The 59,977-nt window shown below is 52.1% G+C and overlaps 3 protein-coding genes across 13 annotated transcripts; 1 reads left to right on the forward strand and 2 right to left on the reverse strand.

The window, feature by feature from the left end:
* Positions 1 to 10,590: 10,590 nt before the first annotated feature.
* On the reverse strand, positions 10,591 to 16,906 carry C22H9orf50 (chromosome 22 C9orf50 homolog). Of its 2 annotated transcripts, XM_057754890.1 has the most exons (7): positions 16,329 to 16,906; positions 16,100 to 16,196; positions 15,913 to 16,002; positions 12,924 to 13,036; positions 11,342 to 11,507; positions 11,093 to 11,231; positions 10,591 to 10,715 (listed from the first exon to the last, which is right to left on the reverse strand). In XM_057754890.1, exons 1-7 carry the CDS (start codon positions 16,735 to 16,737, stop codon positions 10,608 to 10,610), a joined length of 1,122 nt encoding a protein of 373 aa, XP_057610873.1. In that variant the 5' UTR covers positions 16,738 to 16,906; the 3' UTR covers positions 10,591 to 10,607. The 2 variants fall into 2 exon arrangements, with proteins under 2 accessions (XP_057610873.1, XP_057610874.1); XM_057754891.1 differs by lacking the exon at positions 15,913 to 16,002.
* Positions 16,242 to 34,511, forward strand: Ntmt1 (N-terminal Xaa-Pro-Lys N-methyltransferase 1). Of its 10 annotated transcripts, none has more exons than XM_057754897.1 (4): positions 16,242 to 16,261; positions 31,280 to 31,483; positions 32,085 to 32,337; positions 33,835 to 34,510. In XM_057754897.1, the coding sequence occupies exons 2-4, from the start codon at positions 31,322 to 31,324 to the stop codon at positions 34,089 to 34,091; spliced, it is 672 nt and encodes a 223-aa protein (XP_057610880.1). In that variant the 5' UTR covers positions 16,242 to 16,261; positions 31,280 to 31,321; the 3' UTR covers positions 34,092 to 34,510. The 10 variants fall into 10 exon arrangements, with proteins under 10 accessions (XP_057610880.1, XP_057610883.1, XP_057610879.1 ...); XM_057754900.1 differs by lacking the exon at positions 16,242 to 16,261 and adding an exon at positions 16,545 to 16,563; XM_057754896.1 differs by lacking the exon at positions 16,242 to 16,261 and adding an exon at positions 23,433 to 23,582.
* Positions 34,512 to 34,575: 64 nt separating this feature from the next.
* On the reverse strand, positions 34,576 to 41,907 carry Asb6 (ankyrin repeat and SOCS box containing 6). The gene is made up of 6 exons (XM_057754889.1): positions 41,701 to 41,907; positions 40,555 to 40,730; positions 36,603 to 36,709; positions 36,395 to 36,503; positions 36,023 to 36,109; positions 34,576 to 35,899 (listed from the first exon to the last, which is right to left on the reverse strand). The coding sequence occupies exons 1-6, from the start codon at positions 41,811 to 41,813 to the stop codon at positions 35,235 to 35,237; spliced, it is 1,257 nt and encodes a 418-aa protein (XP_057610872.1). The 5' UTR covers positions 41,814 to 41,907; the 3' UTR covers positions 34,576 to 35,234.
* Between the last annotated feature and the right edge of the window lie 18,070 nt (positions 41,908 to 59,977).

A 59,977-nucleotide genomic window follows, 5' to 3' on the forward strand; every position in this document is an offset into this window, starting at 1 on the left:
CAGCATGTGCAGGTCTGCTGCAGCAATGCAGGCTCTGCAGGGGTGGGGGTGTCCATCGAGAGCTGTCCCTTGAAGCTCCGTTCTGAGTGTGGGAAAGCTCCCCTCAAATAGGCATCTTAGATCCTGTGCTCAGTCAATGGGGCTGTCATGTACAGGTTAGAGGGGGCCACATGTGCAAAGGCCCTGGGGCACAGTTGAATTGGGTTCAAGAGCGCAGCATAAAGAAACCAGAGACCTGCAACAGGGAAGCTGGAGAACAGGCGTATGAGTGGAGGGGCAGAAGCTGAGGAGACTGGGAGGGCAGAGGACCCACCATGGGGCTTGGAGGCGTGCCCAGTGGATGCCGCTGGCAGGTAGGCTGGTGGCAAGCAAGCAGGGATGTCTGTCCTGAAGAGGCAGGACTTCACCACACTGAAGAAGCAGACTGGCTGGGAGCAACTGCAGAGGGCTGGCCTGTGTCCAGGCCCTTCCCTGCCATGCGCCACCCAGCACCTAACCGGAGAAAGGAGATCAAAGAGGGCATTTGTGAGTTAGATTCAAACCTCAAGAGGCACTGAAAATGTTATTGGGGTCTCAACTCCACGACCTCTGTAGATCCCTGCATGAAGGAGGCGTCTTCCCCTCAGCATGGACGGCTGCCTGGGTCCTGCTAGGGTTGCAGGTTCAGCCTGGGGCTGCGAGGGATAGACAGCCCCCCTCCTCGGTTCTGGGGACGGGGTTGTGCCGCTTCTCCAGAGCGTGGACAGCTGGTGGTGGGGTAGACAAAACACCCTGTCTGTGGTGGGGGAGGGGCGGGAGAGAGAACTAGGGAAAGGAAGACAGGAGGCAGAAATGCTGGAGAGAAGGGTGAGAGAGCAGGGGAGGGGAGAGAAGAGGCTGGAGAGAGGACAGAGGCAGGAGTGGGGTGTGGGGGTGCTGTGGGTAGATCCAGCATTGGGCTGGGAGGTTAGCAGAGGGGAGGGGAGGCCCCCACGGTCTGTCACCTCCCTCATTGTGGTCTCAGCACTACCTCTGGTCCTTCCCAGGCATCTGCAGCTCGACCTCACAATGGACTGGAGTCTCCAGCCCACACCTGCCTCGGTGCTTAGCTAGGTTTCCCACCCAGGCCCCAGCCTGACAGAGGAGGGTGTGGAGGGGCTGTGTGCACACGTGTGTTGGTGCATGCACACTTGTGTGATTTGTTAGGGATGTCGTGGTCTGGGCCAGACTGCCTGCTGGATCCTCCAGCCCTCAGTGACTTCCTAGTCATGTGACCTTGAGCGAGTGACCCAACCTCTCTGTACCACTAGTGTGAGCATGGTACAGTAGCTGCCAAAGTTTTAGCTGCCCAACTCTTACTCCAACGGGTAGCTTCAAGAACCCACACTCCCAGGGCTGGAGAGATGGCTCAGTGGTTAAGAGCTCTGACTGTTCTTCCAGAGATCCTGAGTTCAAGTCCCAGCAACCACATGGTGGCTCACAACCATCTGTAATGAGATCTGGCACCCTCTTCTGGCCTGCAGGCATTCATGGAGACAGAATGTTGTATACATAATAAATAAATAAATAAATAAATAAATAAATAAGGCCCTAAGCAGGTGTGTGTGTGTGTGTGCGTGCATTTGCATGTGCATGTGTGTCTTGGGATTTGTTGTACTGGACACAGAAGGTCTTTGGTCCCTTGCACTTGGAGGCTGGCGTCCCAGGGCTCTGGAGAGCTGCCTACCACTTGCTCCAGATTAACTGGTGGTGACAGGCTACTTCACAGACCCACGGGGACCACGTACGTGCTCAGGGAAAATCAACCTCTGAGTGACCCCCAGCAGGTGGCTCACAATCCCCTGTGACTCCAGCTCCCGGGACCTGCTGCCCCCTCCTGACCTCTGTGGCACCTGTTCATACATGATGCATACACACACAGGCAGGTACACACACAAAAGTAAAAGTTAAAAAACACACCCGTGAGGGCTGGGGTGGTGATGTACACCTGAAACCCCAGCGCTCAGGAGGTAGTGGTAGTAGGATCTCTGAGCATTTGAGGTCAGCAGGACAGACAAGATTACAAAGGAAGATTCTGTCTCAAAAAGGCAAAGCAAAAACGATAACAAAACCAAACAATACACACACACACAAATATCAACCAATGCTTTAAGCCAAAGGCTAAAACCAGGTAACCCTAGGCTCCTCAGCATAGATCTCAGCCCTCCCTGGAGCCCAGGCAGGCTCAGGGAGTTCATGGTGCTTATTGCTGGGACCCACGGAACCAGGCACCTCTCCTGCCTGGGGTCTCTTTCCAGGTCCATCAGCTTGGGAGGACCTGTAACCAAATCTCACCTTCTAAGATGGAGCTCCCTTGCCTGGCATTGGGGAGAAGAAAGAGACCCAGAGAGGCATTTGTGTCCAGTTTCCCAGTGGACAGGGCCTGCTCCTAAAACAGCTCCTCTGCATGAGCCCCTTGGCTAAGCTGTGTGATGCCCTCCCAGTGGTTGCGCCTCTCTGAGTTTCTTGTGACATCACCCAGTTCTTTGGCTTCCTCTGTGGCAGGCCTTGCATTCAGAGCAGGAGAGAGGCTGTGTGGAGGCCTGGAAACATGGCACAGAGGGCCCATGGTTCCTCACAGGGCGATGAGAACACCCACACTTGCCAGGAGATACTCCAAGGCCCATTGTCCCCCTCTGTATAGTTCAGCAGTCTTTAAAGCCTTTCCCCCCAGGTGGGCTGTCGAAGCCTGCCGTGAGGGTGTGTGTGTGTGTGGGGGGGGAATCGAGGCCTGCTATGAGACTGAGCTAAGCTGGCTTCCTCGGGCATTTTGCATTTGCTTGTTTGTTCGAAGATTTGCTTTGGGACTGGAGAGATGGCTCAGTGGTTAAGAACATTGGGTGCTCTTCCAGAGGACCAAGGTTCAAGTCCCAGCATCCACACGGCAGCTCACAACTGTCTGTGACTCCAGTTCTGGGAAATCTCATGGCCTCTTCTCACCTCCAGCACCAGACATGTGTGTGGTACACAGACATGCACGCTGTCAAACACCCATACACACTAAATAAAAATATTTTTTAAAAATTTAAACTATTATAACTATTTTTTTCCTGCATATTTATCTGTATACCACATTGATTTCCGGTGCCTGAGGAGGCCGTAAGAGGGCACATGTCCCCAGAACTAGAGTTCCAGATGGCTGTGAGCGGCCATGTGTGTGCTGGGGACAGTACAAGGGTTTCTGCAAGGGCAGCTGATAGCCCTACTTGCTGAGCCAGCTACAGTCCCAGGTTCTGTTGTCAGAGCCACTTTCACATGCTCAGTCTAGCCTTGCACTATGTAGCCAAGGCTAGCACCAAACTTCTGATTGTCTTACCTCTACCACTTGAGGACTGGGTACCTCCAAAACCAATTTATGAGGTGTTGGGGACTGTACTCAGGGCTTTCTGCCTAATAGGCAACCGAGCCAATCCTCCAGCCCCGGGAAACACCTTTGTTTGTTAGAGCCTTATTTCAATGGTTTTGAGACAAGGTCTCCTGTAGCCCAGGCTGGCCTCTAACTCCTGATCCTATCCTGCGTGCTGGCATCACAGGCCTGTACCACTGTATCCAGTTACAAAGCAGGTTTATGTGAAATCAGTCTGCAAATGCTATAAAGAAATGCTCGAGCCAGGCGGTGGTGGCGCACACATTTAATCCCAGCACTCAGGAGGCAGAGGCAGGCGGATCTCTGTGAGTTCGAGACCAGCCTGGTCTACAGAGCTAGTTCCAGGACAGGCTCCAAAGCCACAGAGAAACCCTGTCTTGAAAAAAAAAAAAAGAAATGCTCGGGGCTGGAGAGATGGCTCAGTGGTTAAGAGCATTGCCTGCTCTTCCAAAGGTCCTGAGTTCAATTCCCGACAACTATATGGTGGCTCACAACCATCTGTAATGAGGTCTGGTGCCCTCTTCTGGCCTGCAGACATACACACAGACAGAATATTGTATGCATAATAAATAAATATTTAAAAAAAGAAAAAGAAAAAAAGAGATGCTGCTCCACCCCAGGACTGTGGAGCTGGTTACCGCCGTCAGTGGCTGGGTCGGGCATCTCCTCCCTGCTTCCTGGGCCTTCAAGTCTTCATACACTCTGTCCTAGATGGCATATGTGTGCCTTGCCCAGGGAATAGTAGACGGGGGTTGACGTTCTCTCCCTGACCTACCGATGTGCGCGAATATCCAGACAGTCTTATGACGAGCTTTGGGGATCATCAGAAAAATTCACACCTTTCCAGGGTCCCCAAGGACCTGCTCAACTAATCAACATGCCAGTCCCTCCTGCCAGAGGTACAGTCTCTGCTTCTCCCAGTATGGAGGACAGGACAGGTGGAGGAAGCAGAAATGGAGGAATGGCCCAGCAGTAGGCAGGGCTGGCCAGAAGGGCCAGCAGGGTCACTAGCAGAAACCTTGCCCCCCCCCCCTTTTGGCTGGAGGAACTCTGGGCAGTTCTGGAAGGGAGGAAGCCAGAGAGGGAGCTTCTCTCCTTATCCCAGCCCTGCTTTTTTTCTCATTTAGTTTTTCTTCATAATCATATACTTAATTTTCCAACTAGCTAGACTTGTGGGGCAGTGAGGGAAATGTGAAACCTAAGGAATTTCAATGAGAACAGAGATGACAGGGTACCGTGAGCGGATGGGATGGGGCGCTCTCCTGAGCCATGGATAAGTCTCCTGAGTCTGGTGGATAAGATGTCAGCGAATCAAAAGAATTAGAGCTGTCCGCAGTCGGCGATGGTGATCCTGCTGGCCTTGCCGTTCCTGGTCCCAAAACACTCCATGGCGTCCACGATGCTCGCGCCTCCGCCTGCCTTCCCAAGAGACACGTTCGCCAGCCTGCCACTCATGGCGTGTGACGTCACCACCCCGGCACACGAGTCCTGGAATGGTTCTGTGAACGGAGGAAATTTATCCAGATCCTTCCTCTCCGGTGCTCAGAGTGCGAAAGTTTCCTGCTGTTTTCAGAACGTTGAGGCCCAAGGGCTTGATGTCTGTCTAGATGTTGAACACCGTGGGATTGACGGGGACAGCTCTCACTGAAGCCTCTTCTCTGATGCTTAGCTCTGGGAGCCTCCTCCAGTTACCTAACCTCTCTGGTTTCCTTACAGACGAGAGTGGTGCCTACTTAGCCAAGTCTCACTCCTTCGAGCAGAGGTCAGTTGCTTGCCTCTGGTGTGGAAGACGACAGTCTTTGATCTGTACACACAGGTGCTCCTCTGGTTCCTGGGGCTCCTTGCTGCTATTGCTTCAGAAGCAGGCCCCAGATTCTTTTAGCGCTGAGTCCCCATTGCTCTGGTGCTATGGAAACAGATGCTAGGCTGTTCCAGAAATGACTTAGAAAGGCCAGGCAGTGGTGGCGCATGCCTTTAATTCCAGCACTCAGGAGGCAGAGGCAGGTGGATCTCTGTGAGTTCGAGACCAGCCTGGTCTACAAGAGCTAGTTCCAGGACAGGAACCAAAAAGCTACGGAGAAACCCTGTCTCGAAAATAAAAAAAAAAAAAGACTTAGGAAAACAAGTTCCGTGTGTCTCATGTCTGTAATCCTAGTGTAAGGGTTGCTGAGGCAGGAAGATTTTCATGAGTTCTGGGCTAGCCTGGGTTATGTAGTGAGTCTCTCCCCTCCGTCAGTCCTTTGTTCTCATGCCAGCTTGTCAAGCCTCCATCCCTACAGGGTGCCCAGAGCCTCCACACTGGACCACAGGTTCCTGAAGGTGGTGTTGGCCAACACAATGCCCACCATGAGCTTGGGGTGGGGCAGCAACTGTGTGACCTATGCTGGGTGCTTAGTCAGTCCTTCCAGAGACAAACTGCTGCCAGGCAGTGGTGGCCACACCTTTAATCTGCACTCGGGAAGCAGAGGCAGGCAGAGTTCTGAGTTTGAGGTCAGCCTGGTCTACGGATAGAGTTCCAGGTCAGGCTCCAAAGCTACTGGGAAACCCCATCTCGAAAGAAACAAAAACAAAAACAAGAAGGAGAGTGTGTGTGTGTGTGTGTGTGTGTGAGAGAGAGAGAGAGAGAGAGAGAGAGAGAGAGAGAGAGAGAGAGAGAGAGAGAGCTGTAACAGAGTTCCACAGACTTGAGAAGGCAACACAGAGCAGAAATTCAGTGGTGTCTGGAGGTCAAAGTTCACGGTCATAAGCCATTATGCCTAACCAGGCTCTGTGGCAGCCCCTGCTGGCTTGTAGACAGCCCCTCCCCCTGCTCATCTGTAAGTGTACAGATGTTTGCCTGCACGTGTACACCATGTGCAAGGCTGATGCCCATGAAGGCCATAGAAGGGCAACTGGAGTCACAGACAGTTGTGAGCAGCCACGTGGGTGCTGGGAACCTAACACGCCGGTCCTCTGCAAGAACAGCTGGTGTTTTTTAACTGCTGAGCCATCTCTCTGGCCCAGGATTGCTTAGCTTCCACTGCCAACAGGGCCCAGTGACCTCCCCCAAGGGACACTCAGTCTGGGGGACTGGCTTATAACCTCGCCAGCTCTCAGCCCGCTCACCGTGCCAGCATAGCCAGTCGAGGTCTCCATGAGAGCTTGGGGGACCCAAGATCTTAGTCCTCTTGGAACTATGACAGAAGGGCAGCTGGTATCCCTGGAGCACCAGCAGGCCTGGCTTCACTGGGGAACCCTCTCCCCTGCGCCCCTCTGGACTCGCCATGAGGGTCCTGACTGACCTCCAGGGAACTTTCCAGCTCCGGAGACCTGCGGTTCAGCTTATCAGGGGTTCCACAGCCACGCCTTCTTGAAGTCAGCCCTTTCTCAGGCCAATCTGCCAAGTCCCCTCCTACTGGGTCTTTGGGGCCTCCGTCCTCATGGCGGGAGTGGGCAGGGGAGACATACAGGGGGCTACCCCACCCCATCGTGCAGTCGGGCCTCCAGTGAGAGCAACACTGCATGACTGTGACCCCGAGAGTGAGCTGACTTCTCTGGGCCTCAGTTTCCCAGGGAAGAGCTCTCCTGAGCATGCCTTCTGGAGAAAGCATGTACAGCTGAGGCCTGGCCAGCTTCGGGAAACTCTGAGTCAGTCTCTGTCTTTATCTCTGGTCTTGGGGTGCTCAGGGTTACCTGGAACTATGTAGACCACCAGGCTGGCCTTGAACTCAGAGATTCGCCTGCCTCCACCTCCCAAATGCTGGGATTAAGGCCATATGCCACAATACCCAGTTCTCTCCCGCTCCCATTCTTTTTTTTAAAAAAATAACTTATTTGGGGGGCTGGAGAGATGGCTCAGCGGTTAAGAGTATTGCCTGCTCTGCCAAAGGTCCTGAGTTCAATTCCCAGCAACCACATGGTGGCTCACAACCATCTGTAATGAGGTCTGGTGCCCTCTTCTGGCCTTCAGGCATACACACAGACAGAATATTGTATACATAATAAATAAATATTTTAAAAAATAATAACTTATTTGTACTTTATGTGTGTTGGTATTTTGCCTGCACGTATGTCTGCGTGAGGATGTTGGATACCCCTGGAACAGGAGTTGCAGACAGTGTGAGCTGCCATGTGGATGCTGAGAATTGAACCCGGGTCCTCTGGAAGAACAGCTGGTGCTCTTAACTGCTGAGCCATCTCTGCAGCCACATAGAGGAAGTTTTTCTCTTTTGAAGGTACAGATTTTGGGGGGGGCGGGGGAGAAGGTTCAAGACAGGGTTTCTCTGTGTAACATCTCTGGCTGTCCTGAAACTTAAGAGATCCACCTGCCTCTGCCTCCTGAGTGCTGAGATTGAAGGTGTGCACCACCACTGCCCGGTTTCATTCCCTCTCAAGATTTTACTTTTAAAGCCGCGCATAGTGGGACATACTTTTAATCCCAGCACTTGGGAGGGAGAGGCAGGTGGGTTTCTGTGAGTTCAAGACCAGCCTGGTCTACAGAGGTAACAGCTCAGCCAGAGCTGTATAGTGAGACTCTGTCTTTGAAAAAAAAATTATGTGTGTGTGCATATGAGTATATTTGTGTGTTCATGAGTGTGTGCGTGCGTGTGTGCATGAGTGTGTATGTGCACGTGTGCATGTGTGCACGCACATGTGCGCATGTGCGCATGTGTGAACGTGAGTGAAGTGACTGCTGAGTCAAGAACAGGCAGTTGTGAACAGCCAGATGTGGGTGCTGTGAACCCTGGTCCTCTGTAAGAGCAGCAAACACTCTTAACCACCGAGTCATCTCTGCAGCTCCCCGCACCATAAGCAACACCCCTCACTTCTAGGCCTAAGGAGCCACCTTCTGAGGGTGCAGAGGTTCACAGGGCAGGGGACATTCTAGAGAAAGGAGCAGAGCTTCCTGTCCCACAGCTTCCTGTCCCACCCTGATTAGGGGACACCATCTGCCACCCCAACAGGCCTAGCTCCCGTCTTGCTTGTCTTGGAAGACATGGCCTGTGGAGGTCAGGAGCGGGATGGAGAGCTGGGGAGGTTTCTCAGGGCCAGGAAGTGGGCAAACAGGCCACCGAGCACACAGCACAGAGACACCAAACAAAACAGACAAAGCCCCAGGAGGAACCTGGGAAGGAGAAAGGAATCACTCCCAGGAGGGAAGAAAGACCTAGGACCTAGTCATGTGAAAAGTCTTTCCCCTGCCACAGCACTCCCAGGCTCCTCTTGGTCACCTGGGTTCAGGCTCCACATGAACTGTCATGCAGACACCTACAGAGGCCTGCAAGACCCAGGGACTGCAGAGGCCCACGGTGCATGCTTCAGTGTGCAACACACGCTCTTAAGTGCACTATCTCTGTGATTCTGTGGCATATGCTCTGCGTGTGCTATCTCTGATGTATGCGTGCCTATCTTCTCCATGTGGGTGGGTGTGGTGTCTGTGTGCCATGTGTATGGTCATGTGTGTCAGTGTGCTCTCTATGTGTGTGGTGTGCCTCTCAGGGCTGTCCGTGTGAGGGGGTAACTTTCTGTGGTATGTGTGGGGAAATGCCTTTGTATCTGTTTCTCCATGTGTATGACGTGTTACATGTGTGCCTTTCCATGACCATGTGTATCGGTGGCGTGTCTCCATCTATGTGGAGTAGCTATGTGGTATGTGTAGTCGTGTGTGGTATGCTTCTCCATGTATGGGGTCTGTATGTGGTGCGTGTATAGTGTTTGCTGTGTGTTGTTTACCTTGTCTGCATCTATGGTGAATATTTGTGGTATGGTTCTCTGTGTGTGGGGAGTCTCTATTGCTGTGGTATTGTGTGTCTGTGGTGCTCTTCCTGTGTTTGGGGTCTCCAGGTGGTGTATGTGCTTTTCTCTGTGTGTGGGGTCTCTGGTATGTGTGCCTCCCCGTGTACTGTTTCTGTGCCCAAGGCATCCTCCCTGTGTGTGGGGTCTCTGTACCGTATGTTTTGTGTGTGTACGTGTGTACACATGCGCGCGCCTGTGCTGTGTGTTTCTCTGTGTTATGTCCTGCTTCAGCGTTTAAGTCCCTTTCCCTGCGTGGGTCTGTTCCTTGAGTTCCCAGATTCTCCAAGGTGGCCACGTCCTGGGTCGCAGGTTGGAAGCCAGATTCCCCAGGGTCGGGCACGAGGAACCCTGGATTCAGGGTTCCACAGTGAACGCCGCTTAAGGGAAAGTTTCCGATCCCGGGCGAGAGCTGGAAGTTTCACGGCGCAAAGCCAGGCCAACACTGCCCCCGCGCGGCGCAGTGAGGCACTGCAGGTAGCCGGGGAAACAGAGGCAGAGAGGGCACTCGCGGCGCGCAGCGCTTCGGGGAAACCGGGAGCCCTAGTCCTGGATCGCAGCCCGAAAGCCCAGAAAAAGAACCAAGCCAAGCTCCAGCCCAGCGCTGGGGACGCTGCCGCATCGCATCGCAAGCCAGGTCCAGATCTCCCTTTCTTCATCCCTTCACCGTCCCCAGCCCACCTGATCCCCAAGATGACCAGCCCAGTCCAGCACAAACGCCGCTTTAGCATCCTGTTTCAGGGTTAGATCACGCTCCGCGGGATGTCCGAGCTGTTTCTTCACCGGCCAGCAGGTGGCGATAAAGACCTGGCTAGAGCTCAAGGTGGAAACTCCAAAGGGAGGGAGGCTCCCAAATTTCCTCCAGGAAATTGGGAACATGATGTAGTAGGGTGCCCACGTGTATGGAGGTGGCTAGGTTCGTACAGCAGATAAACTCTAGAAGGTTCCTGCCATCTTGCCTCGGGCCACTTCCCCATGTGGATTTGAACACTGCAGCAGGCTGAGAGGGCTAAGGTTTACCCACACGCAGGGCTCTTTTTCCTGGGCTGGGGTCTGGATACCCTCACTCTCTACAAGACGGTGGGCAGAGAAGCCTCTGGCACTGAAGGAGTTAAGATAACGGCTGGGGGTCTGCTTCAGACGTGGACTGACCTAGGTTTGAGGTTGTGTAGAGAGTTAATCCCACCCAGGAAAACAAGACCCTGGGATGCCCCGTCTCTCCACCTCCAATCCCCTGCCCACACCAGTTTCATCCCAGCTGTGACTCCACCCTAATCTCCCCCACCCAGGAGCCCCAAGTGGTCCCAAATCAAGCACCCAGAGTGGCTTGTTTTGGGAGACCTAGTGATCCATCTCAGCCACCTGGGAAGTGTGTTTATTTGTGGGCGAGGGAGCGCTCTTCTCATTGCCTGGCCTGGGAACACCCCTGGGTTGGGGCTCCAGCAGGCGGTCACCTCTGAGCCTGCTGCCGGTTTGTGGATGGCAGGAGGAGCCGGTAGCCCTTAGGGCGGCCTCGCTTCAGGATGGATTGCAGCACCAAACTGGGCAGAAAGGACTCCTAGAGTGAGAAGGAGGCCCAGCTGGGCACTGCCAAGGGGACCTCAGGGAGGAGACACATCCCCCCAAGGCCCAGGTGGAAGGAGACAGGTCCGTGCCCCCCCCCCCCCCCCGGGCCCAGGTGGTTCCGCAGCTGGCCTAGGCCGCCCACCCACTCACTAGCAGCAAGGCAGCTGACAGCCTGGCTCAGGTACCTCCTCACCCTTGCCTTCAGGGCTCCACACTGAGGGAGGCTGAACCACAGACCAAGCAGTAAGCCCCACCGTGACTCAACAGAGAGGGTCCCCTACAGAGTGATCGGGACTGCTGCTTCTAGTGGCCAGCTTCCCCGGGCTGCCCACCAGCTACTGACTCCAGGGACGGAGCAATTTGCCCCACCTGCTCCACAGTGTTAGGGGTGTCCAGGAAGGTCCTGAGGCCTCCCCTTGGCCTTGGGGTGGTGGCCCTGGAGATGAAGGGTAGCCGGCTGCTCATGGTGGCATCTTCAGAAAGGTAGAGCTGTGGTTCCTGAGCTGACCTGGTGGGGAGACAGGAGCCTATGGTTTTGTGACCTCAGGTGCCAGACCCATTTACAGCTTGTACCTGGAGGGACCACAACCCTCGTGCTTCCTCCACCCAGAGCCTCACACTCGGGGGCAGTTCCAGTATGTAGAGCCGGCCATACTGTCTTGGACCCTGGGACGCAGGGCTCTGGGCAGACTGTCCAGCCATCTCCCAACACTCCCAAGCACCCGCTCTGACACAGACACAGCAGGCAAAGTCGTCTGCTCACATGGAAAGATGTTCTGCCGGACTAGAAGAGAGAGAGGAGCAGAGTGAGTTCCCTGACCCCTCCCTGGGGGAGGGGCACACTGACGCCCCCACCCTCTCTCCTCCCTCTGGTTGGCAAGGCTAGACGGAACCCCGTCTCCATGGCAACTACAGGCTCCCCAGTGCCTTCTGGCTGCCTCCAGAGAAGTTCTGGGTTTAAAAACTACCTCCCGTGACTGTGGCTGTCGTTTGCCACCAAGCTGTGCCCTGCCCTGCCCTGCCCTGCCCCTACTCCTGCTCCAACCTCCAATCGCCCCTTTTTTCTCAAGGTGGAGGAGGGTCAGGCACCCCACCACAGAAGTTCCAGAGACAATGCCAAGATTCTGCAAGAGATGGAGGGAGGGGTTTCTCTTCCTAGAACCCGCCATTCCCAGGGGCTGTCTCAGACAGGAAGGTCTCAGAAAACAGGGGCTAGTCCTGGTGCCATGGGATAAGGCCACAGTGCTTAGCCTGTCCTTGGATTTCTGGAACATCCTGACCTCTATTCTAGGCTTACATGGTTCTTACACAAACACCTCTCGCCTCAATTTTCTCATCAATCAAATAACCAGAAAGCTGGGGGTGAGGCATAGTGACACACACCTGTAATCCTAGCAGCTGGGAGGTGGAGGCAGGAGGATCAGAAGTTCAAGGTCGTCCATGACTGCATAGTGGGACAGCCTAGGCTACGTGAGACTCTGTAAATCAATACTGTTAGTCTTGGGCACAGGAGCTCTTAAATCTATTAGCTGAAATTCTATTTTTCTCATACACACATATGCACAAAATAGAAATAGCCAGAAGTTGGGCTTCTCTGATTCTTGTGTTAAGGGGAGGGTCCTGGGGGCCACCAAGTCCCAAGTACCAAGAAAGGGGGGTGGGTGGCGACGGTTTCCTCCTGTCTTCCTCGTTATCCTGCCTGCCTCCCCACGCCCAGTCAGAAATGTCAGGGAAATCACGAGTGTCCACTATGTCCGTTCCGGGAGCCGAGATCCCCTTCTGCAGGGTGCTGAGTTTCTCTGGTGGACCCTGCAGCAGTTCTCAAGGGAACAGACTCCCTCTGCTCGGACTTTCTGGACGTCTGGGCAGCCTGACCCTGGGGGTCTACTTTCAAGAATCTGTGAGGAAGACGCTTCCGGAAACTGCTGAGGGGGTGGGAACCTGAGCAAGCGGGGGCGGCAGCATGGACGGGCTCTCTAACGACAGCCAGGCCGGGGCTGCCATTATTTCCAGAAGCTACTCCTGGACACCACCTGTCTGAACACTCCTTGGCGTCTTCTGAAAAGGCCCGTATAGATATTTCCTCTCTGGAGTCAACGGCCTACCAGGCTCTTTGAGGATCCAGAGCCACACCTTTGACCCCTGCACTCCTGGCAGGAGTGTTCTGGAATCTCGGCTCTAGAAGCAGCTCTCTGCTCACCTGCACGGTTGCGTTCCCAGTAGCGGAGTGCTGTATCCTGCAGGGTCTCGTCGGCAAATCTCACCCGGAAAGGACAATAACGCCGGCGAGGCCTCGAGCCTTCTCCAGAGGGGCTGTGAATGAGTAGACTCTTCACTTTGGGGACCTGTGTGCTGTGGAGTCTGTTGAGGGAGGTGGGGGCAGGGGAACCAGGGCTCCCAGGAAGATCTTGGACAGGGCTGGAGAGATGGCCCAGTGGTTAAGAGTGGTTAAGAGGACCTTAATTTGGTTCTAGCACCCACATTGTTGGCTCAAAACTGCCAGTGACTTCAACTCTAGGCGTACCTGAGGCCCTCTTCTGGACTCTGCAGGCAACCACGGCTCATGGGCACACCACATCCCCCATAAATAAAATAGAAATCTTTGAAAGATCTGCTCTTGCTTGGTGGCTGGGTCACGCTAATCACGTCAGCAGGCCTTTTCCAAGGCTTGTTCTGGTCATCGTGTGACATGCTCTATCCGATCAAACCTGCACAGTGTCCAGGAAGCCCTGTCACTACTCCCAATTATAGGCGAGGAAACTGAAGCACAGAGATGTCTAGCCCATAGCTGTCACTCAAATGTCACGCCAGAGGGCAGGACTGTGCACTCAGGAGCCAAGAGGTCCTGACGGCACTGCAACCCGTCTCCTCATTCGTGAAATGGAGGCCATCAAGTCAGGCACAGTGGCCTGTGGGACACTTGGGGGGGGGGGTAGAGGCAGGAGGATCAGGTGTTCAAGGTCATCCTCAACTACACAGTGCGAGGCCCCCCATGTAAGACCATGTGTCAACAAATAAGATACAAATAAGGAAATCATGGTGCCCCACCCCTTCCTCGGGACTGGCGTGGAGGTGGGGTGGGCTGCAAGAACCTCCTGCTGAGGGTATGCCGAGCAGAGAAAACATCGCTAGCTTCAAGCTGTTCTGAGAGTTGTCCGTCTCAGTTATGCCACCGAGGCCGTATGAGGGGGGCACCCTGTCCTCAAGGCTTTACTCAGTTTTTCTCCTTCGGGTCATGTGTTGTGTTATAGGCGGGATCATTCTGCCATCATGGGAGCCGGGAGAGTGGAATAGCCCGTGTGGGGGAGCACCTAAACAGGGCCTGTCATGGGGCTGTGCTCCGTGAAGGGTGTGTTCTATTTATATGTAATAGATCGAGAGGTTGGATCTGTTCCTTTCTCCCTCGGGGGCTGGGCTGCAGAGCCTGGGTGCTCAGGCACTCAGAATGACCCCTTGCACCTTCACTGTGGGCACATTCATTTACACATTTGCACCCGCTCCTCCTGAGTCATCTTTTTGTGGACGCAGAAATGTGTTTCTCGTCTGTCCAACAGAGAGCTACGCAGCTGGGGTCACTAGGGTAGAACTTGGCTATAGGTGTTGGGGCTCAGCTAGGCTGCAATTGTGTGCAGACAAATGTCATCTCTGTCCTGGCCACGGCACCAGGCTTAGCCGTCTCCTAGCTAAGTGAGTGAGATCCTAACTTCCCTGCCCAGGGAAGATCACTGGAGCAAGGTATTGCGTGAGGGACCGTTGCATACAAACAGTGTCCCACTGTAGCCTATGTTTGTTTGTGATCACTTTATGTGCATTAGTGCTCTTCCTGCATGTGCATCTGTAGAGGGTGTTGGACACTCTGGAGACAGTTGTGAGCTGCCGTGTGGGTGCTGGGAATTGAGCCCAGGTGTTCTGAAAGAACAGCCGGTTCTCTTAATGGCTGAGGAGGCATCTCTCCACCCTCCTAGTCTCTACTTGGATCCTGGAGAACTGGGTCAGGAAGGGGTCTGAGGCTCACAGAGAAATGTGCGGTGATCCCTTAATATTGTCTGCCGTGGGTACAGATGGATGGCAGTAGGATGCCTGCTGTGTATGCATGCTCTCTGGTCCATCTGTCCTTCCTTCCCTAACTTAATTTCTTGAGACAGTTTCACTGCCAAGTCCTGGCTGTCCTGGAATTCACTACGTAGACCAGGCTGGCCTCCAACTCACTCTGCTTCCAGAATACTGAGACTAAAAACGTGTACCACTGGGGCTGGAGAGATGGCTCACTGACTGCTCTTCCAGAGGACCTGAGATCAATTCCCAGCAACCACATGGTGGCTCACAACCGTCTATGATGAGACCTGGTGCCCTCTTCTGGCCTGCGGGCATACAAGCTGGCAGAGTACTCAGACCTAAAAAATACATAATTGTTTTTTAAAGAAGGTACAACACCACACCCAGCTCTCTGGTCTTTAAACTCCCAGGCAGCCCTCTCACCCTTGCTCTAGCCTGTTTAAACCTCTCTAAGCGTCCAGGTCCAGGTAAGCATCCTTAGTGCCCCAGGATCTTTCTTGCTTGCGTTTATTTCTCTTTTGTCTTTCAGCTAGTGTTTGATACATAGTAAGACTTCGTAAATGGGAAATGACAGGAAACGAGAGAAGGATGCGACAATGGCTGGATTTACGGCAGGATCTGAGCTGAAGAGCTGATTCTCAGGGTGGGTAGCTGGATGGTTAGACAGACGGATGTGCAAACTCATGGGTAGTTTTATTACTTCGGGAGAAGTGATTGGCATCCTGGGCTTATAAGTGAATGAAAGGCTATTATTGGGCAGCTCTAGCAGGTGGAATTGGTGAACAGATAGAAGACTGGCTGTCTGGGGGCAGTTACAGGTTCATGGCCAATAGATGCCCTGACAGACAGATATCTGAGATATTCACACTAGTGTATAGTTCACGGCCTAAGGTGCACGCAAGGATGGATGAGTGGATCGATGGATACATGTTGTTAAATCCATTAGTGAGTGACCAGAGGTGAAGGAGCAAAGGAGTACCTTACTGCTCCCACTGGGTTGGGGAAATGAGATGGCTCAATGAGTAAAGGTGATTGACAGGTAAGCCTAGCCACCTCAGTGCGACTCCCCGAACTCAGGAAAGTGGAAGGAGTCAGCTCCACAAAGGTGAGTACCCACAGCTACCACTACTCACGGGTTGGCCTTTCTGGCTGTGATGAATTCACCTCTTGGAGGCCCCAGGGTATTCTCTCTAAAACTGTCCTCTGAGTGCAAAGACTGGTCCCTTGAAGGCAAAGAGGTCACAGCTGATGGGAGCAGGGCCCCACTCTGTAGCAACCAGGGCAACCCCTCCTTTGCCAAGAAGACATCTCTCTACTTACCGCAGGTCTGGGAGGAATGAGCAGCTGGGACGACGAAAACCTACGCAGTGCTCTGATGCACCCTTGGGATACTGTGGCGATGCGGGTGCTGCGGGGACTGTGGAGGGGAGAGGAGGAGGAAGAAAAGAAGAAGGGGAAGAGGAGGAAAGCCCAGTGAGCAGGGTATCGTCCTCACTGGGGACCCTAGCCCCTTCCCTACCCCACCCCACCACTGTTCCCACGGCCTCACGGTGCTTCTCCGGCTCCGCGCATTTGGCGCGCAGCTGGTGCAGGAAGTCGCGGAACTTGGTGGGTAGAAACTCCCCCAGCAGCGCGCCCACGGCGTCACGGTCGTCGCGGGCCGCGGGCTGCCATGTTCCCCGGGTCCCCGCTCCCCGGGCCATGCCGGACTGCAGCAGCGGCGGCAGCAGCAGCGCGCGCAGGGTTCCGCGGCCCCGAGGCCCGTACGGGACCCCAGGGGACAGGTAGGGCAGACGCCCGCGGTCCTGCCACCACGCGCCGGCTGAGCCTCGCCCGGTACCGACGTTGGGCGTGGGCAGCCTGGGCAGCAGAGGAGTGGAGCGGCGTGGGGCGGCCCCGTCGGGATACCTCTTGGGCTCATAAGCCGGGGTCCCCGCTGCAGGCCGGCGCCAGAACATCGTGAGTCCGAGCTCAGCTCAGGACATCTTTGCGCCTGGGGGACGCGCGGGGGCGAGCGGGACCGCGGGAAGGTCGCGCGCCAGCCCGCAGGCCATAGCGCCAGGTAGGGGCAGCTGGAGCCGGCTCGGGCAGGACCCTCCCCTGCTCTGTTCGCGCCCAGTAGTGTTCTTGCCCTGCTGTGTCTGCGCGCAAAGACGACAACGGCGGGGACGCCTGCCCTTTAGGGGTGGCTGTGACGTTGACGTGAGCTAGTACACGCCGGGTGCGGGTGCCTGGCACAGTGCGGCAGCCCGGGCACCTGCTGGCCGAGGACCGCCTTTCTTATCACTTAGCACAGTTGGGAGAGGGCTTGCCTAGAAAGTGCGAGAAACAGCATGGAGGCCCATGCTTGTGATCCCAGAATTTGGGTAGACAGAGTCTGGAGAGATAGATCAGTGAGAGGAGTGGGGTTCGATTCCCAAAACCTTCAGGAGTTTTCAACCTCCAGTCCCAGGGGTGCCACCACCCTCTTCTAGTGTCTGAGGGAACCAAACACACACGTGGTGCACAACCATGTAGGGAAAACACTCGTACACATAAAATTTAATATCTTTCTTAAATTTAAGGCTATTGCTGGGCAGTGATGGCACACACCTTTAATCCCAGCACTCGGGAGGCAGAGTCAGGCGGATCTCTCAGTTTGTGGCTAGCCTGGTCTACATACAAATCCCAGACCAGCGAGAGCTACATAGTAAGAATCTATCTCAAAATTAACAAAAAAAATAAATAAATAAACTCAAGGTTGTTCTTGGCTTCATACCAACTTCAAGGTCAGCCTGGGCTAAGTGAGACCCTGTCTCAAAAACATTATCATGACTTGAGGTTTGTTTTTGTTCTGCTCCTTGAGATCTGGGCAGCCAGAGAATGTCCCCCAGTCAGCTCTCGGGACTAGAGTGCAGGTAAAGCCTGCACCCACCTCTCCATTTTGAGGAAGGGTCTCTCTGTATGGCACAAGCTGGTCTAGACTCATCCTTCTGCCTCTGTCTCCCAGATTCTGGGATTACAATCCTGGGCTACCACCCGCAGGTCGCACGTGACTGAAGACAGTAGAGGAGACACGTGTGGGAAGCCGGACCTCCTACTGGTTGTAGAATAAGCTGGGGATCTGGCAGCCTGCTCTCAGAATTGGAGCAAGCTGCAAATACATACGACTTTCTCCCGCCTCCTGGCCGAGATTCTGACTGGGCCTGAGGAGGAGCCAAGACCATTCGTATTGCCCCCTCCCCAATGTTGGGGATGAGACCGAGGGCCTGGTAAGACCTGCTGTAGAATAGACAAGAGCGCCATCTTCAAGCCACTTCCACAGCAAACTCCCAGCCAGGGAGGAGAGCCCCAGGCCCCCTTCGGCTCTGACACTGGGGTGGAGATGGGGCAGCCTCCAGGCCTGATCCTTCCCCAAACAGACTCTACTCTCAGATTGGCATCTGCTCTAAACTGGTTCCTGGGTGACGTCTCACTCACCGTGTGGGGTCTGTTAGGCGAGGCCCTGGAAAGTCCTGTGCGTTTAGAGCCCCCCAACAGGTGGGCTATTTGCTGGGGAGCCCATCTTTCCACCTGCTGACTCTGGTAGCCCCTCCCAGGGGCCTGCAAGTCTTTGCGGGTTCATTGTGATCCGCTCTCACCATAACTACTGGTAAGCAATGGGCACTGTGGCCTGAGGACCAGGGTGGGGCTGGTCTGCCCTGGATGCCAAGGCCACACCCACCGAGGCCTTGTCACTCCTGGCCAGCCCAGCCCTGCTTAACTCAGGGAGGAATAGGCCTTGTTCAGTCACTCTTCCAGACCTAGCGTGGAAGGGGGAGGACTTCCTATCAGACCCACCCTCCTAGGACAGTGGGGATACAAAGGACCTGGAAATCCAAGAACTAAGGTCAAGTTTATTTTATGCTTCTTCTGGCTACATGATGCGGACAGGTTTTTTTCTCCCGGGGGTTCCATGAGCCAATAGGATGGACAGACAGATGCGCCGGCGAGTAGTGGTTGGGAGAGCTGGAGGAACCCACGGGAGTGTAGAACTTAGGTTGTGGATGAGGGTACAGTTGAGACAAGTATACCCGGGTATGATATAATTTTATAATTAAAAAAAAATGAGTATCACTCATATGCCCAGAGGAGACCTCGTGAAAGATGGGTTCCATGGGATGGAGGCACGTATTTCCTCAGGAAGTTAGAATATTGGGTAGGGGAGATAAACTTTTTTTGTTATTTCTTTTTCTAAGACAGGGCCTCCTTAGCTCTTAAACTCACTAGTCACAGATGACCTTGAACTTCTGACCCTACCAGGGAAGGGTGGCTCTGATGTGGGAGTGATCTCTGTGGTTAAGTCGGGTTTATCAAACAGGTGCAAAATAAAAAGTCCACTCACACACAATACAGAAGGAGCTTGAGACCCTCACCCTCCATTTTTATTCAATCAAGAATTCCCAGAAAAGACCACGCCCATTGACCTAGCCGCCCCAATGCTGAATTCCACAACAGGCCTCCAACTCGAAAGTACAGGAATTGCAGGCATGTACAGCTGCAGCTGCTTGTATGTGGTGCTAGGGATCAAACCCAGGGCTTGTGCATGCTAGGCAATCACTCTACCAACTGAGCTACGTCATTATTTTTTTTATCTTGGCTGTGTGGAGCATGGTGACTATGGATAGATGGAATATTGTAAGTTGGAAGCCAAGGAAGATGGCGGTCCATCCTAGGGCCTTGGATTCATCTTGACTTTGTCTCTGACGACATTCCTCTGAGTTGGTAAATCTCTCAGGTTACACATAGCTGGCCTCTGGCATCCATAGCCTTGAAGTTAAGAACACTAAGGCCAGGCAGGGTGTCTCACACCTTTAATCTCAGCATTCAGGAGATCTCTTGTGGTTTTGAAGCCAGTTTGGTCTATATAGTGAGTTCCAGGCCAGCCAAGGCTACATAGTGACACCTTGTGTCAGAAAAGCAAAGTGTTTAAGAACACTGGAGACAGCCGGGTGGTAGTGGCACACACCCTTAATCCCAGCACTTGGGAGGCAGATCTCTGTGAGTTCGAGGCCAGCCTGGTCTACAAGAGCCAGTTCCAGGATAGGCTAAAAAACTAGAGAAACTCTGTCTCAAAACAAAACAAAACAAAAAACAAAAACAGGGGCTGGAGAGATGGCTCATTGGTTAAGAGCACTGGCTGCTTTTCCACAGGACCTGAGTTCAATTCCCAGCAACCACATGGCGGCTCACAACTATCTGTAATGAGATCTGGCGCCCTCTTCTGGCGTGCGGGCATACATGGAGGCAGAATGTTGTGTACATAATAAATAAATCTTTTTAAAAAAAGGTTTAAAAAAAGAATAAAGGCTCTTTGGTTTAAAAAACAAACAAACACTGGAGACAACATCTGAGCCCTATAGGAGAGGCTGGCAGAGCTGATGTTCCACCAGCGTTATCTAGCGAGTGGATTGATTTGCCCGTTTTTGGTGACTATGAAAGCCCCCTTTTCTTACATAAGGGTCTCTGTGTATCATATCAGATTCCTGATGGAAGCAGGCAGTTATGCAAGGCTAGTGACATGAGAATGACACTGTAACGAAGCCAAAGCTGGCTAAGGGTCACCTTGGTCCACTATGCTAGGTCCAGTCAGTTTGCGGTGGTCTTGTTTCCTCATGAGTGAGCAGTCACACGATGTCCTGGTGTGCTGGTTTTCAGCTGCATGCGCCTTAGCCACCAAGTATTGTGAACTTTACATAGCCTATCCTGCTTCTAGCTCTTCATCTTTGAGTCTTTTTGTTTGCTTGTTTGTTGTTTTGGTATTAATTTCTAAGACTTTTTTATTGAAATTTATTGAGCTCTACATTTTTCTCTGCTCCCCTCCCTGCCTCTCTCTCCTCCCTTCAATCCTCCCCCAAGGTCCCCATGTTCCCAATTTACCCAGGAGATCTTGTCTTTTTCTACTTTCTTCTTCCCATGTAGATTAGATCTATGTAAGTCTCTCTTAGTGTCCGCACTGCTGTCTATGTTCTCTGGGATTGTGATTTGTAGGCTGGCTTTCGTTGCTTTATGTTTAAAAACCACCTATGAGTGAGTACATGTGATAATTGTCTTTCTGGGTCTGGGTTACCTCACTCAAAATAATGTTTTCTAGCTCCATCCATTTTTCTGCAAAATTCAAGATGTCGTTATTTTTTCTGCTGTGTAGTACTCCATTTTGTAAATGTACCATATTTTCCTTATCTATTCTTCGATCGAGGGGCATTAAGTTGCTTCCAGGTTCTGGCTATGACAAAGCTGTTATGAACATGGTTGAGCACATGTCCTTGTGGCATGATTGAGCATCCTTTGGATATATACCCAAAAGTGGTATTACTGGGCCTTGAGGAAGGTTGTTTCCTAATTTTCTGAGAAATCGCCACACTGGCATCCAAAGGGGCTGTACCAGCTTGCACTCCCACCAGCAATGCAGAATTGTTCCCTTTTCCCCACAACCTCTCCAGCATAAGTTGTCATTAGTGTTTTTGATCTTGGTCATTCTTACAGGTGTAAGATGGAGTCTCAAAATTGTTTTGATTTGCATTTCTCTGATGACTAAGGATGTTGAACATTTCCTTAAGTGTCTTTCAGTCATTTTAGATTCCTCTGTTGAGAGTTCTCTGTTTAGGTCTGTACTCCATTTTTTTATTGGATTATGTGATCTTTTGGTGTCCAATTTCTTGAGTTCTTTGTATATTTTGGAAATCAGACCTCTGTCTGATGTGGGGTTAGTGAAGATCTTTTCCCATTTTGTAGACTGTCGTTTTGTCTTGTTGACCGTGTCCTTTGCTTTATAGAAGCTTTTCAGTTTCAGGAGGTTCCATTTATTAATTGTTTCTCTCAGTGTCTGTGCTGCTGGGGTTATATTTAGGAAGTGGTTCCCTGTGCCAATGTGTTCAAGTGTACTTCCCACTTTCTCTTCTATAAGGTTCAGTGTGGCTGGCTTTATGTTGAGGTCTTTGATCCATTTGGACTTGAGTTTTGTGCATGGTGATAGATATGGGTCTATTTTCATTCTTCTATATGTTGATATCCAGTTATGCCAGCACCACTTGTTAAATATGCTTTCTTTTTTCCATTTGATATTTTTTGCTTCTTTATCAAAGATCAGGTGTTCGAAGATGTGTGGATTGATATCCGGATCTTCTATTCAGTTCCATGGGTCCTCCTGTCTGTTCTTATGCCAATACCAGGCTGTTTTCAGTACTGTAGCTCTGTAGTAGAGTTTGAAGTCAGGGATTGTGATGCCTCTAGAAGTTCTTTTATTGTACAGAATTGTTTTGGATATCCTGGGTTTTTTGCTTTTCCAAATGAAGTTGAGTACTGTTCTTTCGAGGTTTTGAAGAATTTTGCTGGGATTTAGATGGGCAGAGCTACGTCATTATTGTATAATTATTTTACATTATAAGTATAGGTGCGTACATGTGTGGGCATGTGCACACAAGTGCAAGTGCACTTGGAAGTCCGAAGCAGGCACTGGATGCCCGGAACCAGAGTTACAGGGGATGTGAGACTCAAGAGCAGGATGTGTTCTTAACTGCTTTCTTGAGCAGCCCCCAAGTCTTCTTGTTATTGCTATTATTATTATTAATTTTGAGACAGGCTCTCATTATGTAGCTCTGACTATCCTTGATCTCACTCTATAGGCCAGGCTGGCCTTGAACTCACAGAGACCCACCTGTCTCTGCCTCCCGAGTGCTGGGATTCAACACGTGTGCCACCACCCCGTGTTTCTGAGATGAGGTCTCAGGTAGCGTGGACTGGTGTTAAACTTCCTACGTGTGAGAGAATGACCTTTAACTCCTGGCCATCCTGTCTCCACTTCCCAAGTGCTGGGAGTCTAAGTGTTCACCGCGGCATGGTGGCCAACAGCTCTTTAAACCATTGGAACCAGGTACGACCTAGAACAGTCCAAAGCAGATATCAAATAATGTGCACACGGAGTTAGGATGGGGACTTTCAACCTCCTATGTATCTGTAGCTTTCATTTTATTAACGGACACATTGGAACACATAGACAGGAGGATCACTATGAATTCCAGGCCATCCTGGGCTATCTAGCAACTTAGTCACTGACTCAAAAAAAAAAGGCAAACACAACTTTAAATGCCTTCTGTATGCATTACGGATATGTCTAACATGAGGACGTTGGCTGACAGAGGTGATCCTAAGGTGAAAATAGTTATTGTGAGAATTTCCATTGCCTGGGAACCCAGTGCAAACACTTGGCTGAAGCCTAAAGCTGCAAATACCACAGATTTAACTCCCAGAACACTGTAGTGAATCCTTTCATCCACCAGTCAGAAAAGGCGGCCAGAACTCCGAGGTGAAAGGGTTTAGATGCGACAAGCTCATCTTTCCTTCACTCAAGACTGCTGCAGAACGTCTATGAACGGATAGGGAAGGGCAGTCCTCTGGGGGGGAAACGTCTGGATTTCTGCTTCCTTGCCTCGGTCAAAGCCGTTTCTTCTTTTCCTTTTCTGGGTTGGTATATTATTTTAAGATAACTAGTGGAGATGGGTGGATTTGAGCAACACGGCCTTTATTTCTCCTTTAGAGTGGAAAACGCTCACAAACGCTGGATTTTAAGAATCCAGCCTCGTAGCGCGTGGTGGCGCGTGCCTGTAACCCCAGCAACCGCGAAGCTGTTGCAGAAGGATAGCGGAGTTTAAGGCCAGCACTCAGTTACGCAGTCGGACTCGGTCTCGAAGAAAGAGTTACACCCTTAAGTAAACTGGCCCACGTACTTAGTCCGGGAGATACCGGCTGTGGATCCTTCATCTTGAAGTCCAGGAGCGCCTTCCGGGTAGGCAAAAATAAATGGGTTAGGAGCCCACGGGACGGGGCGGTCAGGCCGGGAGAGCAGTGAGCTGGCCGCGGGTGGGGGTGAACTGGCCGTGGGGAGGGGCGAGCTAGCGATGGGGAGGGGCGAATTGGCCGTGGGGCGGGACTAATCTGGTCGTGTGGTTGAGCGAACAAGCCGTGGGGAGGGGAGATCTGGATGTGTCAGGTGAGATGGCTGTGAGACGGGGCGATCGGACTGTGGGACGGGGTGAGATGGGCGTAGAGAGAGTGAGTTGGCTTTGGACTTGGCGATCTGGACGTTGAACCGGGTGGGCGGGCGGGCGGGCGGGCGATGGGACTCGGCGATCTGGCCGTGGGGAAGGGTGATCTGCCTGTGGGAGGGGTGAGCTGGCCGTGGGGCGGGGTGAGCTGGCCGTGGGGCGGAGCGAGCTTGAGTCCACTCCCCTCCGGGCTCGAGGAAGTGACGTGTGCGGACAAAGGCAGAGGCCGCGAGGTGTCTAGTCCGGTAGAGTGGTGGTGGCTGCTGTGGGCTCCGGTCCCTGCCAGCCTCCTTCTCGTCTCGCCCTTGTCTCTCTGGTCCCGAGAGCTCCCATCTGGGTGAGTAGCGCGAGGTGGACGGAGGGGACGAGGCCAGGGAAGAGAGAGATGCTCACCCCAGCTGCCCAAAGCGGTGAGGCCCGGTCGTCAAGTGACCCGGGCCTGCCCCACGTGCGTGTCCCGGAGAAGTCCACCGACCAGACCTGGGCAGGGACCGTAGTGACCACGGATCGGGTTAGAGGAAGCCACGTTGTCGGAGGCTGGCAAGACATGTACCCTCTCCACCCGCGCCCCTAAGCCCCCGAAAGACCCTTTCCAGTCCTCAGTTTTCCCTCTGAGATAAGAGGGAACTACTGCAAGCCTGGTGTGAGAAATGGGCGCCGTGCGCGGTTCACAACCTCGTGGTTAAGTGCCCGGTTGCACAGATTGCTGTCGTGTTTAACTAGTTCCAGCTCTGACTGACACAGCTACGGTCTCCTGAGCCCTTGGGGCCAAGGTCAGCCCTTTTTGTGGGGAGACTGCCATCTCGAAAAGCCCAGGCTTTGCCGCCCCACCAACTGTGTGATCATTTCGGTCTTTCATCCTTTTGATGAAGGGTTGGAACTGCTGGTGTCAGAGGCCCTGCCTAGGGTGGTGTACCTGAGGGCAGTGATTGCAGAGGATGGTCACCCAGTGAGATGGGACGGCCCCCAGGAGGGCCCAGGAATACATAAGGAGCTTGGATCCTGTCCTTAGTCCCCCCCCCCCCCTTCCTATGTGGTGTGTTATCATTTCCTTTAGCATGCTGGTTTTCCTGTCTATCAACTGGAGCAGGGAGGGGACAAGGAGAATTGTGAGAGTGTTGGAGGTACTTGTGGCATACTCTGCTGGAGGCCAGAAGCTGTAGGATCAAGAGGTCAGCCTCTCCACCTGGGAAGTAGTTCTGGATGTACCGGGAAGGAGGGCTTGTGTTTATATCTTCCAGATTGACCATCAGCTTCCCTGGTCATACGACCTCATAGAACCTTCCTAGGGACTATGAGTTTTGGGGGTTTTAACACATTTTCTTCACTCGATCATCTTCAGAAAGGTATCCGAGCTTATTTTTATATTCGATCATGTGTGTATGGGGGCTGTACATGTGAGTGCAGGAATCTGGGAGGCCAGAAGAGGGCGTTAGATCACAGGAACTGGAGTTCTTGGTGGTTGTGAGCCAACCAAAGTGGAGTGTTGAAAAGAGCAGCCAGTGCTCTGCCGGCTGAACCGTCTCACCAGCCTCTTGCTGGAGAACTAAAAGCTCAAGAGAGTATACGGTATACACCTTCCACTGTGGGTCGCCTGACTTCTCAGAGGCACACTTCATCACCACAGCCTTTCTGTGAAGTTCAGTGTCACTGTCCTCATTGAATAAAAACAAAGAGCCAGGCAGTGGTGGCGCACACCTTTAGTCCCTGCACTTGGGAGGCAGAGGCAGGTGGATCACCGAGTTCGAGACCAGTCTGGTCTAGAGAGTGAGTTCCAGGACAGTTATAGCTACATGGGGAGACCCTGTCTCGAACAAACAAACACAACAAAAAAAAAAAAAAGGAAGAACATTGGCAGAGCATTTGGCTTATTTATTCATTCATATGGCAGCTGTGAGGGAAGGGCTGCGCCTTGGATCTGTGCATCAGCATCTCAGGTTGTTTCTGTTGTGATACCCTGTCTCATGAGGTCCAGGCTGGCCTCAGAGTCACTCTGTAGCCAAGGATTGTAGTAGGAGCAGCGGGCTTTCCCAGCGCCCGGCCGCCGCACAGCTAGCTTAGCCCAGGAAATAATAAATAACACGGAAACTGTATTCTTTTAAACACTGCTTGGCCCATTAGCTCTAGCCTCTTACTGGCTAATTCTCACATCTTGATTAACCCATTTCTAATAATCTGTAGAACCACGAGGTGGTGGCTTACCTGGAAGGATCTTAACCTGCATCCATCTTGGAGAGGAGAGCTACAGCATCTTCCTGAGGCGTCTGCCCCACTGCCTTCTTCTTCCCAGCATTCTGTTCAGTTTACTCCGCCTACCTAATTTTCTGTCCTATCAAAGGGCCAAGGCAGTCTCTTTATTAACCAATGAAAATAACACATAGACAGATGACCCTCCTCCATCAAAGGATGTCTTTGAACTTCTGACCCTCCGGCTTCTACCTCTGGAGTGTTGGTGGTGACATGATGCACCACCATATCCAGTTTTGGGGATACTGAGGCTTGAACCCAGGGCTTTGTGTATGTTAGGCGAGTGCTCTGCCAACTGAACTGTTTTTGTTTTCTTGAAACAGGCTCTCACTGTGTAGTTCGGGCTAGTCTTGAACTCTTGATCCTCATGCCTCAGCCTCCTGATTGCTAGGAATATCAGCATGTAATGCACCATACCAAGTGTCCTGTCTACGTCTCTGCAGCTAGTGAGTAGAGCCAAGTCTCAGGTCCACTCACCCTACTGTCAGAGCCTTTTGTTTTGTTTAGATAGAGGCTCTCACTGTGTAGAGCAGACTGGGCTAGAATTCGCAGCTCCTTCTCCCTCCGCCTCCAAGTGTTGTTTGTTTGTTTGTTTGTTTGTTTGTTTTGGTTTGGTTTTTCCAAGACAGGATTTCTCTGTAGCTTTGGGGCCTGTCCTGGAACTAGCTCTTGTAGACCAGGCTGGCCTTGAACTCACAAAGATCTGCCTGCCTCTGCCTCCCGAGTGCTGGGTTTAAAGGGGTGCACCACCACTGCCCGGTATACTTTTGTTTTTTGAGACAGGGTTTCTCTGTGCCGACCAGTTTGGCCTTGGACTCAGGGATCCACCTGTCTCAGCCTCTGGAATGGTGGGATTCAAGACATATGCCACCACACTTGATGCCTGAAACACTTTTTAGCTCATATTAAAGCCTTGTATGGTTGGAGGTTGAAGAGATGACTCAGTGGTTAAGAGCACTGGCTGCTCTTCCATAGGTCCTGAGTTCAATTCCCAGCACCCACATGGTGGCTCCAACCATCTGTGGTGAAATACAATCCCCTCTTCTGTCTTGCAGGCGTACATATAGGAAGAACACTGTATATATAATAAATAGATCTTTAGAAATAAAATAAAACCTTGTATGGTGCTTAGTGGTGGTGGTGGCGGTGGTGGTCTTGGCGACACATGCCTTAAATCTTAGCACTTGGGAGGTAGGGGCAGGTGGATCTCAAAAAGGCAAAATGAAACAGTATGGTTATGGCCAGCCTTCCTCGCTTTTCTGTCTCCATCTTCGCTCTCCTCTCCCCCTTCTCCTTCCTCCTCCTCCAGAGCCCTCTGCTATTTTCCCCTAGAACAGGGCCCACCCACCAGACTGCCGAGGGACTCTTAACTTTAGGCAGGGTTTTGCTTATTTTGCCTCCAGTTGCCTTCAGAGTCGTCATAGGAATGTCTCGGGGTTTGGTGGCTGCAAAGGCCTGCTGGTGAGAGTTCACACCTCATTTTCTTAGCAGGGCAGCTGCAGGTGGAGGGGGAGGTGGCTAGATGACCCCAAGGATGTGCAGGTGGCAGTCTGTCGTAAGCAAGAGTCCTGCCTGCCCATGAGCTAGCCCAGTATACACATAGCCACCCTGCCCTGACCCTGCCTGCCCGTGCCGTGCAGTTTCATGGTGTGGGGGGATGTCTTCTCTTCTTCCTTCCTTCCTTCCTTCCTTCCTTCCTTCCTTCCTTCCTTCCTTCCTTCCTTCCTTCCTTCCCTCTCTCTCTCTCTCTCTCTCTTTATTTCTTCCTTGTTTGCTTGCTTTCTGAGACAGGGTTTCTCTGTGTAACATTCCTGGAACTCGCTTTGTAGACCAGGCTGGCCTCAGACTCCCAGATATCTGCCTTCCTCTGCCTCCTGAGTGCATGGATTAAAGGTGTACACCACCCCCACCAGGAGAGGTGTGTTTTTCTTGTTGTCTTTCAGCAGACACTAGAGGTCCATGTTCAGACAGGGCATGTCTTCAGGAATCAGCCGGGCCGGAAGAACAAAACAGCCCTGGACTTTCCTTTTCTGGCCTGGATGTGCTCTGCCTCCCCACTCCAAACCCCAGCCACTTCCTAGAAGCAAGTGGGATTCTTGTAAATTAGATTTTTAAAAGATATTTATTTATTATGTATACAATATTCTGTCTGTGTGTATGCCTGCAGGCCAGAAGAGGACACCAGAACCCATTACAGATGGTTGTGAGCCACCATGTGGTTGCTGGGAATTGAACTTAGGACCTTTGGAAGACCAGGCAATGCCCTTAACCTCTGAGCCATCTCTCCAGCCCTGTAAATTAGATTTTTCAAGAGACTTTGGCAATTAAAGGAATTATGCCATAGGCCTTGGGTAAAGAAAAAAAAAAGGTAAAAGGGTAAAAGGTGTTGGTAACAGCCTGCAGTATCCTCTGTCCTGGATGGTGTAGGAGCCTCCACAGCCGCGCATGCTCGCTCACTCAGTCATTCCCTCCCCCCCGTCCCCCCCGCCCCAGCTAGCATGTGTCCCTGACTCCACGGGCACTGTGCAAAGGGTGCACCGGGTCATGGCCGCTCTCAGGAGCCGGCACCCTGGGAGGGGGCAGAGCAGAGTACCTCCCTTCTGTGCCGGACTCCAATGTTCCTGTTTATCTGGTAAGAACCGAACGTCACGTTGGATGCCTGCGTGCCGTGTGGGCCGCAAGGAAAGCCCTGAAGTTGTCATCCTCGGTGCTGAGTAAGACAACTTTGAGCAGCAATCTGAAAGTTTGCTTAGGGCTTAGGGCAGCAAGAGGCACGGCTGGTTGCTGGGCCAGCATCGAGCTGGTGTGGTAATGGGAGAGGACCAGATGCCATCCTAGCTGGTGGTTGCTAAGGCTCTGGGACATGGTTGCTGTGGTGCCTGGAGAGGCATCTGACAGCCCTCTTGACCCAGGTCATCCTGTCAGTCTCCAACCAGGTACATAGTGACGCTCAGGCTGTTGCTTCCTATCCAGTCCGGCTCTCAAGCCACAGTACCGTTCCGCTTATAGAGGTGGTTGGTCTCTCGGGGACCAACAGGGCTTCACATTCCTTTGTGGGCCAGCTGAAGGCGGCCTTCTATGCCTTCCCTGGGTCACTGTGAAGCATGCCACTGCCTTCCCAGGGCCACTGTCTTCCCTGGGTCACTGTGAAGCATGCCATTGTCTTCCCTGGGCCACTGTCTTCCCTGGGCCAGTGCTGCTGCTGGTGTGGCGTTGTGGTAAAGAATTGTGGGATTTAGAACCAGGGTCCCCAGCCTGTTACTCCAAGAGCCCCTTGGGTGTGTTTTCCTTTAGTCCCAAATCCTTGTAATGAGTTCAGTTGTGGTGCTTGGGGGCTGGTGACAAATGGGGCCGCTTTGCTTTTCTTGTGTTTCGTTCCCTTTCCGGTTGCAGAAGGACTTAGCGAGACCTCACAGCAGCCCATGGGGGCCCTTTCTGGCCTGGGCTCTGCTCCGAGATTCCCGTGTGGACAGTTTGTGTTGACCTGTGACTCAGCGACACTGCCTGTCTTAGTGGTACCCAGGTGTGAAGTGTGAACTGCAGGGTCCTGCCCCATGAAGCCAGCTAGCGTTCCAGTGGAGACCCTTAGGTCCAGGACAGCATCACGGGAGCACACTGCCCGTGTGGGAAGAGCAAGTCAGGGGCCTGTTGACCTTGAGCAGGGCATTTGGTTTCCATGTGCCCAGGTTTCCTTTTCTGCACAGTGGGTGAAGGTGACGGAGACAGTGGGTGAAGGTGATGGTGACGGTGACAGTCAGTGATGGTGACAGTCGGTGAAGGTGACGGTGATGGTGACAGTGGGTGAAGGTGACAGCAGCAGGTGATGGTGATGGTGGGTGACAATGGTATCTATTTGTGGGAAGCATGGGTGCTGGGCAATGCCTGAGCAGCAGCCGACACTATCATCCCTGCTGCTGCTACTTGTCCTGTGTCTTTTAGCACAGCCCAGGCTAGTGTGTCCACTCCCTCTGACCCCCACGCTAGTGTGTCCACTCCCTCTGACCCCCAGGCTAGTGTGTCCACTCCCTCTGACCCCCCACGCTAGTCCTGGGCGCCTCCTTGCGCACTGCAAGTGTAGGGTTAGTTTTGAGACTGACAGCTTCATGCACGACTCAACCAACATGCGCGGGCAGACTGCAGTTCAGGGCTGGTCCTTGGCAAAAGTCCCCCTCTTCCTTCATGGCTTCTCGCCCACCCTGGCCCTGTCTGCCCATGCCACTTTCACTGTGCGGCAGCCTGCCCCCTTCTTCAGAAAGGGGTGCTCTAAAGCCACCTGAGCTCCATCCCTAGCACTGGAAACCAAAGGAAGGGGTCCCGCCATTGACCGAGTTCACAGCCCTCATGGAGCCACACCAGGACGCAGGAGCCCTTGTTTTCTGTTTAGCTGCTTTCTGCACCGTGATCATCAGATTCTCGCAATAGCTGGGACAGAGGAGGGGCAGTCCTTTCTGTTGTGATCCTGTGTCCTCCACAGCACATGGCCAAGCTGGTGTGGGTGTGGCCAGTCCCGTGTCACCTTGCTGGAGGGCCAGGCTGGGCTGTGGCTCGCTTCTGTTCCCAGATCTTTTCCTCAGCTACCTGCAGTGTTCGGGACCCCAGGCTCCTCATGACACACGCTGCTAAGCCTGACTCTTTCTCCTCACTCCTCCAACGTTCAAACATCCATCACTACCGGTACCTGCGCTCCTTCCCCGGGGATGCCTCCCCTGAACCTAGTGGCCTCGGGCTGTGTCCTCCTTACTGTTGGGGTCCTGTGTGTGCCTAGCTCCTGCCTGTTGCTTCCTGGGACACAGCTTGGTACCTGGCAGAGACCCTGCTCTGGAATGAAGGGCTGGCCCTCCCTGAGCTGTTCGCTTGTTACTGAGAGACAAGAGGGGTAGAAGCTGCTCGGGCCTCCTAGGGGGTCTCCTGCAGTGCCCATAGCAGAATGCAGGGGACCCTGCTCTGGGTTCTTTGCCTGTCCTGAGGTCACAGGTCATCAAGTCAAGGTTAAGGAACCAGACACTAGGCTTCAGGATCCCTTGCTTTGGTAGTTTTGCAAAATGTCTGGGGTGCTGGGCTATCATTCAAGAAGTAGATGCCTGGACAGACAGAGTTTGTGCCTCACACAGTGAGTGTGGAGCTCGTACCCTAGAGGCTTCTTTCTGCCATCCAGTGCTCTCCCTGCTCATTCTTCCTCTTCCGTCTTCAGAGGGGCAGAGCTGTGGTTGGTGACAGCGTGGCCGGTGACATCATGACAAGTGAGGTGATTGAAGATGAGAAACAGTTTTATTCGAAGGCCAAGACCTACTGGAAACAGATCCCGCCCACGGTGGACGGCATGCTTGGGGGGTATGGCCACATCTCCAACATCGACCTCAACAGCTCTCGGAAGTTTCTGCAGAGGTTTCTAAGGGTAGGCAGGTGTGATGTCCTCTCCAGGAGAGGCTGTGGCTCTGGTGGGGCAGTGTGGGGAGCCACTTCCACATACCACACTGCAGGTCCTCTGGTCATCTCTCGGTGGCTGCCACCAAGGCCCTGAAGAGCTGGGTCAGGTGGTGACTAGGTGGGATTTGCAGACTTTGAGTTTGGTCTCTGGGCCAGGAGCCAGAAACTGGCTGTGCACTGTCAAAATGGAGCAGTCTGGGAACAGCCCCTGCTGGGCCTAAGGGTGCTGGGCTGTGGGTGGTGACTGTCCTGTGACTCCTTGTCCTACCGCTGTCTGTGTCCTCCCTTCTCAGCCTGTTGCAGCACAGGGGTGAGCCCGAGGCCCTTACCCTTTCTCCACACCCCCATACCCTCACACCCCCATCTTCCCCATGGAGGCTCTCTTTTTTGCATCCTCAACATTGTCACCCTGGGGGCTTCTGGGGGCCCTGGAGTGAAAGGAGATTGGGCACCTGCTTTTCTAGCCGTCCCCTCGAAGGAGAAGCTGCCTCCCCTTAGCAAGAGTCCCACTTGCCCTCGCACGATAGGCTGGTGCAGGAGCTGGACTCACATGCTCTCCTGTGTTTTAGGAAGGACCGAACAAAACGGGGACTTCCTGTGCCCTGGACTGTGGCGCTGGCATTGGAAGGATCACCAAGCGCCTGCTCCTGCCGCTCTTCAGGGTGGTGGACATGGTGGACGTGACTGAGGACTTTCTGGCCAAAGCCAAGACCTACCTGGGGGAAGAGGGCAAGAGGGTGAGGAACTACTTCTGCTGTGGCCTGCAGGACTTCAGTCCAGAGCCCAGCTCCTATGATGTGATCTGGATCCAGTGGGTGATAGGTAAGAGTCGCGTGGCCTTGCCGGTCCCCGTGCTCACCACGTCCTCCGCCACTCAGGTGTCCTGCCAGCCTTGGGAGCCTAGTTCTGCTCCCCCGGTGAGCTGGCCAGCTGAGATGCAGCTCTCGGTTCTCAGGACTGTGATGAGAAACCTAAAGCCAGTTTAATAACTGCATGGAGGTGGAACGATCCTAAGTGGTCGGTGCTGATCTGGAGGTGTGGAAATGAGTTATTAAGGATTTATTCTTTTAAAATTCTTCTCTCAGGAGCCAGAGAAATGGCTCAGCAGTTAAGAGCACCGACTGTTCTTGCAAAGGACCCTGGTTTGCTTCCTAGCACCCACCAGATGGCTCATGGCCGTCTTCCCCTATAGCTGGGGGGATCCAGTGCTGTCTCCTGACCTGAATGGACATCAGGTACACACGGCGCAAATACATACATGTAGACAAACACCCATATACATGAAAAGTAAATTAATTAAAAAATAGTTTAGAATGATGTTTTTCAGAGTTTCTCTGTGGCTATGGCCATTCTGGAACTCGCTGTGTAGACCAGGCTGACCTCAAACTCAGAGATCCGCCTGCCTATGCCTCCCAAGTGCTGGGATTAAAGGCATTTCCCACCATGCCCCACTTAGAATTTTTTAAAAAGATTTAAAATGTGTATGTGTGAGTGCCTGCATGTCTGTATCATGTGTGCAATGCCCATGAAGGCCAGAAGAGGGCATCAGATCCCTCTGGAATTGGAGTTACAGACTGCTGTGAGCCACCATGTGGGTGCTGGGAACAGAATCCTGGTCCTGGAAGGGCAATTGGTGCTAGTAACTCAAGTCATCTCTCCAGCCCCTAAATTCTTTTACTGTGATCAATACTCCTACCTCCCCAATTTCTTTATGTAGCTTAGATTGGCCTCAAAGTCAAATCCTCCTGTCAAATGGTAGAGTCACAGGGTGCATGACCAGGCCAGACCAGGGGCGTTTTAAGAAAATGAAAGTAACTCTGATCTGCTGTGGCAGTGGAGCTGTGGTGGGGTGCCCACACGGCCTAACAGCTCTCTGGACTCTGGGGCTGGGGTGGGGTGCCCACACGGCCTAACAGCTCTCTGGACTCTGGGGCTGGGGTGGGGTGGCCACATGGCCTAACAGCTCTCTGGACTGCTGTACCCAGGGCTCCTGACACTGTAGCAGGTGCATCCTGAGCCGGCTGCATAGCACTACTGTGACACTGGCCTGGCCCTGCTGTTTGGGAGCTTTCTGCTCCACCCACAGATACAGGCCTAGCAAGGGGTGGTATGCTGCACAGCTACCAGATATGACCGTAGGGCGCCCAGACAGGGCAAACCCCAGCTTTTGACTCTGCATATATTGCTTTTGTGTGGGTGACCTCAGAACTCAAACTTCACAACACTGGCCTTCTCCAACATGATTGAGAGATACCAGCTTGCTGGGTCCATGCTGAGGGCACACAGACACGTGCACACACACTTCTCTGTTCCCCCCAGGTCACCTGACAGATGAGCACCTGGCTGAGTTTCTGCGCCGCTGTAAGCAGGGCCTGCGTCCCAATGGCATCATTGTCATCAAGGACAACATGGCCCAGGAGGGTGTGATCCTGGATGATGTGGACAGCAGTGTGTGCCGCGACCTCGAGGTGGTACACCGGATCATCCGCAGTGCTGGCCTCAGCCTCCTGGCAGAGGAGCGCCAGGAGAACCTGCCGGATGAGATCTACCATGTCTACAGCTTTGCCCTGAGATGAGGCCAGGGCCAGGGCCAGCGCTAGGGGCACGCAGCTGGCAGGCCACTAGACACACTTGCCATCCACCTTTGACTCCAGTGGGAGGGACAAGCCCTGGATTGTGCTGTGTATTGGGGCAGTACTGCCCTGTCACTCCAAGGCACCCTGGCATCTCCCACAAGGATATGGGAAGCTAAGCTGCCACCATAGGACTGGCTGCCAGGGCTGAAGTGTGCATGGCTGTTCCAGGACAGCCAGGAGAGCTGCACATGGTACCTGAGGTGGTACCACTTACAGGAGTGGTCAGACCCACATCCTCTGTTGATGGCTCGCAGCAGCCTGCAGCAGGGGGGGGGCCTCCTCTTCTTGAGCCCCCTCCTAGACAGGCATTTTGCAGTCAATAAAAGGATGAGCCCTGTTCTCGGATGCCTCAGGCAGTCTGGCGTGGTGCTGTGTGGGGACAGGTGTCAGTCAACACCACTGATACACAAGGACACCAAGTTAATCTTATAAATATATTTCGTCATCTCTGCTCACTCGCAAGGCCAAGCTGACTTGAGGTCTTGCAAGGGCTCAGCGACATGCTCTGAGAGCCCCTTACAAGCCAGGCCTTGAAACAGACAGTTCCATTGTGCTCATGACACAGCCCCCGAGATGTGGATGTGGCATGAGCAGAGCTGCCACCGACCACAGTGCCTAAGCACTAAAGGCTCGGGCAGGGCCCTAAGCAGAAGCCCACCACCACTGTAGTGGCCTCAGTGCCCCCTCTTGCCCTTCAAAGCCTGTGGCCCAAAGAGTATGGCTATACTGGATGGCCCAGGGTTTTGGTGCTGGTCCCTGAGACCCAGGCATATGCCTCCCCCAGGATCAATCAGCTGCCAAGGCTCTGAGGGGCCTGGCCTCTGCTTCCCTGCTTCTGCAAATGGCCTATCAGCTCCTGATTGGGGGCAGCTGTGTCCCGTTCCACACCAGCTCCTCCATTGTGGTGGACTTGCGAGTGCTGAGGGAGGAGGCGAGTTGTCTCCCTGGAGGCAGCCATGCCCTTGGCCTCCAGGGCACTAACCTAGTGGTTTTGTATCAGTAAAGGGCAAAGCTTGCCCAACAGTACCAGGTCTACCCTCAGCTTGGCTTCAGCCAACCCAGGCCATTCTGTCCCAGGATCCATCAGCAGCTGTCTTCTGTGCCGCTGTGCGCACTGAGCAGGTACCACTTGAGCCTGTCAGGCAGGGGCAGGGCTTTGACCTTGGTGTCCACGGGCCACGGGCGCAGGCACAGCCGAATGGCCACACGGCACAGGTGTTTGAGGGGTGGTGGGTAGCTCTCCAGCTGCCGCAGGGAGGCATGCAGGGCCTGGATCTTCCCTGCCAAGCTACCCACTGGGTGGATGTTGAAGTTCTCAGGCAGCTGAAGCCTTTGGGAGCTAGTCACCATGAGGTCCAGCACGGTCTCAGCCTTATGCAGAAGCTCAACATGGCTGTCATCCTCAGCACAGCCCGGGTGGGAACACAGCCTCTCAAAAATGAGGCTGAAGCCAGACCAACAGGATGCACCATGCAGGGAGCAGTTGTAGGCGGCCCCAGACTCCAGCAGGAAGCGCAGAAGGGGGAAGTGCAGCTTGAAGCTCTTGAGGCAGATGTGTGTGAGGGACTCGTGGGCTGGACACTCACTGGGGTCGGCCCCATGGGCCAGCAGAAGCTGTGTAACTTGGAAGCAGAAGCGGTTGATCATCGGGGCCTCCTCCTTGTCCCCGCAGACAGTCTCACCAAGCAGGAAGATGATGCACGTGAAAACAGTGTCCCCATCTTTGGTGGTGGCCTTGACGTCTGCCCCTGGAAGAAGCATGGAACAAAAACGAGAGTTGGCTGGCAGTCCTTACCAAACTGTGGGGGGATGTGGGGGTGGGTGGGGGGGTAGAGAGCAGAAGACAGCTGCTGTGGACAGCAGACCCTCACCTCCCTCCAGGAGGAGCCGGATGTTGTCTGTGTTGTGGATCTGCACTCCATCGCTACTGGCCAGAGCATGCAGCAGCGCTGTCTTCCCTGGGGGGAGAGGGAGGATGAGGTCAGGGTGCCCAGAGATGGGAAGCAGGAATCCCAGGGCTGAGGGAAGAGCTTCTGGCTTTTCATCCACACAAAAATAGGAACAAGAAGGCCAGCAAAGTCAGCACCTGTTTGCATGCACACACTCACTTCTCAAAGATGTCTTCTTAGGCAGCATGGAGAGAATGGCCACCTCTCCAGGACGCTGGACTCGGGCAGGCTAGCGCCCTCCTCTGTGTGCCAGCTGTGGCTATGCCATCCTCTAGGGCCCACCGAGGCTCTTACCGTTCTTGTCAGCTGCATTAACATCTGCTCCAAGATCCAAGAGGCGCTGCAGGCAGGGCAGGCGTTCGGGTTCCTCGCTGGCCAGATCTAAGGGGCTGCTCTCATGAATCTGGTGCCAAAGGGGATAGCAGCCATGTTGGCCTGGGGCCTGAAAGGCTGGTTCATAAATCTACCACACACATCCAAGCCAACTGCACCTGACTCTTACCCGGTCCCTCCGGTTGATGTCAGCCCCATGGCGCACCAGCAATTCCACCATGTCAGGCTGGTTTCTCAGGACAGCGATATGCAGGGCTGTATAATAGGTAACGGGGTCTGGAGGCAGAGAAGAAGTCAGTCCATTCTCAAAGGCCTGGAGCGCTCGAGAGATAGCTCAGTGGTTAAGAATCCTGACTGCCCTTCTAAAGGTCAGAAGTTCGATTCCTGGCAACCCCAGTTTTGCCGGGCGGTGGTGGCGCACGCCTTTAATCCCAGCACTCGGGAGGCAGAGGCAGGTGGATCTCTGTGAGTTCGAGACCAGCCTGGTCTACAAGAGCTAGTTCCAGGACAGGCTCCAAAACCACAGAGAAACCCTGTCTCGAAAAACCAAAAAAAAAAAAAAAAAAAAAAAAAAAAAAAAAAAAAGGCCTGGGACCAGCCTCAGCCTTTCCCCAGTATGGCCACCTCAAGTGTGCAGATGCTAGGCCTGCAGTCCTGGTGTGTTCTGATGGGCATGCAACCTCTCCGTGTTGGCCCCATCTCCTGTCTGTTTCCTCTCAGGGCCATGCAGAGTAGCTGCTGTGCTCAGGCCTGGACCTTGCTAGGTAGCCAGGGTCACTACAGATCCTACTGCCTCAGCCTTCTACCAGGCTTGGCTGTAGATGGGCTTTGGAACAGACCCCCATCTTCTGCTTGCAAGATTCCCAGGTGCCTGCAGCTCTGAGCATGTTTCTCAATGAAAGGCAGTAGGGCTTTGTGAGGGTCAGCAGGGTTTCCCACCTGCTCGTAGGCAGTGCTACCTGTGTCCACCTCCTGGTGACAACCAGTGGTGGGACTGGAAGCTGGCCCTCCATCACCTCTGATGTTTAAGGAACCTACGAGCCCTGCTGGCAGAGGAAGTCCTTCTATGTTTTGCTTTTATTGGTTAATGAATAAAGCTGTTTAGGCCAATGACTTAGCAAAATAGGGCAAGGTGGGAGTTCCTAGCAGATAGAGGAGGGGAGCGTAGGTGGAGTGAGTGAGAAGCCATGCAGCTGCCAGCTGGAACCTTGCCGGTAGGCCACAAACCTCATGATAATTAAATAATAGAAATGGGTTAATTTAAGATATAAGAGCTAGCTAGCAATACACTTAAGCGACTGGTCAAGCAGTGATTTAAATAATATAGTTTCTGTGTGATTATTTCTAGTCAGGGCAGTTAGGAAACGAACTAGTGGCCCCTGCCAACAACTGGCACCAATGTGGTCAACTAAATCCACTTAAAAACCTGAGAGAGCTTGAAAAGAATTCTACACACACACACACACACCCCCCAAAGTTTAATGCAGCTGCTGCTTGTTTGCTGGCAGAAAGCAGAGACATGGCTTAATAAGAGGTTTCCTGACTCAGCTTTAGTGGCAAAAACTGCACAGCTTCTTTAAAAATCTGCTTCCTGATTCTCCAGCAGGAAGTCTGGCTCTTTCAGGAGGCCGAGAACTTGAATAGGGTTTGTGAGCAGCACATTACAAACTGCTTAATGGCGCAACATAGACCTGCTGCATACCTGGAACTGGGCAGTATGCACGGCTCGCAAAAGTGGCAAACAGACCTCCGCCATGTTGGGCTGGGCGGAGCCAAAAGGCAAAGCAGCCTTAGTCCTAGCTAAGCCACTCAGCATTTTAAGAAGCGCTCCTGAGGCAGAGGCAGGCGGATCTCTGTGAGTTCGAGACCAGCCTGGTCTACAAGAGCTAGTTCCAGGACAGGCTCCAAAACCACAGAGAAACCCTGTCTCGAAAAACCAAAAAAAAAAAAAAAAAAAAAAAAAAAAGAAAAGAAAAAAAAAAAGCGCTCCTGGTCAGAAAATTATTACAGATATGCAATAAAGACAGATTAAGATAAAAAAGACCTCTAAATGGGTCACAGTGTTGGATAAATGTACGTAGGCTTGAGAGATGAGAAAGATAGTTATAAAAGGAATAAATGGTTATAAAAAATAGTCTTTAAAAAGACAGAGTACAGACAGTCATAGATTAAAGAAAAAAATAAGCTACATAAGATGGAATATACACAGAGTCTGGATTATGTGTATTATTGTTTTCTTTGAATTTTTTGACTGAATGAGCTAAGTACAGAAAGACATTTCATTGTACATGCTGCTAAGCTAAACCAACAAAAAGGTATTTTGACTTCAAAATTTGAGTCTAAGGATTTGTTGCTTTGGAAAAGGGGTTCTTTTGTTTCTACAGAGGATGAGAACCTGTGGATTCCTTCTAGACTAATGTGGTTTGATGGACCAAGACCACCCCCGAAAGGTCACTGTGAACACCACCCCCCCCCAAATTACTCTGCCCAACAAAAAGCAGGAAGCAGTCTGGGCAGAACTACACCCAAATTCCCAAATATTGTTTATAAATGTTTGTTTATATTTAGAGGGGGATATGCTATAGAGATTTGCATTGGTATAGATCTTGGTTTATTGATACAAATTTAAGATCAATATATTTCTGCTCTTGAATAAGGTATTGTTTGTACAGCTCATTTAAAAATGTAATGAATAAGAAATACAGTTGATAGATACTCATCTATAATAATCAAGCTTGTATCATGTTAGTTATTTTTCAAACCTTTCAAAGACTACAGAATATGGTATTTAAAATATTTTAAGAACTTATCACTTTTCATGACAGTGATACACATCTGCTCCTGGCAGTACCAATCTACTTCAAGAGGATGATGGGCATTGAAGAGGCTCCTCATGGAGTTTGCCAGCCATTTGGGCAAAAACTGCTCTTGCCTGGACTGCTTGACTGGACTTGCAGAACCCATAGCAAAATGACTGCTGAAGCTGCCTGAAGAAGGTAAGACAGCCCTTTGGGGATTCTGCTTCATAAAAGAGTCTGCCAGGCATTCTGCAGGACACAGAAGAAAGTGACTGACAAACTGCCAATATAGGTGGAACTTTCTTTGAAATTTCCTGCTTCATGCATGGAAAAGTCTCCTAGATGCCATGGGCCTGTAGACTGAAGATGGATGTCCCAACATTACAGAAGAACTTTGGGTGACTGTCCAAGCATCGAGATGTCTCTGTCAATTCTAGAGTTTTAGAAGTTGCTTACAATGCACTTCCTGCTTACTTAGGTAATATTATATCCTGGAGTCTTTGATGGAGTTGAAGCATAGAGAGTTATAGCTTTCCTTAGTTATGATAAAAGATAAAGTAGATATAAATATTCTAACTGTAATTCTTGCTTGATACCTGTTTTGTTATATGTAATTTTACTATGTTAAAGTTAAAACCTTCATTTTTATTTAAACAGAAAAGGGAAAATTGTGTAGGAAGTTCTTCTTTGTTTTGCTTTTATTGGTTAATGAATAAAGCTGTTTTGGCCAGTGACTTAGCAAAATAGAGCAAGGCAGAAGTTCCAAGCATATAGAGGAGGAGAGCCTAGACAGATTAAGCAAAGACGCTATAGAGCCACTAGAGGAGAAAGATGTGAGTTGTTAGCTGGAACCTTGCCGGTAGGCCACAAGCCTAATGGTAAAATATAAAATAATAGAGGCAGTGATTTAAATAATATAGTTTCTGTGTGATTATTCGAGTCAGGGTGGCCAGGAGACGAACTAGCAGCCTCTGCCAACACTCTGCTTGTAACTGATGCCTTGTGTAGCTCATCTTCCCCATGTGCAGGTCCTGAGCAAAACCCGCCAGACAGCTAAAAGTTGCAGAACATTATCCTCCCTTGGGCTCCGGGCAATGCCAGTGTAATTAGTGTAATTTCATCATAAGAGGAGTGGGATTAATCTGGAAACTGGGAAAGTTTGACCACACAATCACATGACAGAAACAACACCCCTCTGTGGGAGTAGAGGTGTTAAGAGACACCAGAAACCCCACAGGAGTGGGGAAGTCACCCCATAGACAGGAGGAAAAACAGAGGCCAGGCCTGGCTGCCTAGCTCTGGCCCCTCTGGGATCCCTCTGACCTTCAAAATTGAGGTTGGCCCCACTCTGCAGAAGGACAGCAGCTGCCCGAGTCAGCCCCAGCTCAGCCATCTTCAGCAAAGCGTTGCTCACACCTTCCTGGTAGAACGGAGAGTGGGCCTTCTGCTCCAGCAGCTCGGTGAGGCCCAGGATGCGGCTTTCCTCAGCGGCAGCGTGACTGCACATCGGAGGCAAAGCAGATGGGGTGGGGGACGCTTGGGTACCAGGCACTCTACCCTGTGTGCCCCGCCACAATCACCCTCAAAAACTGCTCATGCTCCGTGAGGCAGGAGGTTTTCTTGGTCACAAGTCTGAAATAGGTTTCGGTCATCCCTCGACTCGGTACCAAAGGGCTGGCTCTGTCCAGCTCTCTCTCACACCACCCTGGAAGTGGCCCCAAACCCTTTCTCGTCGACACCACCTACTTGGGCCTGGGGACTGCTCCACACCGTGCACCCAGCTCTGAAAACGGCCCCGCCACCTCCAGCTTCAGAGCCACCCTCTCCCCACAATGCTCACCACTCGTCCTTCCCTAATCTCACCCACCAGACCTCTTGCAACAGGTTGGCTCCAAGATTCGACCAACGCCCGGATACAAAAAGCTTATCTGGGTCAGCCCTCCGAAATACGCTAGGCCCCGCCAAGGGAGGGCGGCAGCGCCTTGATGTGCAGCCGCCAGCCCTGCCTCGGAGTTCTAGAAAAGTCTCGCACTGTATTTACAGAGGAGGCATCAGTGGAAAGAGCTGATGTGGTGTAAAAACCCGGTGAGACTGACAGTGTCTGCAATTCCAGCTCGCTGCTCTCCCAATGCCCCTCCTCTGCCCCACCCCACCCCACCCCCTGCATCCCACACCACACTGCTGGTCTGGATGCTCGCCTGTCGCAGTGCTCCCAATACCCGGGGAGCCCTGCACAGGGCACAAGAACCACACCGGCTTCCTCCCCCAGACGCTCTCAGAGGCCTGCTGTCTGCAGAAAGCGCGCTCGGTCAGTCAGCTCGTCTCCACCCCGCATCCGTGCACAGGGAGCAGCGCCGAGGCCCGGGTCCTCTGCCCTGCAGGACGCTGCGGGCGCAACTCGGGCTGGAGCTCGCGCTCGGAGTCACGCAACTCCCGCCGCGACAATCACAGGAGACCGTAGCCACTCACTCGTCCAGGGGCTCCTGCCGCTCCAGGTCTTGGATGCCCAAGGCGCCCAGGATGGCGTCCACCAGGGGCTGGTACTCGAAGATGATCCTGCGGAAACCGTGCAGGAACGGCATGGCGACGACTGCGCGTCCCGACTCCCACACGCCACCTCCTCCCGATCTACCGGTTCAGACCCCGCGCCGGTGCCCAGCCCTCCTCCCAGGCCGCGGTTCCGCACCGGAAGTGACCCTACCACTTCTACTTCCGATCCGCGCGGGCCTGTGAGGGCGCACGTGCGGCCACAGTGCCCCCTGCTGCCCGGGAGGACCTCGTGGCGCGCTTCCCAGCCCCGGCTCCGCCCCACCCTACGATCCCCCACGTGACCGTTAGAGGGCGTCTGAGCTCCGCTGGGGTCCGTGACCTCTTCCGCCGAGGTGACTCAGACCCTGTTCCTAGCCAGAACACTGCTCCCTGCAGCCACGCCCTAAGGAAGAGCTGCAACCACCTCAGTCTCCACGCTGCATGCAGGCTGCGTGGCGCGATGAGGACCCTGCACTCGACTCTTCCCCACAGACACTAGGGACAATTCTTTATTCTCTGTCCCTTGCCCCCTGGCCAAACAACCAGCCTACTTTTGCCAGCTCTCGCTGGAGAGAATCAATGAACCTTCAAGTGCTGGTCTGTAAAATGACATAACCTCACCTGCCTAGGGTCCTGGACCCTGAGCTGGGAGGTGGAGATGTAGCCGGAACGGACTGTACAGGGACCAGGCGGCTTCCCCACTTCACGAATTGGAGCGGCTGCAACTTTGACTCCTGCAGCCAGGCCCTGATGACTCTAGAAGGGTAGTTATGGGGAGGTGTCAGTGTTCCTGACGTTGCAGTATGCCATGGCTCCAACCCCGAATTGGGGTCTGTGGTCTTTCTGCTTGGCACCTGCTATCTGCCACAGGGCAGGAATTGGCCAACTGGGAACAAAGTTTCTTGTTTGTTTTTAAGACAGGAGCTCGTGTAGCCCAGATGGCCTTGAACTCACAGAGTAGCTGAAGCTGGTCTTGTATTCCGAACTATCTTGCCTCCTCCTCCCAAGTGTTGGTATCTCAGACTTGGTTCTAGGATGCCCCAGAACACCAAGTGGGCATTCAAGTCTCTTATCCAGAATGATGTAGCATCTCTGTAGGTGTTACACCATTCCTGTGGGGCACCAAATCAGCTCTGACAGACTCTGCTCCCGACAGTGTAAGTGCCAGGTCGGTGATTATTTACTGGGTTGTTCGGGGAATAACAGCCAACAAACAACAACAACAAAACCTGTACCGGGGGCTGGAGAGTTGGCTCGGCAATTAAGGGCACTGGCTGCCCTTGCAGAGGACCAAGGTTTTGTTTCCAGCCAGCTAGGGCTACATAGTAGGATCCTATCTCAAAAAAGGGGGTGGGGGTGGCTAGAGAGATGGCTCAGCAGTTATGGACCCGGGTTCAATTCCCAGCACCCATGTAGTGGCTCACAGCCATCTGTCTGTTACTCTGATTCCATCTTCTGGACTCTGTGGGCACCAGGCACGAAAGCTGTGCACAGACATGCATGCAGGCAAAACATCCATACATGTGAAAAACCAGAGATGCATTTGGGGGGTGGGGGTTGGCTCAGTTGATAGGCTGCTTAGGTGATGCATGGAGCCTTGGGTTCCACACCCAACACCGTGCAGACTGGACATCGTGGCTCCCTGCTTCGGATCTGTGCCTTTGGTCCAATCACCCCTTTCTTCCTCAGCAGCTCCAGCTCTTGGATTTGGGGCTGCCCTGATCCAGAGTGGCTTCAGTATGCCCTCATGACATCTTCGAGACCCTTCTTCCACATAAGGTCACTTGAAGGTCCCCAGGAGTGTCAGAAGAACTCAGAGGACAGATTACAACCCCTCTGGTCCTGGCCTCAATATCTTCATCTACAACTTGACACTCGCCTGTCTCTCAAAGTCCTAGCTCCAATCAAAGGCATCTTGATGTCACTAGTGGCTGACAGATAGGGTAGAGCAACAAGGACTGGGCCAGCGAAATGGCTCAGAGAGTGGAGGCTTGCCACCAAGCCTCATGACCCGAGTGTGGTCTCTGGGACCCTCATGGCAGAGGGGGAGAACAGACTTCTACAGGTTGTCCTTGACTTCTACCCACCCTGTGGCACACATGAACAAAGATCCTATTAAATAAATAACACTATACTCTTTCGTGAGCGGGAATCTGGCTCAGAGAGGTTCCAGAGATTGCCAAGTGAAGAACAGCTGGCTAGAGACTTCCCCTGTCTGCACACCGTCCTCCAGGGGCTCAGAGTCCCTCTAGCCTCTCTACCCCTGAGCCCTAAGAGGTCCAGACTTGCAGGAGGGAGAAACTGACCTTTGTCCCTTCACAGCCCTTAGGCATCACACGGTGGAGCCAGGCTCCACTGCTGGCCAGTCACCCAGGCTCCTGTCTTCAGAAAGTCCTATGCCCCTTGACCCCTCCTGTCAGCAAGGGCAATCCCGTTTCCTCCATCTGCCTCCCATTAACGCTGTCACTTCACTCACAGCCCCTCCTTTCAGCTCTGACCCTTCTCTCTCTTTCCCTCACCTCTGCCCCTCCCTCTCTGCCTGGCCAGACAAGCCCCATCCTGCCACCTAGCTCCAGAACTCCTCAGCTCAATGAGTGACAAACACAACGCTCAGACCCTAGAAAGGTCTGTGCCCCGTTCTTACTTCCTCAGGGAGTGTAGGGGTTACACTGAATAATGTTCATATAACCTTAATATATAATAAAGAACTTTCAAAAATCAATAAATCAGTAAAAATGACCTACAGGATATAGACATAGGACATGCATAGGTGGACACAGGCAGAGTCAACAAGCACAAGGAGTGACCAGCCTCTCTAGCTGGCCATCCATAGTGACAACAACCAATGCCACACCTTTAATCTCAGCACTCAGGAGACAGAGACAAGTGGACGTTCTCTGTGAGTTCAAACTCATCCTGATCTACATATCGAGTCCCAGGCCAGCCAGAACAGCCTAATGAGACTCAGTCTAAAAACCAAAAAAAAAAAAATTATTTTTAATGTCTAAAAACCATTATGTGTGTGCATGCGTGTGCCCATGTATGTGCACACTCTTTTTTTTTTTAAAGATTTATTTATTATGTATACAACATTCTGCCTCCATGTATGCCCGCATGCCAGAAGAGGGCGCTAGATCTCGTTACAGATGGTTGTGAGCCATCACGTGGTTGCTGGGAATTGAACTCAGAAGCTCTGGAAGAACAGACAGTGCTCTTAACCACTGAGCCATCTCTCCAGCTCCATGTGCACACTCTTGAATGCCTGCTCATACAGACATCGGCAGACAGCCTTAGGGTTTCTTTTTTTGTTTGTTTGTTTGTTTTTGTTTTTGTTTTTCGAGACAGGGTTTCTCTGTGGCTTTGGAGCCTGTCCTGGAACTAGCTCTTGTAGACCAGGCTGGTCTCGAACTCACAGAGATCTGCCTGCCTCTGCCTCCCGAGTGCTGGGATTAAAGGCGTGCACCACCATCGCCCGGCTGTCTTAGGGTTTCTATGGCTATGAAGAAATACCATGGCCATGGCAACTTTTATAAAGGAAAGCATTTAATTAGGGCCGGCTTATAGTTCACCGGTTTAGTCCATTATCATCACGGCAGGAAGCATGGCAGCGCATGGCAGACCTGGTGCTGGAGTTCTGGATCTTCAGACAGCAGGAATAGATTTGAGTCACAGTGGAACTAGCTTGAGCGTCTGAGACCTCAAAGCCCGCCCCTAGTAACACATTTCCTCCAAGACCAGACCTCTTACAACAAGGCCACACCTCCTAACACTGCCGCTCCTTCCTGACCAAGCGTTCAAACACATGAATCTGTGGGGGCATTTCTGTTCCAATCACCACAGTCCTGCTAGAGACTTGAAGTTGACATATGCAGAAGCTAAGGAACAGCCCTTGTGTATCCCTACATCTGAGGCTGAAGGTCAATCCTACATTGTCTAGACCTTGCTCCTTTTCCAGACCTCATCGAGTGACCCCAGTGCTCCTGAGCTCTGTGTTCTGGACCTGCAAGCCGGGGGTGATACAATCCTCAGTATTGGAAGGTGCCCAGGGCTTCCATAGGGTGACAGAAAGGCCTTCGGTGGAGAGTGGACTGCTCCCTCATCTGTCCTTGAGAAGACACCCACCTCTGGGGCTGGAGAGACGGCTCAGCGGTGGGGAGCACTCGCTGCTCTTTCAGAGGTTCTGAGTTCAAATCCCAGCACCCACATGGCAGCTCACAACTGTCTGTAATTCCAGTTCCAGGGACCCAACATCCATGGCAAAATACCAATGCACATAAAATAAAGATAAATTAAAAAAAAAAAAGACACCTACCCACCTCTACGGATACACACACACACATATACACATACACACTGTGTGTGTCACAGCCCAGGAGATAAGAGACTCCGAGAGAGGTGACCTCTGCAGGTTTAGAAGGTGAGGGGCCAGGCTGGGATGTAAGCATAGAACCTGGATTTACTTCCTTGGAGGCCACTTTCCATCCTGGCTTCATCTCTCTGTCCTGTTTCCCTCACACAAGTGTGCTTTTGGGTGTTCACACTCCTTCACCGGTTCTCACACACAGACATTTGCTCTTATGTCTGGTCAGACTCAATCATGGGCATGTGCACTATCTCTTACACACAGACACACTGGTACATGGGAATATTCATACTCCCGCTCATATTCAGTCTCTTATGCACACACACACGCGCACACACACATGTGCACTGGCTCACTCTCTCAGACACAATATTTAATTCACTTCCTCTCATTGGTGCTCCCTCACCTGTGTCTGGGAAGGGCAGCTGCCAGGACAGGTGGCGCCTTGGCCCCATCCCAAGTCCATCAGACCTCTCACAGGAGGCTGGTCCTTAGCCAGCTGTGCCCCTTAGAAGGCCCTGAGTGGGAAACGGGCAAAGGCCCCTCCCTCTCTTTCCACCCTTCTTTCCCTCCACACCCTTCCTTGGGGATTTAGTAGCCTTTCTTTCCTTCAAGTGAAGTATTTGAAAGCCATAACTGCCGCTATAGGACTGTTCCATCATGGCAGAGAGGTCCGGCTTCATTCTTTAAGCCTGTCTGGGGCCTGAGGCACGAGCAGATGAGCTCGGCGCTGAAGTGCTGTAATGGCTCACACCCTCTGACAACCCCTTTCTGTCCCTTCTGCCTCCCCACACTTATGACCCCGTGCGCCACTGACCAGCAGGTCCAGCTCATTTGGCCCTGTTCAGCTCCAGTCCCAATGCAGGAGACAGAGGGTTCTAATTTATAAGTTCCCTCTGTGGGCTCATAGGGGAAAATGACACACTGGGTGCTAAACGAGAAGAGATTTCCTACCCTTCTCCTGGGACATCTGTCCAGAGCCTTTCTCTAAGGTGAGACCCCAATCCAGCTTCAACTGCTCAGCCCTCCAGTCCCTGTAAAGAGCCTGTGGTTCTGGGTCGTGGCTTGGAGCTCTGAGGGCCACTTCTGGCTGAGCTGACCCAGGCTCCGCTCCCAGTGGGCAGTCTGGGGCTGCAATGTGCACACTGAGAGGGAGCCCCATGGCCTCTTCCTCATCCCCAGACACATCACAGGCTCTGAGCGCCCCAACTGCTCCAACATCAGCTGTATCCCTAGGGGCCCAGAAACCCAGGAGAACAGGAGGTGACATGCATAGAGTCACAGGGTCCCTGGCCAGGGAAGAGCAAGGATTCTGAGCTGGGGATTTCCCTAGCCTTTGCTCAGCCCGAAGGCCTATCTGTCCAAGCAATGCATGAACTGGGTGATTGAATAGTATCTTCCCCACTCCAGAATCCAGGGGTGTCTTCAGGGTCTGTCAGACAAGGGTGCTGACTGACTTCCAGCCCATGTGTGGGAAACATGGCCCAGCCTGGCCCATCCAAATAGCAAGTCACATCCACCTCTGCGTGACTGTAGCTATCTGTGCTTTGGTCAGACTGCCCAGAGAGCTGGAAGGTATGCCCAGGACTCTGAGGTTTGCCCCACTGCTGGCAGATGAGTAGGCCCAGAGTTCCGGCCCCAATGGTTCCACTGGTGCCTACTTGGCCTCAAGCCCTGGCATCCCCGGGGGCAGGGGGGCCCGGTAGTGATGGTGGTACAGAGCTCAGGAGAGAGGCCTGCTGGCACCCTCTGGCTGCTCAACAAAGCCTGACCTGACCTGGCCTGCCAAGAGCCAGCAAGAGGGGGAAAGGAAGAATGGGCAGGAGCTGGGGTTAGGGGCATTTGCTCCTGGGAAGATCAGTCCTTTGTACCCTGCCCTGTTGGCAAGCTGACTCAGGGCAGGAAGGACCCGTCGCCATCCGTCAGGGAGACAGAGTGGGCCCATGGCTGCCAGCGGAGTGAGCTGGGAAATCTGATCATTAAGAACCTCTCCTGGCTGTCTGGGGAACTTAATTAAATTGCCGGAGAGGGTTGGGAGAGGGCCACATCTGGAACCAATATGTAGCCTGCTGTTTTCCCTCTTCCCTTGGAGTGAGCTGCCTCCTTAGGCACATGGGGAAGCAGAGAGGCAGGCTGGCAGGGATTGGAACCCAAGCCCACAATGACACTATGATGGAGACACTTATTGACAAGGGTCAGAGAGCCTCGAAGGTGCCGAGGTGGGAAGGAGAGAGTGGTATGGCCAGGAACGCTTTGGGTTTGGTTGTAGTCAGGAGTTGCTAAGTCTGGGCTTGAGAGTGTGGCTCAGTAGGAAGAACACTTACCAAGCATGTGTGAGGCCCTACGTTCAGTCGTCAGCAATGCATAAAACCTGGTTATGGTGGTGTCTGCCTGTAACCCCAGCCCTTGGGAGGTGGAGACAAAAGGACCAGTTCAAGGCCAGCCTGGGCTACAGGAGACCTTAGGAGAAAAACCCAAACAAACAAATAACAAAAAGAAAAACCCATATCTATTTTACAGGTGGGAAGACCAAGTCCCATAGAATTCCAGAAATCAATAGACCTTGGCACCAGTCCCGTGCACAGCCAGTATTTGCCAGACACTTGCCCTGGCTGACACAAGGTGACACTCAGGTGTAGATTTTGTCATTCCTCTGCTATAGGGACAGAGGGAAGCAAGCTGTGATGGAACTGGGGCTGGCTCTATGGATCTGATCCTGGGTCTGTCTGGATACTGTCTAGCTGAGCTCCCTGGGCCACTTCAATCGGAATGACTTCATTTAGTAGTTATTTCATGCTGGCTGGTGCTGGGCATGGGGCTCTACTCTAGGGAGTCTACAATGTATCCAGCAGGCAGTTGGCAAGAGCCAGACGGCTGGGGCTGAGGCTGTCCGGAATGTGGGCAGGAATCCACGTCTAGGGTGAACCCAAGTAACAGGGTCTCTCTCTGTCCTGTGGAGCCAGAAGGCCCAGTGCAGGTCAGTCCTCTGGAGGACAGGAATGGGTGTGTAGTTGGCCAGTCTTGACTCCTGAGGCTATTCCACAATGGCCTAGGCCTCTGTTGCAGCCAGTTTCTACAGCAATCCAGCCTTACTTGCCAGTTGCCTCCCAGATCCGAGGCCCACAGGCCCCAGTCAGTTCTCCTGTTCTCTAGGCAGGGCGGTGAGGGAGAACACATTCCCAGCCTCCTGGCGGGACGCTGTCTCTGGGGTAAGCTTTGCTCCCCTCAAACCCAACACAGCTCTTAAAGGCCAGCTCTTTCTGTGTGACCTCCTTCAAATCAGCGTGGTTCCCTGCAGAGGCTCTGTCGTCAGAGGAGCACCCACGCGGGACAGCTGGGGCCCTGACTTCCACATGCCAGAGAGGCTCAAACCCAGCACCTCTACTCTGCCTGGTTACTGCCCCACACTGTTATGGCTGCTCCGCCCCCAGCAGGCAGAGGGCGGAGCTTGTGCATGTCCAGTGCCTCGGGTGTATAAGGATGAGTTACATACCTATACATCCCCGAGAGATTTGGAAAGGTCACTTGAGCTCTCTGGTGCAGTGGGGAAAGTAAGGCACAGCAAGACAAAGACTACGGCAAAGAAAAAGAAAAAAACTGCCTGTAGCTTCTGCTTGGGGGCAAGTAGAGCCTGCTGGCGCTCTGTGGGGCTGTCCCACGCTAACCCTCCCAGCTAGTTGCCCCTCCACCTAGTCCCCTTCGCTGCTTATACCCCTCACCTTTTGTCTCCTCGGTTTTCCTTTAGTACAGGCTCAGAGGTTCCTCTGTACGCACGCGCCTGTCCCCGGCAGCTCTAGAAGGCTTTCGGTGGGACTTTGTGGCACACACCCTAGGTCTCAGCAAGGGGAGGCAGAAACAGGCCAAACTCTTTATGAGTTAGAGGCGTGTTCTACATAGTGAGGCCCTGTCTCAAAATAAGCAAACACAAACAACAAAATCCCGTTGATGGTTACTGAACCCGGGATTTAGAGACTTTTGAGAGTGCCAGGGGAAGGGGGCAGAAAGCAGCTGGTACCGGACAGTGGATACACACCACAGGGCAGATCAGACCAGCCGCGGCCACAGCTCCATATAACACAGCTCTCTCTCTCAGAGAGATTCTCAGCAGAGGAAGAAGTGGACTCTGGGAAGTCAGCAGCAGTCCAGGGGCCAAGGAGCTCCCGGCAAGATTCCACTTGACTTCAGAGCTGCCAAAGCACGCATGCGCTGAGCTGTGTTTCCTCCTGGAAGAGGAGGGACCCCTTTTGGAATCTGGAATCTGGGGGGACAGGGTTGAGTATTGAAGGCCATAGGCAGGAAGAGTGGGGAAAGGGAAGGTGGGGAACCGGTAGGGAGGATTGTGGGTGATCAGATGGGGGTGTGTTTGGGTATTCAGAAAGCAGTTGCCAAAGCCTGCTCAAGATTCTCCAGGAGGAGCCGGGCGGTGGTGGTACACACCTTTAATCCCAGCACTGGGAAAGCAGAGGCAGAGGCAGGCGGATCTCCGTGAGTTCGAGGCCAGCCTGGTCTACAAGAGCTAGTTCCAGGACAGGAAGGGCTGTTACACAGAGAAACCCTGTCTCAGAAAAAGAAAAAAAAAATCCCCAGGAAGGGCCCAAGGCAGTGGCCCTACCGCAGGCCGCCACATGGACCCTTGAAACAAAGAAGTCGGAGACCTCACCCCCTCCTGTCCCCCATCCTGACAAGGTGATGATGTACAGAGTTTTAAATAAACCGTTCTCACTAACCACTCATTATCCACTGGGAGAAAAATGATGCCTTCCCCACGAAGAGGAGGAAAAGGAGGAGGAAGAGGAAAAGGAAATTTCATTATTACAGATTGTTTTATTTTAAAAGTCCTCAGGCTTCGATTCTTCGCAAAGACCAAGGGAGGGATTTGAGGCTGGGTCTTTCCTCAATGGTTTACTGCCGAAAGAGAGAGAGAGAGAGAGAGAGAGAGAGAGAGAGAGAGAGAGAGAGAGAGAGAGAGAGAGAAATTCAAGGCTCCCCACAGAAGGGCGTGTTAATCTGCACGCCTCAAGAAACTTAAGCGGACCACTAAATCCGGGGGAAGGAAAGCTGGAAGGGGCCTCCCCTCCGTCTTTTTACCCGTTTCCCCCCACTTTAGAACTCTGTTTTCTTTGATCGTAAAACTAGTCATATTTCACCCCCGCCCCAATATCAGCAATCAACTAAGGAAGTGGGAGCCCGCAGGGAGTTTCCCCGCAGATTAGACCCTTGGCTTAATTATTTAGCGCCTGCCTGGATGGGGTAGGCGGGGACCGCCCCTCCTGGCAAGGGTTCAGGAGTAAGCTATAAACGAGAGGAACGATTATAGCCCCAATTAGCTGGGAGCCTTGTCTGCAGCTTTGGGCCCCGCCCAGGCCTCTCTGCACCCCAACTCGGTTCCTTGTGCACTGCAGGGCCTCCCTCCCAGACCCTGCCTCCCCCGACTGCGAGAGTAATCACAGCAAGATGTTGCTGCGCCCAGGAGAGATCAGGGCAGCGCCCCAGGGCATCAGGGAGGTCCTGGGCACCCCCAGCCTTGTCTGTGCCTCACCGCTTAGGGGCTCCCTTCTTCTGATTTCTGATTTGCCAGAGGAAGAGGCAGGAGTTTGAGCTGAGGTGGGGGTAAGTCCCAAACTTGGCGCATTCAAGTGTGCACAATCACCGTGAGTCCTGAGGGTGACAGCCTCATTGGGAAAACACCTTTATAGGACTGGAGTGGTTGAGTCCAGCAGCGGTTAGTCCCAGGCTTAGGCGGGACTTGGGCACTAGGGTTTGTGTCCTCGTGCCCACCTAAGATTTATCAGAATGTAGTGGGTGCTCACTATAGCACTGTGGGATGAGTCACCTGGGTATTTTTCTTTTTCCTTCCTTCTCTTCCTTCTTTCTCTCCTTCCTTCTTCCCTCCCTTCCTCCTTCCCTTCTCCCTCCCACCCTCCTTCTCTGTCTCCTTTCTTCCATCCTCCCTTCTTCCTTCCTTCCTTCCTTCCTTCCTTCCTTCCTTCCTTCCTTCCTTCCTTCCAAAAAGACAGACTTACTGTAATATGTCCCATCATTGACTTTAGGATTTCCAGTAGTCAAGACAGAAAGGGAAATACAATGACTTTCACTATTTGGTTGTTTTATTTATTCATTTATTCTTAAAGATAATTCTCCAAGAAGAAAACATATATTTCCACCCTGAAATTCCCATAGAACCTCCTGGCCTGCTAGCTAGGAGCCCGGCAAAGCACAGGGGGTCCAAGTTTAAGCCTGTGTCTCCGAGCCCGTGTCTCCGAGCCTTTGTTTCTGAGCCTGTGTCTCTGAGCCTGTGTTTCTGAGCCCGTGTCTCCTTGCCTGTGTCTCCTTGCCTGTGTCTCCGAGCCTGTGTCTCCATCCCTTACAGGTTCTGAGGAGGCTGGGAGTGGATGAGCCTCCTGAGGTTTCCTGGCTTAGAGTAAGGTCCATTACGGTTGAGCCCCTGTGATCATGAGTGTATCTTCATCTTTGAATCTGTTCAGGAAGGACAGCTGTCCGTAGTGTCATGGAGAATGGCCCATAGATCCCAGTCAACAGATGGTCAAGTCCCTTCTGCCAGTAGGATCACACATGCTTATAACTCTGCATAGCCTGCCCTCTGCCAGCCTCTAGGTTACAATGGGTCCCCAGAGCAACACAGACATTGAGTAAAGTCCCATACAGTATTGCTTAGGTCTAATAATGGAAAAACATCTGTACATGTTCAACACTACTCTATTGATTTTTAAATTTAATTGTTTTGCAACAGAGTCTTGCTATATGTATCCTAGGCTGGTCTTGAATTCAAGATCCTCCTGCCTCTGCCTCCCAAGTGCTGGGATCACAGGTGTGTACCACCATATTGCTATACAGATATAATGTCTATCTATCTGTCTGTCTGTCTATCTCTATCATATATGCATATCATCTATGTTTGTATCTATCTATAATCCATCATCTATGTATGTATGTATATATGTATCTATCATCTATGAATGTATGTATGTGTCTATCTATCTATCTATCTATCTATCTATCTATCTATCTATCTATCTATCTGTCTATCTATCTATGAGCTGGAGATATAGCTCAGGTGGTAAAGTACTTATTTAACAAAGCCTTGGGTTCCATCCTGAGCACCCATCACTCAGCCTGGTGGAGCATACCTGTAATCCTAGCACTCGGGAAGTGGAAGCAGAAGACGAGACAGTCCAGGTTCTTTGGCTACATAGCAAGTTGCAAGCCATTCCAGCATATGTGAGTCCCTCTACCCATGTGTGTATCTTTTCGATTCCCATTGATCGACTCCAGGGGGGAGTGTGCTGTAGCTAAGGAGAGAGCTGACTAAACTAACTGAGCCCTGGCCATGAACTCAGAGGTTCTCACTGAAGCCAGGGATCCTCCAGAAATCCTCATGAGGGAAACTGAGGCTCCGAAAGCTCGGGGCAGTGAGCTGATAGAAACAGAAGCATTTTGCCCACTCAGCTGCGCTCTTGTCTCACAGGGAAGACCAGAGTTCAGCTGGCCCAGAGTGCCCTGCTGTGATCCCAGCCTGACACAATATTTACAGAGCGTCCCGATCTGTCACGGTCATGCCTGGGCACCTCAGAGTCACGTCTCTGTAGTGTTTGGGACTCCCCAGATGAGCAGAAGGAAGCAGGATTCCTTGTGGGAGCTGCTGGGAGCTCTCCATGCTCAGTGCTCTCCCATATGTCAGGCTGTTGAGTGTCACCAGGTGGCCAAGATCTACAGGACCCACCTGGGACTTCCTCCATTCCCTATCTGCGAATGGAGTCTGGTCTTTGAATGATTGACAGTCAAGTGTCGTGAGGTGCTGTCTTGAAGAATGAGACAAATTAGCTCACAGAGACACAGACCCACGTTCTTTCTCCTCTCCTTTTGCATGACTGGTGACAGGAGGCAGAATCCAGCCCGTGCTGCAAGCGAGCTCCTGCTGAGACCCAGGCCCAGCTTGATTTCCGAACAACGCATGCGTGATATCCTGTGGTTCTGACGACAGGAACAGAAAGCTCAGTGAAGTACTCACGGGACACACCCGAGGGTCTTTCTGGAGACAAGTGAGTGTCCTTGTCTTCTCCCCCTTTTGCAGGCCTCCACAGTCCATATGCAAAGCTGGGGGTGGCCACATTGACAGTCCTCTTCCATTTGGGGGGACCTCTGTGATTGCATTCATCCCAGATGGATCGTCTAGCTCCATCTCCCCAGCTCAAGAGCACCTGGTTAGCAGCTCTAGTCCGGCTCCTGCCTGAATTCCTCGATGACACATCCACAGAAATTACGCTGTCAGCACTTCTGGGAGCCCATTCCCTGTCTATCACACCCAGATGTCTTATCTCTAGGCATCTTTTCCTTGCATGGACACAGAGCAATAGGGGGTGGTAATATGCTGCTAGGCTCTCAGTTAAAGTTATGGTTGAGGGGACTGGTGCGATGGCTCAGCCGTTAAGAGAACTGGCTGCTTTTGCAGGGGGCCTGGGTTCAAGTCCTAGCATCTACACAGTGACTCACAGTTCCGGGGGATTCCAGTCTTTTCTGGCCATAGGCACCATATGGTGCATATGCATGTAAACAGGCAAAACACTCATACACATAAAATAATAAAATAATTTAAAAAATTATAACTGGGGAGGCTCAGGAATGGCTCAGTGAGTAAATGTGCCTTTTGTTCAAGCCTAACAACTTTAGTTCAAATCCCCAGCTCCTACATAAAAGCTGAGATATGATCAGGCTGGCCCCTGAAACCTCAGGGCTGTGAGGAGCAGGGATAAAAGGGTTTTCAAGGGAATAAGGTGCCTGACACCCTCCTCTAGCTTGCAAATTATGCACCGGCACACACTCAGACACACTCAGACACGCACATCATACACACAAAAGTGTGATATATAGATACTTATGTGATATGTAGAGAAATGACTGAGCAGTTAAGAGAATTTGGTTCACCTAGGCAGTAGTGGTGCATGCCTTTAATCCCAGCACTGAGGAGGCAAGGCAGGAGAATCTCTGTGAGTTCAAGACCAGCCTGATCTACAGAGTAAGTTCCAGGACAGGCTCCAAAGCTACAGAGAAACCCTGTCTCAAACCACCCAATATGTGTGTGTGTGTGTGTGTGTGTATGTGTGTGTGTGTGTGTGTGACAGATGCCAGGGATAGTGGTGTGCATCTGTAATTCTGTCACTCAGGATGTTGAGGGAGGATCTAGAGTTCAAGAATGCCCCAGGCAGTACACAGTGAGAACCTGTCTCAGAAAAAAAAAAAAGTAAGTAAGACTGAAGATATAGAGAGAGGTCTGGAAAACAGATCAATTTTTATGACATCTATAACAATGTCCCTCTACTTGGTTAGATGTATAGACACCAACGTTTTTGGTCATTCCTTGTAGTAATAAGAGCGGCGGGGCTGCGTCCCCGGCACCCAGCCGCCCACATGGCTAGCTTATGCCCCAAAATAATTACACGGAAACTGTATTCTTTTAAATACTGCCTGGCCCATTAGTTCCAGCCTCTTATTGGCTAGCTCTTACATATTGATCTAACCCATTTCTAATATTCTGTGTAGCACCATGAGCTGGCTTACCAGGAAAGATCTTAACCTGCGTCTGTCTGGAGTGGGAGAATCATGGCGACTCACTGACTCGACTTCTTTCTCCCAGCATTCTGTTCTGTCTACTCCACCCACCTAAGGGTTGGCCTATCAAATGGGCCTAGGCAGTTTCTTTATTAATTAACCAATGAAAGCAACAGATTATAAAGAAATCACTCCCACATCAATTCCTATTTGTGGTGTTTTGATAAGAAGGACCTCCCCCCTCCCCCCCCCCCCCCCGCCCCATAGGTTCCTTCTTAGTCCCCAGGGAGTGGCACTATTTGAAAGGACTAAATGGATTAGGAGGTGTGACCTTGTTGGAGGAAGTGTGTCACTGGGGTGGGCTCTGAGGGTTCAAAAGCCCATGCCAAGCCCAGAGTCTTCCTCTCAGCCTGCAGATCAGGATGTAGCTCTCAACTACTGCTCCAGTGCCTGCCCGTCTGCCACCGTGCTCCCTACTGTGACAATAATGGGCTAGATGCCTGAAACTGCAAGCAAGCCCCCAATTGAATACTTTCTTTCACAAGAGCTGCTTTGCTTATGGTACAACAGTAACTAGGACGATTTTTCTTGTCTTATTACTTTTTCTAGGTCTTCAACTCAATGTTAAATAAATTGACTCTCTCTAATCCCCCTTTGTTAAATTAATTTCTTATGTGAGACAGGGTCTCAGTGTATACTCCAAGTTGGCCTGGAACTTTCTATATAGCTCAGACTGGTCTTACACTCACAATCCCCCTGCCTCAGCGTCCCAAGGACTGGGATTACAGACACACATCACCATTGTCTGACTAAGTCAACTTTAAAACTATTTAAAGTCGGGCCTGGATGGGCTCAGCCCTGGTTTCAATTTCCAGCACCCACATGGTGGTTTACAGGCCACCACACCTCCAGTTGAGTAGATACAATACTCTCTCCTGGCCTCTGATGGCACTAGGCACCTTCATAGATAAATTCAAGCAAAACACACACACACACACATATAAAGTAAGTAAATCTAAAAAAATAAAATAAAGATTTAAAGTATTAAGTGTTGACCGTTATGTGGCAGGCCTCTTTGGGAATAAGGCAATAGTGTGACTTTAATTCTCTTAATTTAACTTAAACTTTTAAAAATCTCAGTAATGGAGCTAGAGAGATTGCCCAGCAGGTAAAGCATTTACTGCCAAGTCTGTACCTGAATTCCATCCCTGGAACCCACACAGTAGAGGGAAAGAACTGATTCATGAAAGTTCTCCAACTTCCACGTGTGTGTGCACACAGAGAGTACATCAAAAGTCTCTGACTTCCGTGTGTGTGTGTGTGTGTGTGTGCGCGCGCGCACACACACACGAGCACGTGCATGCGCACATAGAATACATCGAAAGTCCTATGACTTCCACGTGTATGTGTGCACACATAGAATACATCAAAAGTCCTCCGACTTCCACGTGTATGTGTGCACACACAGAGTACATCAAAAGTCCTCTGATCTGCGTGTGTGCACATGCAGAATACATCAGTTAATACAAAAACAACCAAATGAATAAAATGAAATCCCAGCAGTTCAATATATCTCTATATAAAGAAAATATAGCCCTTCTTTTCCTTGACTGTGAGTTTTAGATGGGAGTCCCTCAAGGTGAGATCCAGATCCCAGCTTCCAATAGAGCCGCAGGCTCTGTGGAGTCCAGAGGAGGCCCTAACCAGCGGGTTGGCTGAAATGAGACCATGTCATCTATTCACACCAACTCTGGGTTAGCGCCTAGAATTTATTCAAATCACTATAACTCTCTTAGTCTTTTAGTCTCTCCATCCGTTCCTCCTTTCTTATGTTATGGGAGTTCCCTAGGCTGACTTTCCAGGGCCGAGCTCTGCTGCAGCAGCTGGTGCCTTTTGTCCCTCCACGCTACCTGATTCCACCCAGCCCTCATCCCAAGACTGACAGGAGCAGTGACCATTTGGGTCAGTTCTGCTGGTTGCTCTATTTTGCGGAAGATGGAGTGGACTATGGGAGGAAAAGGAATGACTTCTTTAAGGCCGCACAACCAGGCAGCAGTGCTGAGTATGTACCTCCAAGCTCCAGGGTCCAAGATAAAATCACCAGCTTGACTGACTGCTCAGAGTAGATAGATGCTCCAGAAATAGTAATGGCTGGGCTAGTGAGTCAGCTCAGGGGGTGCCACCTGCCCAGAACATGCCAGTCCCTGGGTCCCGAAATCCCAGAACTGCGCAAGACAACCAAAGAACCTTAGTGAGTGTGGTGGCACATGTGTGCCCTTAATCCTTACATTCCGGGGAACAGAGGTGGGTGATCACTGTGAGCTCAAGCCCAGCTTAGTCTACATCGTGAGTTCCAGGACAGCCAGGACTCCATAGACAGGCCCTGTCTCAAACTTAGCGGAAAGACCATTAACTCTTACTGCTCATTGGCTGCCAGGAGTCACATAACGTATTTTCTTACACTTATTTATTTTTAAAACTATTTAATTTTACATGCTTGCATGTGTGCCTGTGTGTATGTCTGTGCATCTGGAGTGAGAAGTGGCGTTAAGCACCTGGAACTGGAGCTACATTTGTGAGCTGCCATGTGGATGTTGGGAACTGAACCTAGGACCTCTGCAAGAGCAGTTAGTGCTCTTAATGGCTAAGCCATCTCTTCAGCTCCCTCAACTTAATGTTAAAATTGATCTGCACATGTGTATATCATGTGTGTGCATTTCTGTGTATGTGAATGCAGGTGTGTATAAGCATCATCGGAGGACAACGATGGTGGATCTCTCCCTTCTGTCTCATTTGAGACACGGCCTCTCCTCATCAGCACACAGCTAGCTGGCCCAGGAGCTTCTGGGATTCTCCCATCTCTACTTCCCATGTTTTTATTTCTTTTCAATCTTTCTAAAACAGTGTTATTTCATGTTTTAATTATGTGTCTCTGTGTCTTGTGTGGGTCTGTCATGTAAGAGCTGGTGCCTGTGGAGAACTAGAAGAGTCGGATCCCTCTGGAGGTGGAATTACAAGTACTTGTTAGCTGCCCAACATAAATCACGCTGGCCCTCCGTAAAAAGCGATAAACACTCTCAACCGCGGAGCCATCTTTCTCCAGCTCTCTGTCTCCTATCTTGCTGTAGGAGGCCTAGGGTTGCAGGTGCTGCCCTAATCTGGCCCTGACTGGGGTTTTGAATCACCGTGCTTGCACCGCAAGCATTTTTGCCAAACCAGCCATCTCCCCAGTTCTCATTCCCACTTCTTCACTCCTCTCAATAGCTTGTTTGGCTAAACTGCTTGCTGGGGGTCCAAGCACTGAACACGGGGCTGGAGCCAGGGCATCTCCACGGTGCACTGATGCAGGTCATCACTGCCCCACGTACTCAGAATGGTGACTTCATGAAGAGGTGAAGGATGCCACAGTGGCCACCGTGTTCCTTCAGACCCTAACAGGGCACATTTGGGCTCTGGGCCTGCAACAGCTTGGACAGAGTGATTTTAGTAGTTCTCCCAAGCTCTAGAAGGAGCCCTTGGCTTCCTGCTTCCCGTCCCGTCTGTCATGCAATGGCATGGAAGCTAGATCATCCATCAGACCCTTTGCTACATTTTCCCTGAATCCGTGGGCAGAGACCCAGGGTGCCACGTGAGTGGGTCAGAGTCTCCTGGTGTCCTTCGAGGCGAATCTTGGGAGGGTTTCCTGACACTCCCTCCTCCAGACCTCCTGGTGGGTTTTTGTTTGGTGCTACGATTTCATGTCTCTCTGACGGTAGCAAGGGTACAGAAGAGCAGGACGGCCTTGGGGTAAGACTCCGAGTATCCGGAGCACTGAGAGTCTCCATTATTCTCACCCAGTGCCATTTTTCTGGACTTTCTTGGAAAAGTTAAAAGATAGACCTTGTCTGCCCTGCCACCCCCACCTCTCATCTGTCCGGCTTGCTGAATCTCTCTCTTGTGCACCCCAGCAGGGAAGCTGGCCCCTCCCAGCTTTGTTTTCCTTAAGGGGAATGCTGGGGACAGGCGCAAAAGTGTCACCCACTGGGAGATGAGAGAAATGGCATTGGCTTCCATCCCAGAACCTTTCTTTCAGCGTGGAGGAAACAGGGTGGTCCTCAAAAACCTCCGATTCTTTCCATTAGGGTGGGGACAGTGAGGGAGAAGCTGGGAAGCGTTCAAGGCCGTTCTTGGCTACGTAACAAATTTAAGGCTAATCTGGAATATATGAGTCCCTTTCTAAAGCGAAGTGGACAGGACGGGAGGGGATCCGTCAACTTTCTTGGAGTGTTCTCCCCCCGCCCCCCCCCC

This window comes from Chionomys nivalis, chromosome 22 (genome assembly GCF_950005125.1).
Source record: "Chionomys nivalis chromosome 22, mChiNiv1.1, whole genome shotgun sequence".
Lineage (NCBI taxonomy): Eukaryota > Metazoa > Chordata > Mammalia > Rodentia > Cricetidae > Chionomys > Chionomys nivalis.

Bases quoted from the DNA above. Each gene is read 5' to 3' on its own strand.
- C22H9orf50 (XM_057754890.1), bottom strand. From the start codon at position 16,737: ATGTTCTGGCGCCGGCCTGCAGCGGGGACCCCGGCTTATGAGCCCAAG. The intron at 16,197-16,328 runs GTGAGGCCGTGG...TCCCCTCCACAG, and splicing joins CGCGGAGCCGGAGAAGCACC to TCCCCGCAGCACCCGCATCG. The intron at 11,232-11,341 runs GTGAGGCTCTGG...TCTCCCCACCAG, and splicing joins TACTGGAACTGCCCCCGAGT to GTCAGCTCAGGAACCACAGC.
- Ntmt1 (XM_057754893.1), top strand. The intron at 31,484-32,084 runs GTAGGCAGGTGT...CCTGTGTTTTAG, and splicing joins TTCTGCAGAGGTTTCTAAGG to GAAGGACCGAACAAAACGGG. The intron at 32,338-33,834 runs GTAAGAGTCGCG...TGTTCCCCCCAG, and splicing joins CTGGATCCAGTGGGTGATAG to GTCACCTGACAGATGAGCAC.
- Asb6 (XM_057754889.1), bottom strand. From the start codon at position 41,813: ATGCCGTTCCTGCACGGTTTCCGCAGGATCATCTTCGAGTACCAGCCC. The intron at 40,731-41,700 runs GTGAGTGGCTAC...TCCGATGTGCAG, and splicing joins CGGCAGGAGCCCCTGGACGA to TCACGCTGCCGCTGAGGAAA. The intron at 36,710-40,554 runs GTCAGAGGGATC...CTCTGCCTCCAG, and splicing joins GGCCAACCTCAATTTTGAAG to ACCCCGTTACCTATTATACA.